The sequence below is a fragment of the Prionailurus bengalensis genome, chromosome E3, assembly GCF_016509475.1.
Source record: "Prionailurus bengalensis isolate Pbe53 chromosome E3, Fcat_Pben_1.1_paternal_pri, whole genome shotgun sequence".
NCBI lineage: Eukaryota > Metazoa > Chordata > Mammalia > Carnivora > Felidae > Prionailurus > Prionailurus bengalensis.
In genome coordinates this window covers 30,133,960-30,205,690 of record NC_057357.1, presented here as the reverse complement: position 1 = coordinate 30,205,690, position 71,731 = coordinate 30,133,960, and the positions used below count along the sequence as shown (strand labels likewise).

At 44.8% G+C, this 71,731-nt stretch overlaps 1 protein-coding gene across 2 annotated transcripts; it reads left to right on the top strand.

Moving 5' to 3' along the window:
* The first annotated feature begins 28,763 nt into the window (after positions 1-28,763).
* On the top strand, positions 28,764-61,604 carry ERCC4 (ERCC excision repair 4, endonuclease catalytic subunit). 2 transcript variants are annotated; one of them, XM_043560503.1, is made up of 11 exons: positions 28,766-29,019; positions 30,541-30,721; positions 36,388-36,583; positions 37,961-38,168; positions 41,210-41,390; positions 42,659-42,787; positions 43,959-44,069; positions 46,152-46,749; positions 49,062-49,154; positions 54,942-55,054; positions 57,355-61,604. In XM_043560503.1, the coding sequence occupies exons 1-11, from the start codon at positions 28,813-28,815 to the stop codon at positions 58,086-58,088; spliced, it is 2,751 nt and encodes a 916-aa protein (XP_043416438.1). In that variant the 5' UTR covers positions 28,766-28,812; the 3' UTR covers positions 58,089-61,604. The 2 variants fall into 2 exon arrangements, with proteins under 2 accessions (XP_043416439.1, XP_043416438.1); XM_043560504.1 differs by lacking the exon at positions 43,959-44,069 and having other exon boundaries at positions 28,764-29,019.
* The last annotated feature ends 10,127 nt before the right edge of the window (positions 61,605-71,731 follow it).

The window sequence follows — 71,731 nt, the reverse complement described above, 5'->3', positions numbered from 1 at the left end:
CCACAATGGCGGTCATGGCTGTGCTTTCCGGAGCTTTGTTTTCCATAACATCCTCTCTGAATGCATTTACAAATCAGAGAGAGGATGTTTCAGGAAACTATAGAGGGAAAACTCTTCGCACTGGGTGCCCAGTGCATCGCAGGTGCTTCATAAGTGCATTGCAGGTGCCAAATAATGAATAACTTAGTAAGTTAATTAATAACTTCATAAGTTCCTTCACTCCTTCATTTTGCATTCGCACCACTCCCCTCCTGCCAACCGTGGCCTCACTCACGTTCTCACTGAAATGCTTAGAAACTGGTCCCCTGCCCTCATCCAGCTGTTGTCAGTGCGAAGTGTGGTCCCTAGACCAGCAGCATCAGCATCACCTGAAGACCTGTTGTAAATGCAAGCTGTCAGGCTCCAGGCCAGAGCTACGGAATCTGACGCGTCAAAGGTGACGATTTGCAGTCTGCATTTTGTTGTTTTAATGTTTATTTATTGTTGAGAGAATGAGAGAGAGTGCAAGTGGGGAAGGGGCAGAGAAGAGAAGCAGACAAGGATCTGAAGCGGGCTCTGCGATGACAGCACAGAACCCTATGCGGGGCTTGAACCCGCCAACCGTGAGCTCATGACCTGAGCCGAAGTCGGACACTTAACCAACTGAGCCACCCAGGCGCCCCTAGCAATCTGAGTTTTAACAAGCCCCCCGGGGGATCTGGAGGCAGGCTCAAACACCTTAAGTACCAATCTAATCCCTTTTAATGCCTGATGGATCATCCACATCGATATCCTTTACCACAAACTCCAGATTCACTGGAATTATTTTTGGAAAAAAACAAAACAAAACAAAACAGAAGACCATTTGCCAGAGCTTAGAAATCCATTCGAGAAATTTCTCTTGCTCTGCACAGGTTGTAAGAGGACTTCACTTGAAAATCACATATGGCTTGCTGATGAATTACTCTTTAGCTCCACTCTGTGGATCTTTTGTGTTTTGTACTTACCTGCTTGCAGAGAGGTGCTGGTCAATGTTTAACAACTGGCTTTCTGGGAGCAAGATGCCTTTGCCAATCTCCGGGGTGAAAACACTCCCACCGTGGCCCACGTCAGGCTCCCAACATGATATCACCAAGCGCAGAGTCGAGAAAAGACACATACAAGGGTTCTCACAAGCATGCACCTGCTATGCCCGCTGCCTGCTTGCCAACAAAAGCCTGCATTTCTCGGGGTACAGAATCTGTCTTCCGCTTCTTTGGCATTGCCCCCAAGGGTTCTGCTTGGCCAAAGGGGACTGTGTCCGCCTCCACCCTTAGGATGGTGGGATGCTTGACCCTCTCACCAACGATTCTGTGTCCCTTCTGTTCACACTAGCCCTGTGGGAGGAGGACTTGCTAACTGGAGGTGGCAGCTTGAGACAGTCGGTGGGGCACATTTTACTAGTTGGCCGGCTATTGGGATAAAGGTAGGAACCAGCTAGATCTTTCCTCTTTTCCTTCTGTGCCTGTGCATGGTGGCCCCTTGCCCACTTCCTATTTTTTGTCCCATGTCGTGATGCCAGAAGACAAAGCAGCCCCTGGCTCCTCCTCCAGGGGCTGCGGGGGTCTGTGGCCCCAGAGTGGCTCACACACCCAGCCATTACCAACCCTGGGGGTAGGGTCCAGGAAGCCCTCTTGGACTTTCACCCCCAGACACATGCACAAAGAAGTCCAGTTCTCTGGGGGCGGGGGAAGGAAGGCACCAAGCCATGTGCCCACCGATAATGCAGCCGCACTTCATTTTCCCTTTTTACCACCGTCCTTGTGGAGGAGGGGAGCAACCTTGGCCATGAACCCTGAAGCCCTAACCCCTAGCTCACCGCTCTGAAAAGAGCAGATACTTAGCTCTTTCTGGAGTAGGAAGGGCCTGGGTTTAGTAGACAATAGGTGCTCCATAAATGAGACATTTTCTAAGTCTTGTTTCATGGCGTCTTCGGCCAAAGATTTGGCCCCTAGAGACCTCTGCCAACTGCTTCCCCAGGAGGCAAGGCCCTACAGGAGAAGCTGGGCCCCACGGTGGCCAGCTCAGTACCATGCGGCAGTTGTGACAAGGCTCCCTCCACACCAAGCCAGGCCCATTCACGCCAAGCTGTCATCTACCCAGTCTTCTGCAGGCAGGAGGCCATTCCCTCTCCCATGTGGCAGACCTTCAGGACTGACGGCCAAGTGTATGTTCTCTCCCTCCCTGTTTAATGGCTCCACCAATCAAGGGACGTGGCTTAGCATTTGTTTCAGAGAAGCTGACATTCAAAGGTGGGGTTAGGGGGACCAGGAGCATAGCAGGTACCTTAACGGTGATGTGGCTGCTGTCCCAGCCTTAGTCCTGGCAACCAAAATAGATTCTGGTGTTTCCACTTAATGTGAACGCAAGTCCTCTAGGGATCACGTTAAAATGCAGATTCTGGAGCTCCTGGGTAACCCAGTCTGTTGAGCGTCTGACTTTGGCTCAGGTCATGATTTCACGGTTCGTGGGTTTGAGCCCTGCATGGGGCTCTGTACTGACGGCCCGGAGCCTGGAGCCTGCTTCAGATTCTGCATCTCCCTCCCTCTCTGCCCTCCCCCACTTGCGCTCTCTGTGTGTGTCTCTCTCTCAAAAATAAATGAACATTAAAAAAAAAACTTTTAATGTGGTATGCAAATGCCATCCTTCTCAGACTCCACTCTCATGACCATAACACAATCCAGTCATAAATCATGGTTATGGTGATTTTTGAATTTAATTTCGAATTTTCTTTTATGTTATAATCAGGCTTAGAAGGAAAGGCAAAAACAATATATCACGCTCTTGTGTTTTATTGGTTAGGGTTTAAATACATTTGTTCATTTGACTACTCACTGATTGCATTTTTAAACATAACGTATTTTAATGCGATTTTTCTCTACTGCACACAAAATGCTTTAAGGCCATAAAATTCTGTGATGAATAGTAACTCCTCTTAGAAACCAAGGCATCAGCGATTCCTTTGAAGAATTTCTTCAAATTGACTCTTCAAAAATGCTGTAATGTGGTTGTGTCTACGTGACATCAAAAACATCTGAAGCAAACTGTTTTGTCTACACAGAGCCAAGTCTTGAGATATTTACATACATTTGAAGACACAGAGGAAAAAGAATCCTGGCAAAGAGCTGATTTTCACTTCACATCTTGCTCACAGCAAGTAAAGAAGGAGCCCGTAACAAATGACGCTTAATTAATTACAGTAAAAACTCACGTCTGACTTAACAAGCATTACTGGCAACCCCATTAACCCAAATCCTGTGGATTCCCACACCAGCCGGAAAGCCTTCCAATCGCAGAGAGGATGGAATGAAAACACAGCTAAATCACGTCTTCAGAGGAATGCCAGCAAAAAGCAGGAGTTAAAACATCCAAAGATAAATAGGAAACCGGCGGAAGCCACGAAGCATCCAAACATCCTGGTGAAATTACAGTCCATTTCAATCTCATTAGCGGCAGCCACAAGTGGAACGCAGAGCAAAGCTAGAAATAACTGGGAGGCATGTGCTACATCAGAGACGATGATTCTGTCCCGTTTAAGGTACAACTTGGCTAATTCACGGGCGCCTGCCGTGGCTCAGTTGGTTAAACATCCATGTCTTGGTTTCAGCTCAGGTCATGATCCCAGGGTTGTGGGATGGAGCCCCGCCTCCCCTGGGCTCCACGCTGAGTGATTCTCTCTCTCCCTCTCTGTCTCTGACCCTCCTCGCTCGTGTGCTCTCCCTCTCAAAAATAGTAAACAAATAGAGGCGTCCAGGTGGCTCAGTCAGTTAAGGGTCCAACTTCAGCTCAGATCATGACCTCGGGGTTCATGGGTTCCAGCCCGACATCAGCTCTGTGCTGACAGCTCAGAGCCTGGAGCCTGCCTCGGATTCTGTGTCCCCCTCACTCTCTCTGCCCCTCCCCTGCTCGAGCTCTGTCTCTCTCTCCAAAATAAACGTTAAAAATAATAATACATACATAAACATTTTTTTAAAAACTTGGCTAATGCTTTCTCATTTTGCCCCAGATTTAAAAAGTGAAACTCATTATTTGAGAGATCAGGGATCCTCTCTAAGCGAACCTTGGGTGTGTCAGGCAAACCACTGCCACAATAACGCTGCAGAGCAAACCCCTCCCCTCCCCTCCCCTCCCTTCCCCCAATCTCAGTGGCTTACGCTCATGGCCCTGCAGTTGGGATGTGCTCTGGCTGATCCCAGCCGCAATTGACTGCATGTCTCTGCTTCAGACTGTAGGTTCAGTTCAGCTTGGCTCCAGGGGTCAAAACTGAAGGGCTAGTGGTTTCATGGCCACTAGGACGCAAGAGGACAGGTCCCACCACCCAGCCACATTGCAAGCCTCTGCTCACACCCTAGGCCCCAACATCCCATTGGCCAGAGCGAATGATACGGCTGAACCCCAAGTCAAAAACGGGCCAGAGTGAAGAATTGGGGCCGATAACGTAAGCTACCACACCAGATACACCAGTGTTTCTCAATCTTGTACTCGTTGTCACCCGTCAACCCTCCCCCCCCCACCAGACAGCCTTTAGACTTAGGCACTCTGTAGAGAATGCATGAGAAGCACTTGACAAGAAGTGCTAGAAGCTAAGTCCACTTATCCCTCTCCACCTAACGTAATTTGAGCTCGCCTCCCCTGCTCTGCGGAAGAAGGAGCCCGGGCCACAGGTTGCATACCTACAATGGGTTCTTCATTACACTTTAGTCCCAGTTTGCTGTACAGGTGTCTCTACTCAAGTGCCTCTGCGGCCGGCTTCTCCCACTGACGCGCACAACTTCTCCTTAAGGAAATCATCTCATTTTATGCCTGAAAGCCTCTCCAATGCAGCCTGAATGTTATTACCAGTTCACCCGCATTTGCACGGCCTCTCAAACAACTAGCAAATCACAGAGCCCTGATCCTGCAGCTGCCACCAGGATCCTGGCCACAACGCCAAGTGTCACCTCCTATCAGGGTAACGACACCCTGCGGCTATCTTCAGAGAGCACTACAAACGCCTACTGCTGATCTGACTAGCATGTTAGAGCCTAATTCCCGCCTAATAAAAAAAAAAACTGTAGTTTTTTCATATTAATTACAACCGTGGTTAATGTGCCTACAGGCACATCACACTCCTGAATAGCAAAAGATGTCTCTTACCAGTTAAGAACCACACTCAGAAGCTCGTGCAAATCCCTAAATGATACAAGAGGCTTAAACAAATTCAAGGTTTATTTATTTTTTCCATACACAAAAGAAGTCCACAGATAGACAGACCAAGGCTAGAAGTAGAGGTACATCACGAAATCGAGCTTTTGCTTTCTTTCTCCCCTGGTATCGTTAGTAGATGGCTTCCTTCCTCGCTGTCACCTCATGGTCAAAAATGGTTGCTAGAGCTCCAGCTGTCACACCCATACACCAGGCAGAGAAAAGGAGGAAAGGTAGAAGGGCAAAGACTGTGCTTGTCAGTGGATCCAACTGAGTTCATTTCTCTAAGTGCTATTGATGTTATTTCTAGAAGTCATCTGAAATTATTTCGTGTACCATGAGAAATATGTGTGGCACTCTTTGGCCCCAAGTACATGGGGTACGTTATGGTCACTCCAAAGTCTGTCTGCTCTGAAACCCTTCTCTTCCCCTTATTGCAAAGCCCTTCATTCTCCCCAAGGCCACCACCATGAAGCGTGAAGGTGTTGTACCGTGACCTTCTTTCCTGAAGAGCCGGGTCACTTGCAGAAGAAAACCTCAATATGAGAAGGTAATGTTTAAAGTCCTCACTGCTAAGGGTTTTCCTTGGAGTTGCAAAAGGAAGCAATCTAAACACACGGACCCTCTGCAGGTGGCAAAATCCTTTAACTGACATCCTGAAGGAGTGCTCGTGATCTGGTTCGCCCCACCTCAGGTCTGTAATTCTCCCCTAAAATTTCTTCTGCAAATCTCTCCATTCAAATCTTTATTTGAATGGGCAAGTTGAGAGGTGAGCCACTCTCCTCTTAAAGGGAAAGAACACCTTCCCTGGACACACCTCCCCCTTCCCAGATTATAAAGCCCTGAGGCTGTCTGTTTGCAGCTATAGAAGAGACTACTGGCTGCCTTCCCATTTTTACTTCTCTTCTACTCAAAGAACCTCAAATTTATTTCATGTGGCAATGTGACCAGCAGAAGGAGTGTTTCCTGACCTCTCTCACCGCTAGAGTTAGTCAGTATTATATAAGAATAAGTTGGTGGATGGAGTTTCCAGGGAAACTTAAAGAAGGGTTAATTGGGGTGCCTTCTCACCCAGGCTCAGTCAGTTAAGCATCTGATGTTGGCTCAGGTCATGATCTCATAGTTCATGAGTTCCAGCCCCGCATCGAGGTCTCTCCTGACAGCTTGGAGCCTGGAGCCTGCTTCAGATTCTGTCTCCCTCTCTCTCTCTGCCCCTCCTCAGCTTGTGTGCTCCCTCTCTCCCTCTCCCTCCCTCTCTCTCTCTTTCTGTCTCTATCAGAAATAAATAAATAAACTTAAAAAAAAAAAAAGAAGGCTGATTAATCCAGAAGATTCCTGTTTCTTTTTCCCCCTTGCTTCCTACTTCTTGCTTGGAAAAGCTTATACGTTTGCAGGGTTCCAGCAGCCATTTTGAACCATGAGACACTTTGACTGTGAAGGCCTACATTTTACTGAAGCCAAATATATATATATATATATATGGAAGATAGGTCCTCACTGGCCATGAAGCCACACTATCAGTCCTAAACTCTTACTTCTGGACTTCCATGCACAAGAAAAATAAACATCTATCATATTTAAGCCACTGTTATTTAGGTTATCTTTTCTTTGCAGCTGCTGAACCTTCCTTAACTGATACAGGGATCCCGGGCTTAAAGACTTCATTCTGACTGTGACTGAATTCTCTAGCTCAGTGACTCTCACACTTTGCATGCTTCAGTCTCACCGGAGGATTTATTAAAACAGATCGCTGGGCCCCACCCCCAGAGTTCCAGATTTGGCCATTCTGAGGACCTGTATTTCTAACAAGTCCCAGGTAATGCTGATCCTGCTGTTCTGAGGACCACACTTCTAGAATATCTACGCCGGCTCGTTCCTAATTATTTGGATGATTTTCTTCCTAGAGACTGTGAAGAAAACAAGCGGCTGGGAACTGAGTCATTCTTGTTTCTCCCTTTTTGGCTTTTTGGCTCACGAATTCCTTTCCCAGACATAGCAAACTGTACCTTTTGCCTGATTTTTTTTTTCTTTTTTGGCAGTATGCCCCTCTATGTCTACCATTATGAGAACTGCTGCTAACTTGCTCACACGAACTTTGAGTCCTGGCAGAGATCCACGTAATTCATGTAAATCTGCAACTTGTGAGCACTTCATCTTGTACACTTTCCCTTTTCTCTTCATCTTTTAAAAAAAAAAATTTTTTTAAGTTTATTTGTTTTTGAGAGAGAGAGAGAGAGAGCATGAGTTGGGGAGGGGCAGAGAGCAGGTACACAGAATCTGAAGCAGGCTCCAGGCTCTGAGCTGTCAGCAGAGCCCGATGCAGGGCTCAAACCCACAAACCGCGAGATCATGACCTGAGCTGAAGTCATACGCTTAACCGACTGAGCCACCCAGGTGCCCCTTGTCTTTATCTTTAATGCCACACTTTTCATAGACAATAGTTCAAAATTGTGTGGCAAAAAAAAAAAAATGATTTGGGGTTTATGGCTTTCAGTTTTGCTGTTTTGTTTTGCATTTGAAGATAGTTGTATATATTTTTTCCTCTCACATATTATTTTGGTTCATTATCTGTACAGCATGTCAGTTCACCCCATAGCCAAACATGAATTTTTTGTTCAGAATTCTTTTCACCGGACCCATACATTTTCCTCTTCTAGAGGATTCAAAGCAATGGTAATATATCACTGGGTAATTTTTTTTAATTAAAAAAAATTTTAATGTTTATTTATTTTTGAGAGTGATAGAGAGACAGACAGAGTACAAGCAGGGGAAGGCAGAGAGATAGGGAGACACAGAACCTGAAGCAGGCCCTAGGCTCTTAGTTGTCCCACACAGAGCCCAAGGCAGGGCTTGAACCCACAAGCCATGAGACCATGACCTGGGCCAAAGTAGGAGGCTTAACCGACTGAGACACCCCAGTGCCCCACCGGACAATTTTTTTTACCCAGCAGCATCCATTCTCCTGTATTTTGGTGGTAACATTCTGGTTTCCACTTGAAAATCACCTCTCCTGGTTCTCAGCCCTCCCCTCACAGTGGAACATGTCACCCATCCACAGCCAGTCAGAGCCCAAGGTCTTCTTTGTGTCCCCCCCCAATTCATATGTTGGAGTCCCAACCCCTAGGACTTCAGAATGTGACTGCGTTTGGAGATAGGGTCCTTAAAGAGGTCATTAATTTAAAATGAGATCCTTAGGATAGGACCTATTTTATAGGTATCCTTATAAAAAGAGAAGACAGCCATCTACAAGCCAAGGAGAGAGGCCTCAGAAGAAATCAATCTGCGGACACTTCAGACTTCTAGCTTCCAGAATCGTAGGACAATACATTTCTGCTTTTCATTCGGTCTGTGATTTTGTTATGGCAGCCAGAGAAAACTAATACATCCCTGGCCCTGGGGTCGGCAAACTTTTTCGGTAAATAGCCAGACAATAAACATTTAGACTTTGTGGGTCATATGGTCTCCATTACAACTACTCAACTCTGCCATTGTAGCATCACAGCAGCGGTGGGCAACATTCTAAACGAATGGTTGTGGGTGTGTTCCAATAAAACTTTATTAACAAAAATAGGCAGGCTGCCCTTGTAGTGTGATTTCCTGACTTCTGCCCCCAGATGATTGGTTTAGGAGTAAACATGTGACTGAGTCCTGGCCAATAAGCCAGGTTATGGTGACTCTCAGAACTTGCTCCAAACTAGTAGGAAAAGCACATTCTTTTTACTAGACCATAGTTAGGAGGATGCGAGAATGCAGCCACCGTTCAGACACAAACCTGCCATCTTTCATCTATTTTTACAGAGGCCAGAATTCAGTAAGTAGATGCACATAAATGCCTAAAGAACAAATAAGCAGTAATCAACAATTTAAAATCTTCTACATATCCAAATGGGCTTGGCTGCTAGCTCGAATCAAGTTAACAAGAGAAGTGTCCATTGCACCGTTTGAAAACAACAGAAAGCAACATATCCTGCTATATGGCACCTTATGTAACAAGAACTTTAAAAGAATAACAAGACCCAGGAGAAAAAGCCAGAGGGAAGATACTTATCCAGATTCTCTGAGAATTCCCAGAAACAAAGCAGCTTTAAAAACACATCTGGACAGTAATAAAGGAGATTCGAGGATGGCTGATTTTTTTTTTTTCCGTCAACTTACGTGACTTTAATTTAGATCTTTAACAGAAGAATTCAACATAGCTTCCCTGTTGTGGATCAGATAGAAGAAGATATTAGAGTTCTTAAAAATTGAAAATCATATATTATTTTCTTTCCAGACTGATATTTATTTCTGTGTAGTAATTAACAAAATCAGATGCGAGCTTGCTTGTGTCCAACCGCTGATGGTGCTGGTGTCGGTTAGCAGACCAAGTTAAGCTCTAGTAGTAAGCAAAACTCAAATCTCAGGGGCTTTATGCAAGTTTATTTCTTGTTCCTGCAAAGCCCTGAGTCTGGGCAGCTTTCTGGGGACGCCACCTTCCACGTGGTAACTACTTCCCATGGCACTTCCAACAGATGATTCACTATGGAGGGAGAAACAACACGGAGAATCACACATAGCCTTTAAACGCTTTCACCCTAGTGTCAGAGGACCCGCCTACTCTCAAGCCATTGGCCAGAATTAGTCACATGGCTTCCCCAACCACAGAAGCCTGGGAAATGTAGTCTTTTAGGTGTCCAGGAAGAGGGGGAGGATGGGAAACAGTGATTATCACAGTGCGATTCCTTCCAGAGGAGGAAAACGGGCAACTTGCAAACCAATGAGGAGGAAGCACAGAGAAATAGGGATGCAGATAACTGGAGAAGAGACTACCATGGGGTGTTGCTCAGTTCCATTGTTCTCAAGATGCACCTATATACAAATGCCTGCCCATGATGTTGTTCGCTGAGCTGTGGTAAAAGGAAAAAAAAAGAACATGTCATTATAGAGCTAAATTGGCAGTGTAATCCTTCAGTGTTGCTAAGATTAACAATAATAAGTGGCCCGCCTACATTTTTTTTTTGTTTTAAAATGTCATTTCTTTTTTGACTTGATGGTGATCATAGTTAGTAATTGCTTATCTAATGTCCTAACTTGGCAAAATAAAAGGTTGGCAGCCGCTCATAACTTTCACCATGTTTTAAAGTTACTGTGTCAGTCTGCAAAATGAAATTCTTGGAGCCAATGACCTAGTTAATGGCTTTGCCTAGAGCTTGCTTTAGCTGTGTAAGGAAATTTACTTTTTTGAGCACTCAATCTGCAGTGTTTAGCATTTTTCAAAGGAAGGTATCATTATCTCACATTTATAGATAAGGCAACAGAGACTCAGAATAAAGGGTTCCTGGTTATAATTTCTCAGTTGTCCCACTTTTCAGCCCTCTAATAAGTCCCTTTCTCCGCATTACTCTCTGTGGTTCTCCTTCTCTGATTGAACCCTTGCTGATACACACAAGGATCCTCTTCTCGGTGTCTACTTGTGGGGACTCTAACTTAAGACAAATCACTTAACAAATGGTGCCCTATGTGACTTACCAAGGCCACACTGTTAATTAAGGCCAACAGTGGACCTCAATCCAGATGTACATGACTGAGGTACACGTTCCATCCCTAAAGCCCACTGTCACTTTAGATACTGAACTACACCAAAGCAGTGAATTAAGAGGAACTTCTGGGTCACGTTCACCAAGTGCATGTGGGCAGAAATCCCTGCAGCTCTATTAGAATGATATTTAACTCAAGACCCGTTAATGAAGCACCCCTCGCCTGCACACTGGCAACAAGAAGGAGAATCACGCAGTAGGGTGTCTGAGAGCAAAAACGGGCTAATTCTCAGCACAGGTGCTCTTGTGGAATATTGATAACTGTTCTGAAGACCAAATGGAGTATCTTTGGCTCTTTTTACCCCACCAGGTGTTTCTCACTCCCGGAGCCGAAAATGTATGTGCCTTCTAAGACTGTAAAAATAGGCATCTCTCACATTCCTCTATAGGAACATTTAGAAACAAACAACATTTGGAAAGCTGCATACATCTTATATGAAATATAAAGCTGTTCCACTGTAACTAGGGGCTTGCTCAGTCTGATGCATGAGCATAGATATTTGTATATTCATAAATTTCTGGTGCTAATGCACTTGAAATTCACTGTTCCTGAGAAAGGCAAGAAGAGGCAAGACAACTTTGAATAAGTTGGTGGGTTGTTTTTTTCTGAGATTTCTTCACTAAACAAATTTGTAAATATCCAACTTGCTTGTATTATTGTTAAACCCTAAATCTTATGAATTATATTAAAATATCAAACTTTGAACAGGGTTTTGGGAAAGGCTAAAATAAAACTTAATTTTTCTGATTTAATAAATATTACTAATAAAATGAGGCCATTTTATTTTTCATCTACATACATTTCTAACAATTCCTCTTATATCTATACTTTCTTGTCAGTACATAAAAATCAGTTCTATAGATCATGAGTTATTTTAAAGCTACTTTTATTCCAGGACTTCAAAGACATACAGAATGTACTTTTCTTTAAGTGCTCTGCAACTCAGTATCCATGATACATCATCATAAAATATCAAAAATCTTATTATCCATCAGAAATATTTAGGTGGAATAGTTAATTAAATGGTGCAAAAACCTTAAAATTACGATTCACATTTGAGGCTATAAAAAGGTACTAAAGCATAAGGAAAGAGAACATTACCTTAAAGACTTAGAGGAAAAACAGAACTTAACGATCATCTTCTAAAAGACATGGACATAATTTTTTTAAAATATTGTTAAAATTGCAATTAATTTTATATTGATCAATTTAAAGGAAGATAGATAGATAGACAGATAGATAGAAAATCGAGAGTCCTCTATGAAACAAAAGTAGGAGGCCATAAGAGATGAAGGCAAAAATGCAGGGGGAAAAGCCAAATAAAATTTTAAAAGAATTTAAGGAAATCTAAACTCTAATAGGAGAATTAAAATCCACACTGGAGACAGTTTAAAACAGAAAGAACACTGTAGAAAACTGTGTTACAGGAAACTTAGAAAACCCTAAAGATTATAGAGTAGGGAAAAAGAGGCAATGAAAATCAATTTTTGAAGGATAAAGTACAAAAGCAGTAATCATAAAACAAAATATCAGATATAAGACTAAATGGGTTAACATGTACAATGAAATATTGCTTGGCCGTAAGAAAGGGTGAGCTATTGCCATGTGTGACAATATGGATGGACCTCAAAGGCATTATGCTGAGTGAAATAAGTCAGAGAAAAACAAATACCATATGATTTCATTATATGTGGAATCTACAAGACAAAACAAATTAATTAACAAATAGAAAGCAGAATCAGACCTTTAAACACAAAGAACAAACTGATGGTTGCCAGAGGGAAGGGGAATAGAGGGATAGACAAAATGGGTGAAGGGGAGTTGGAGGCTTCCAATTATGGAATGATTAAGTCATGAAAATAAAAGGCATACCATAAGATATATAGTCAATGATATTGTAATAGTATGGTAACTACATGGATGGTAGTTGGTAATTACACTTGTGGTGAGCATAGTAATGTATAAACTTGTTGAATCATTATGTTGTACACTTGAAACTAATGTAACATTATGTCTCAGCAGTACTCAAATTAAAAAGAAAAAAAAGACCAAACATGCTGACATTGCCAATAAATATAAATGGGCTACACTTCCCTGTCAAATGGTTAGGAATTTCAAATAAGGTTTTAAAAGAAGTTTCTTTCTTTTTTTTTTTTTAACATTTATTTATTTTTGAGACAGAGAGAGACAGAGCATGAACAGGGAAGGGGCAGAGAGAGAGGGAGACACAGAATCGGAAACAGGCTCCAGGCTCTGAGCGGTCAGCACAGAGCCCGACGCGGGGCTGGAACTCACGGACTGTGAGATCGTGACCTGAGCAGAAGTCAGATGCTTAACCGACCAAGCCACCCAGGCGCCCCCAAAAGAAGTTTCAAATAAGGTTTATTAAAAATAAAACTCTAGAGGTACCTGGGTGGCTCAGTTGGTTAACTGTCCAAGTTGGGCTCAGGTCGTCATCTCACAGTTCATGAGTTCTAGTACTGTGTTGGGCTGTGTGCTGACTGCTCGCAGCCTGGAGCCTGCTTTGGATTCTTTGTGTCCCTCTCCCTCAGCCCCTCCCCAACTTGTGGTCTGCCTGGATCTCTCTCAAAAATAAATAAACATTTAAAAATAAATAAATAAACGAAAACTCTATTTTGCTTAAAATGTATATACCAAAAAGGCAGATTAAAATAATAGAAGAAGATCTATCAGACAAACGCAAACTGAAAATGAAGCATAGATGAGAGATAAAGTAGGTGAAAATTCAACATATGTGCTGGGCGTGGATAGGATGTGCTGGAGGCACCTTGAACTGACTCACAACAGCTGATTATACACATCTCTTCTTACCTCTACATTTAGTGACATTTTAGTACTTGTTTTTGCAGAGAGCTGGTTTACCAGCACACCACTGTGTATGCCCCTCTTTCCTTCACTCCTCTCCTCAATGTTTCCCAGCATTATGGATTTAATTTGTCATCTTAGATCTTGGTTATCATCATTAAAGTACTTTTATTTACTGTAATGGTTCATTGTATGTGTCAACTTTACCATCGGGTACCCAGATATTTCATCAAACATTATTGTGGGTGTTTCTGCAAGGGTAATTTTGGACAAGATTAACATCTTAATAGAGTAAAACAGATTGCCATCCATAATGTCAGGACGACTTAAATAGAACAAAAAGAATGACCTTCCCATGAGTAAGAGAAAAGTCTCCAGCAGACTGCCTTTAGACCTCATCTACATCATCCACTCTCCTGGATCTCCAGGCTGCCAGCCTTCGGACTGGAATTATACCATTGACTTTCCTGTATCTTTTTAGAATCTACACACACACACACACACACACACACACCTCATTTGTTTCTTTTCTCAAGAGAACCCTAATTAATACATTTATACATTATATGCTTCACTTGATAGATTCTTTAAATATTTGCATTGTTTTATAGCTATATTAGGATTAATTTAGACTTCGTGTAAGCAGTTATTTTATACCTTGAGTTCCACATTCTTAATTTCTATAATTTGATTGATTTTCTAGTTGTCTGGAGTATGATGGTAAATACTTTCAGGAAGTGTATGTTAAGATACACATCTTGGGGCACGTAGGTGGCTCAGTTGGTTTAGTGATGGACTTTGGCTCAGGGCATGATCGCGAGGTCTGTAAATTTGAGTCCCACATTGGGCTCTCTGCTCTCAGTGCAGAGTCCTCTTCAGATCCTCTGTGTCCCTCTCTCTCTTTCCACCTCCTCTCCTGTGCTCTCTCTCTCTCTCTCTCTCTCTCTCTCAAAGATAAATAAATATTTTTAATAAAAAGATATACATCTTGATCATGTCTGAAATTGTCTGTTGCCTTCCCACATGAACAAGAGAGGAGCCAGATCCTTACCTTTGATCACTGGTTTTGCGGATAAGAAATATCTTAGCCTTATTTTTTTTTTCCTAAGTAAGTAGTCTTTTATCCTGTCAGAATGCCCATCATATTCTTTTTCTTCTTAACATTCAAACATTTTGGGATGCCAGGGTGGCTCTGTCAATGGAGTGTCTGACTCTTGATTTCACCTTAGGTCAAGATCCCAAGGTCATAAGATCTAGCCCTGCTCCATGGAGCCTGCTTAAGATTCTCTCTTTCCCTAGGGGCACCTGGATGGCTCAGTCAGTTAAGCATCCGACTTCAGCTCAAGTCACGATCTCATAGTTCCTGAGTTCGAGCCCCACGTCAGGCTCTGTGCTGACAGCTCAGAGCCTGGAGCCTGCTTCGGATTCTGTGTCTCCCTCTCTCTCTGTTCCTCCCCCCACTCACACTCGGTCCCTCTCTGTCTCTCAAAACTGAGTAAATGTTAAAAAAAAAAAAAAAAAAAAAAAAGATTCTCTCTCTCTCCCCCTCAGCCCCTTCCCTGCTCATGTACATGCTCTCTCTCCCTCTCTCTCTCAAAAAACATTCAAACATTTCATCAAAATAGCCTGTTTGATTGATTTGAAAATGAACATTTTATCACATGTTTACACCCTCTGGAATCAGGGTACAACTTACAGTCACTGTCTAACGTATGGCAGTATGATTCTGCAAACTCCTTCTATTTGACACGTGTGGAAAAGAATCAAGCATAAAACCCTCTTAGCCTTGATGCTATGTGGGTTATACTCTTCGCTAGTCTATTTTCATAAGTTTGTTTTGGCCTGTGCTCAGTAAACCATAAATTTAACATTATTCAGCTAAAAAAAAAAAGGCATCTCTATTATTCCTTTGAATGATTCCGTCTCTATGTGCTGTTTGCTCCTTCTGAAATTCTTCTCATTCTTCTCCCTCTAGTCTGCATTTCTTTGATCTTTTCTTAAGTCTGTGTTCATGTCTTTGTCCTCTCCCTTTGGGTTTTGGGAGAAATTTTTTTTTTTTTAATTTTTTTTTCAACGTTTTTTATTTATATTTGGGACAGAGAGAGACAGAGCATGAACGGGGGAGGGTCAGAGAGAGAGGGAGACACAGAATCTGAAACAGGCTCCAGGCTCCGAGCCATCAGCCCAGAGCCTGACGTGGGGCTCGAACTCACGGACCGTGAGATCGTGACCTGGCTGAAGTCGGACGCTTAACCGACTGCGCCACCCAGGCGCCCCTGGGAGAAATTTTTAAACACGTCTCGCACTGCTCTGATTCCATTTTCCACAACAGACAATTGTGTTCTGTATAGCAATTGTGTCCACTGCAGATTTTCATTTATCCAGTGTGGATTTTCTCTCCATACAATCCTTCCAGTCTCCACCTCTTTCCTCTTTATCACCCTCAAATGTAATGTTTCCAAATGTAATGCTCCAAAGAATTGTGTTAAAATATACTTTAGAAATATCCTAAAATATGAGACATATCCTAAAGTTTCTTGCAACACCCCTAGTTCGCAAGGCGATTTTTGTTTTGTTTTTTTTTAATTTTTAAATGTTTACTTATTTTTGAGAGGGAGAGTGAGTACAAGTGGGGGAGGGGCACAGAGAGAGGGGGACAGAGGATCCGAAGCAGGGGCTCGAGCCCACAGACGGTGAGATCATGACCTGAGCGGAAATCGGACACTTAACTGCCTGAGCCACCCAGGCTCCCCCAGCGAGTCTTGTTCTGATTGCTGAGTTTGATCCTACGGTTTTGAGATCACTCTACTTTCGTACGTCAGTTGGTTTCCTATGTGCTTGCACATCTGGAGACATGAGCAGTGATGCCAAAGCCATTGGGCCTGGCCCTGGTAGTGTGTCAGTCAGGCTCAGAGTTTGAGTGGAAACATGATTCACTCCTGCCCTCGATCAATTTCCGACAGGCTTTCTCTTACTTCTTTCCTCCCCTCACCCTGTAAAGGAAACTCTTCCCAGAGAATTCAACTGTCCAATCGTGCTCCACGGGAGAGGAAACCAGTTCCTTTACTGGCCTTGTCTACTCTGTCCCAGACATGTGTTGTCTCTCTTCCTCCTGTTAATGGGTGTTGTCCCCTCTCACCTCCAACAAGCCACTTTGCAGGAGTTCAGTCAACACATCTGATTGAGTTGTGTGTTTCTTCTTGAAGAATTTGATACATTAATACACGCCTATTCCCTAGACCTTCATCAGTCATTATTCCTACCAAGACAAAGTATACCCCAGAGGGACGTTTTGTTTCTCCTGAAATGATGTGAGATAATTAAGATGCTATTAACTAGTCTGGAATCATTTCGGAGTCTTTAAATTCCGTTATCTAATGAGATGAGGGACTCACTCTGATATTATGGGAAGGTAATTTATTTCCTTCTTCAAAATAAACAAGCAATTGCTCGCATCCCAAAAAGATAGTAAACACTAACTATATTCAAGAATAGGATATGAAAAGGGGTGCCTGGGTGGCGCAGTCGGTTAAGCGTCCGACTTCAGCCAGGTCACGATCTCACGGTCCGTGAGTTCGAGCCCCGCGTCGGGCTCTGGGCTGATGGCTCAGAGCCTGGAGCCTGTTTCCGATTCTGTGTCTCCCTCTCTCTCTGCCCCTCCCCCGTTCATGCTCTGTCTCTCTCTGTCCCAAAAATAAATAAACGTTGAAAAAAAAATTTTTTTAAAAAAATAAAGAATAGGATATGAAAAGATGACAAAGGCTACATGATCTATTACTGAGCCCATCAAGGTAGAAATCTGCATTAATGCTGGTCAGTTAGAACCAAAACAACAAAGCATACTAATTGTCACAGGCACACACATCAAGATTAACTTTTTGCAATGGTATTCACATGTACTTTATGTGCTACCTTTTGGCAAAGCACAAACTCACTGGTCTATATTACATATAGATCGATACAAATACAATACACATACACTCATAGAATCCAGAATGCATCTATATTTTAACTAAATTGAATCTATACATTTATTCTTCAGTTCCTTCCCTTGGATTTATTGCTAACTCAAAATAAATTCACTCACAAAGTTAATATTCAATTTCCGTTTATTTCATTACAATCTTCGTTCTTTGGGGCCATAGTAATTTTGCTGGGGAAAGAAGTAAGAAAAAGTTTCATCCAAATACATTTTCTTTATTTAATTTTAATAATATAATTTAATATGTAACTGGTGTTTGGACGAAAATGGGTGGTGAATAAAAAGATTGGAAGAGAAATATGGGTTTTCTCAGAATCTTGACATTTTGATATGAAATATAGTTATTTAAAGCTGCAGCTCACACTTAAAAAATTACCTACACACTGACTTTTGACATCCATGGTTACCAAATTGCTCTGCTCTTGTCAGCATCTACTTCATTCAAAAATACCCTTCCCTGGGGTGCCTGGGGGGCTCAGTCCACTCAGGTCACGATCTCACGGTTCGTGGGTTTGAGCCCCACGTCAGGCTCTGTGCTGACAGCTTAGAGCCTGGAGCCTGATTCAGATTCTGTGTCTCCCTCTCTCTCTGCCCCTCCCCTGCTCGCGCGCTCTCTCTGCCTCTCAAAAATAAATAAATGTAAAATAAAAAATTTTTAAATAAAAATTAAAAAGAAATCCTTCGCCCAATATTTGCCAAGCTATGACCATGTGTCAGGTTAACTCGGTTAACACTCAAAATAGTCCCATGATTTACTTTTCATTCCTGTATTCCCATTTTACAAGTGGAAAGACTGAGGCTCAAGAAACTTGCCCACAGCCATGAAGTTGGTACGATGCAGAAACTGGATTCCAAGACATGGCTTCCTGTTTCCAGACCCCCTGCTTTTGCCAGCCAGGACCATTGGGCTGAACCACCTTGACATGGAGAGTCTTTTGGTTACCATGGTTACCCCCACAGATACACTGCTTTCCAAATGTGCTGTTAGCTAATTAACTAAAATACTTGTGGAAATCAAGAATGGATTAATACTAGGAAATCAAGAATTCAACATAGTTCTTCAACAGATCAAAGGAAAACATCATGATTGTACCAAGACATGCTGAAAACTGTTTGATAAAATCCAACATCCATTGCAGGTTTGAAATAAGCTCCTAAAAAGGAGAAATGATATGTATGAAAACTACCTCAGACCGGAAGAAGCATATTAAAGTAGAAATGAACAGCTCCACTAAAGCCAGAGGCAAGGCATCACCAGTATTAGATTTTCCTCTGCAGCAACCTCCTGGCCAAAGTCCCAGAGCTCTGGAAGCTGGTAACACACGGGTGGATTCTTCTCCCAAGAAACAAACGTGGCCAAGAGGAAATATCTGGAGAATGTGGAGCATGGAGATCCCTCGATGAAGCCAATTAGTCCGCCAGCCCGGCCCAGGCACATGATGATAGCCAAGAAACCACTGTGGGGATTTGCCAACGGCCAAATATGTCCATTCTAATTACACGTGGCTAGCCCCAAGAAGTGACAGGCTTCTTCTGAGAACAAGTCTTAGAGGTTAGGACAGAGAACCTTTGGCCCTCAATGCTTCCAGCAGGTGGGGAATTAATGTTTCTGTTTTCTTTTTTAATGTTTATTTTTCTTGAGAGAGAGACAGAGGGTGAACGGGGGGGGGGGGGGGGGGGGGAGAGGCAGAGAGAGAGAGACACAGAATCCGAAGCAGGCTCCAGGCTCTGAGCTGCCAGCACAGAGCCCCGTGTGGGGCTCAAACTCATGAGCCACGAGATCATGACCTGAGCCGAAGTTGGATGCTTAATCAACTGAGCCACCCAGGCGTCCCTGGATGCTTCTTAATGTACAGGTTTCTCACCGGAGGCTACCGGCATTAGGAGCAGGATGAGAACCTGCTTTGTGATTTATTTGTCTTAAAGAGTAATTCCCATGAATAAGCTCTTCCACGAGTTCATTTCTCCCACCAAAAGTATAGGTAAACTATCAAATTATTTCCTCCTTTCTGTTGTTCCAAGTACATGTCTTGACTTCTAAACATAATGCCTCACTCTAAATGTCAGGGTTCTATATCCTATCTCCCTGTGCGGTAAAACTACATTAAATATATTTACATTATATATTTACATTAAATAATAATAAATTCCACTTTTGAAATGAATCAACTGAATTTCCTGAGTCCATTTTTTTTTTTTTTTTTTTTTTTTTTTTTTTTTTTTCTAAGAAAGCACCTTCACCCCATGGGATTTCTTAGGAAGATATAAGAAGTAAACTCCAAATTAAGCATCTCAGAGGTCAGGAAAAGACCAGGCCATGAAAAAATAATTACAGAATTTTTTTTTAACGTTTATCTATTATTGAGAGACAGAGAGAGACAGAGCATAAGCATGGGAGGGACAGAGAGGGGAGGAGACACAGAATCTGAAGCAGGCTCCAGGCTCTGAGCTGTCAGCACAGAGCCCGACGCCGGGCTCGAACCCACCAACTTCGAGATCATGACCTGAGTCGAAGTCGGATGCCCAACCGACTGAACCACCCAGGAGCACCAATTACAGGACGTTTTTAATAGGCTATAATTTAATTTCACTTATTTAACAAATTAGTACTTTTATCCCCAAAATACAGCACAATGCATATTTGATGTCTTATTTGTGTTATTTTTTGTTACGTTTTATTTTAATTTATGTTAATTGTATTTAGCTTAGAAAATTGTTTTAATGTGTATTTATTTTTGAGAGAAAGAGTGTGAGCAAGGGAGGGACAGAGAGAGAGGGAGACACAGAATCTGAAGCAGGCTCCAGGCTCGGAGCTGTCAGCACAGAGCCCAACTCAGGGCTTAAACTCATGGACCACAAGATCATGACCTGAACTGAAGCCGGGCCCTTAACTGGCTGAGTCACCTAGGTGCCCCAGTTTTAACTTTTAATATGTTTTTTAACTATGTAGTTCAAAACAACAAATATAAGATAAACAATGAAAAAAATTCCCATTCCTCCTCATTCCCATCTGAAAATTCCAGTAGAAAACCAACAACTTTAGCTTCTTATATATCCTGCCAGACTTTCTTTATGTATATTCAAGCACTACACTGACAAAAAAATTTCTTACACATCACATTGTACTTTGCTTTTTTCACTTAACAAAATCAATTGTTTTTTTTTTTAATTTTTTTTTCAATGTTTATTTATTTTTGGGACAGAGAGAGACAGAGCATGAACGGGGGACGGGCAGAGAGAGGGAGACACAGAATCGGAAACAGGCTCCAGGCTCTGAACCATCAGCCCAGAGCCCGATGCGGGGCTCAAACTCACGGACCGCGAGATTGTGACCTGGCTGAAGTCGGACGCTTAACTGACTGCGCCACCCAGGCGCCCCCAAATTCAATTGTTTTTGATGAATAAAAAGCCACAGGGTTTTGCGGCGGGGGGGGGGGGGGCGCGGGTGGATTGCAGCCAGATATTAGGACATTTTGGCAATCATAATATTTTTGCATGTATGCTTGGGATGATAGCTGATTGTTATTTATAATTTACAGATTTAATTCTGTATACATGCCTACCCCAATGACAAACTCCTATAGGAAAATGACATGGTTTTTTAAAGATTGTCACAGGTCACTACAAGCAATGTGGTCCAATAATCGGACCCATATTTAGCATCTTCTACCTATGTTTCTTCCCCCGTCTGTGCTTCTATGAGACGGTAGGTGGAACCACATTTGGAGAAAACACCGAAAGTCTCTGTGTAAGTCCCCTCATGAACAAGATGTCAGGGAAACGGCCCCGCCACCACCACCCCTACTCTCCATTCCCCACACATGACACTAACTCCAAGTCAGGCAAATGGATTTCAACAGCGTCATCAATGCCTACTGACAAAGACGAACAGCTCTTAGATCATTATTATTCACAAGGTCAAAGCTCTTGGTCAGCGCCATGGTCAGGGCTTGCGTAGCCACCCGGACCCCAAGCTCTGAAGGGTCCCAGGCTTGGTTGAACACTCTGCTGTCGCCATCTTGAAATTCCCATTACTTTTTTAACAAGATGCCCTGAATTTTCATTTGCACTGGACCCCACAAACTATGTAGCCAGTCCTCTGTTCCTTGTCAGAATACATTCTAAGAGGGAGAAGACGGTAAGGGAAAAGGAATGTCTCTAAAATTAAGGAAAAACCTGGGTCATCTGGGTGACTCTGTTGGTTAAGCGGCCAACTTCAGCTCAGGTCATGATCTCTCTGCTGGCGAGTTCAAGCCCTGGGTCGGGCTCTGTGCTGACAGCTCAGAGCCTGGAACCTGCTCACATTCTGTGTCTCCCCCTCTCTCTGCCCCTCTCCCGCTCATGCTCTGTCTCTCCCTGCCTCTCAAAAATGAATAAATGTTAAAAAAATAAAAATTAAAACATAAATAAATAAAAATAAGAAAAACACACTTCACAAAATTTGCCTGACTCACATATTCTTTTCCCCATGGGAGAGTTTCCTCGGGGTTCCTCATAAATTCCTACAGAAGGCTAATTGCCTAATCCATAAGAACCACTATCATTTCTTGATGTCCTTGCAAAGAGGGGCAGGTAATTGGTTTTCAGGTTCAGATTCATTCTTACTTTTTTTTTTTCCTTTTCTGTTGTCAAACAGTAAAAATATTTTTATTTTAATTAGAGTCATCAAAAGTCCTTATTTCTGAGAAAAGAGATTAGTTTAATGATTAAAATCCCTGTGCCTCTATGAATAATAATTAGTTAACCAAATACAAGTCTTCTCTCGGTGGAATAATGACACAGTGTTAGTACACAGGTGACTTCATTTTCAGACAATTAATGTAAGTAACACACACCAGTGGGTCTTCCAGGGACCTCAGGTCCCCGGCGAAGCTCTGTAGGTATTGCAATGGTTTCCTCTCTCCTATGCGTACCATCCATTGCCCGCAGACAGAATCGTAACAGGCCTCTCAAGGTCATATACTAAAAATTTGCACATGCTCGTAGACGCTGTCCGGTTTAATATACCACAGATCTATTTGAAACTGTTGCTGAATTCATAGTAGCTTTTTAAAAATGTGGCTGCAGGGCACCTGGGTGGCTCAGTTGGTTAAGTGTTCGACTTTGGCTCAAGTCATGATCTTGCAGTTCATGAGTTTGAGCCCCGCCTCAGGCTCTGTGTGGACAGCTCAGAGCCTGGAACCTGCTTCGAATTCTGTTTCCCTTGCTCTGTGCCCCTCCCTCACTCATGCTCTGTCTCTGTATCTGTCTCTTTTTCTCAAAAATAAATAACATTAAAAAAAGAAATGTTTTTACTTTTTTTAAATGTTTATTCTTGAGAAAGAGGGAGACACAGAACCTGAAGCAGGCTCCAGGCTCTGAGCCATCAGCACAGAGCCCAACGCGGGGCTCAAACTCATGAACCATGAGATCGTGACCTGAGCCGAAGTGGGATGCTTAACCGACTGAGTCACCCAGGTGCCCCAAGAAATTTTTTTAAAGTGTGGTTGCCACCCACAGACACAAGTCTACTACTGTCATCATGGAGGAATTGATCCAAGAGTATTCTGAGTTTATGTTAAAGGGATGCACAAGCATAGAAAGGATGTGGACCATATGAGTCACGTGTTCAAGTCAAAGTGACTCAGGATGGCATTCATGGCCTGCCCGTGTTAGGCATCTAAGGAGGCAGTAGGGGGAGCGGGGGTGTCCACAGTTTTCAAAGTCAAGTAGAATTTGCTCCTGCTCCCACTTGGGGGCCGTGGACAAGCTCCTTACCCTCCTATGTCCTCTTCTCCTTACGTGTAAAATAAGGAAAATAATAGTAGCTACCTTATGATCTTAGTGGACACCACCTCATTGTGCCCCAGGACACCTTGAACTCAAAGGAGAATCATGGCAGTAGAAGAAGCCCCCAGCCCCGAATAAGGGAGAGGAAAGAGCTGAACAGAGCGAGGTAGAGCCGGGATGGTGGTTAGTAATGTGCCCCGCCCCAGCCACAGTGTCTGCACATTGCAAGCCCACAATAGACGTGACCTGGTTGTTGTCGCCATGGTTAGGTCACTTGCCCACCTGTCTCTAGCTGAGTAGCTGTCCTAACTTGCACGATCATTAAAAGCACACTCTAGCTCAGGATGTCTTTCTGTTCATTACCTGGTAAGACGTTATCTAATTTTTAAGACATTATCTAAGCCTCTAGGTTTTCCTAATTGCTTTCCCCATGAAATTTTAATACAGCAGATGCATTGCAATTCTATGTGTTGTGAGTAATTTCAAGCGTCATCTCAGCTGGGCCGTGAGTTGTAAACCCAACCCCTAGTACACAGACTTGGCGGGGGGGATGTTATAGGCTCCGGATGGAAGGTTCTAAGCCAAGCGAGACTGTGGCTCATGACCTGAGAGACCTCGCCTCTCAGTTCCGCCCTTCCAGATGGTGGACTGGACACCTTCCTTGAGAGGCAGTCCCAGGACGTTGGGCCCCACATAGAAACCTCCTTGCTTGCTCTTCACTCCCAACACCGCTATCTTCCATCACGTTCTCAACCTGCAACCTCTTTATCCCTACGTAAAACTCTTGATATTCTCTTTTCCTTTCATAATCATCTTTAAAACATTTTGAAACTGGACCCCAAAGGTTAGCAACTTTCCCTTTGTTAGAGGGCAGGGATGATCCAGGCACCAAATGCTCCTCAGCATTAAGAGGGAAGGTTTGGTTTTAATCCGTAGGAATACATGTGCTTCAGGTCCTAGAATGGGTTAGAGTGTTTTCCAACAGTTGTCACTGGGGCACCTGGGTGGCTCAGTCAGTTAAGCATCCGACTCTTGATTTGGGCTCAGGTCAAGATCTCATGGATCATGAGTTCAAGCCCGAGCAGGATCTGAGCTGACAGCCCAGAGCCTCCTTCGGATTCTCTCTCTCCCTCTTCTCTCTCTCTGCCCCTCCCTCGCTCTCTCTCTCTCTCAAAATAAATAAATAAACATATAAAAAATAAAATGGTTGTCATTAAGTTTTTAAATTAAAATTGGTTGAATGTCTGGGGCGCCCGGGTGGCTCAGTCGGTTAAGCGTCCGACTTCAGCCCGGGTCACGATCTCGCGGTCGGTGAGTTCGAGCCCCGCGTCGGGCTCTGGGCTGATGGCTCAGAGCCTGGAGCCTGTTTCTGATTCTGTGTCTCCCTCTCTCTCTGCCCCTCCCCCGTTCATGCTCTGTCTCTCTCTGTCTCAAAAATAAATAAACGTTAAAAAAAAATTAAAAAAAAAAAATTGGTTGAATGTTCACGTCCTGCTATTTTCTTCATCTCAGTTAACTTCTCTACCCATCACATGAGGTAGTTCTTATTATCAGCCCCCATTTTAAAGATGAGGCAACTCAGAGAGGTTAAGTAACTTGCATGAGGTCACACAGCTAGTAGGTACCTAAGCTGAGTTTTCAGCCCAGGTCTTCCTGACTTAGAGCCTGAACCCTTAAACCACCACAAGCAAACTCTAAGAGATTCAAAGGTACTCTGGCCCTAGGACAGGGTTAAACTCGGGAAACATTCGCTTTTTATCCAGCTTCTGGATTTAGCAGACATTCTGCATAGGTATGAGCAAGGCTGAGGTCGCTAAGAGAAATCACAGTCGTGGTCAACCTAAGGTTAACTGAGATATGCTGGGTTCTATCTCAGGGCAGAGGGAAAAAATGATGCTTAATCTCATTCCCAGCCCAATGCCAAAGGCCAAAGGCCAACTACCTGCCCTGTGTCCTCACGGGCAAAAAAGAACTAGAACTTACAAAGTGTCCTGGAGGGGAAATGGCTGTGGAGATCAGAACACCCTAAGAAATAAGAAAAAGGTTAGGAGAACTGTGGCAACAGAGGCACGGGACAAGAAGAGTCCCATCACCTTATGTTGAAAACGTTTGCCCACTGGAAAGACTAAAATTTTAGTCGAGACAGAATCTGTGAGAATTTATGTCTGCCTCCCCAGATGCCAACTTTTTTTTTTCTTAATGTTCATTTATTTTTGAGACAGAGAGAGAACATGAACGGGGGAGGGTCAGAGACAGAGAGGGAGACACAGAATCTGAAACAGGCTCCAGGCTCCGAGCTGTCAGCACAGAGCCCGACGCGGGGCTCGAACTCACGGACCGCGAGATCGTGACCTGAGCTGAAGTCGGCCGCTTAACCGACTGAGCCACCCAGGCGCCCCTGCCAACTTTTGACATTAAGTGTTGCCCACCACCCACATATTAAATCTCGAATTCACAAGAGGATCATCTTTAGCGCTGATGAAGTAAGTATATAGCACCTGGGAATTGGTTTTGGCTTCATTTTTATTATACAAGCAATACATGTTCATGGTAAGCAAGACCAACATCATGGAAGGGAATCAACGGAAAAGTAAAGGTCTTACTGCAATGCCAGCCACTCATTTCGCCTCCCCAGGAACAATCGCTTTCGCTAAGAGATTTAATTCCAGAGCTTTCCTAAGCAGTCACGGGAAAACATTGGTTTTTTGCTAATGTTTTTAGACAAATGGGACCGTACTAGACATTATTGTCTTGTAACTGCTTTTTTTCAGCATATAATAACATGCACGAGATAGCTTGCCACATACACCTTTTAATAGCCATATGATATTCCACTCAGTAGAGACGTGTGAAGAGATCTTAACTAGCCTCCTTCTTTGGACATTTAGGAGCAGTATCTGAGAAATAATGATAGCTCACAAAACGATCTGATGAATAAACATTTTTGTACACAAGCTCCTGCTCGAATACGATAAATTCTATGGTGGCAAAAATTTCACCTGCTTTGTTTACTGATGAACCTCCAGCATTTGGTTCGCTGCCTGACATGTAGCAGGTGCCCAGTAAGTGTTTATTGAGTGAATATATCTTCGTGTGTATATGTATCTATACAAGTATTCAAATGTTATGTGTATGTTGACCACTGCCCCTCCAAAATTATTGCTTCACTATCTATACTCTGTTTTGTTCTGTTTGGTTTTGGTCTGCTGGGGATATCTTAAGAGCTCAGTGTCATGGAAATAGTGAGTGACTGTGTATGTTTCCCATTGCTGCTGTAAGTAGCTGCCATGAATTTCGTGGCTGGAAACAACATAAATTCATTCTCTCCTCGTTCTGGAGGGCAGAAGTCTATAGTATAGGTTAGCAAGGCTGCATGCTCCTTAAGAAGGTTTTAGGATAGAATTCATTTCCTTGCCTTTTCTGGCTTTTAAAGCTTGCATTCCTTGGCTCATGGTCTCTTCCACATCATTCCAACACCTGCTTTCACTGTCACATCCTTTTCTCCGATTCTGACCCTCCTGCCTCCCTCCTTCCCTTCCCTGGATGCTTGTAATTTACACTGGCCCCACCTGGATAATCCCAGATAATCTTCTCGTTTTGAAATCACATCTGCAGAGTCCCGTTTGCCACAGAAGGTAACATTTTTGCAGGTCCCAGGGATTAGGACTTGGACATCTTTCGGGAGCCATTATTCTGCACACCACAGCATGGGAATCAGGTTTGAACTTCAGCACTGCCTCTTCCGCATGCACACCCTAAATACGTGGTGCGTTCCTGCTTGCCACGTCCTGAACTAAGTCTAAGCAATACACTAACTCACTCCGTGGTCTTGGCCAAGTTGTATAACTTCCCTGAAGCTCCATCGGTCACTTTCAGAATTGGAGAGATTAATATTTGTTTCACAGGAAATTCTGCCTGTCGAAAATTGCAGGCAAACCTTCCCATTCAGGAAATTATTACACGTTGTTTTAATCTTGACAAAATGTAAGTAAAATCCTGGTTAAGCCGTAACGAGATAGAGAAACAGATCCTCTTGCACCTGCTGATGTGAATGTAGATTGGTACAGGCTTTCTAGAGGGCAATGTGGCACTATGAATGTAACGAAAAGCCTTATGTTGGTTCTCTTTATCCCACTAATTATCCACTCTAAGTATATCTTAGGAGCATGGTTGAATTTATGTGCAAAAATGTTCAGTGAAATATTATTTACAATAGGGGGTGATGGTGGAAACAAACCAAATGTCCATTAATCAGGGCTTAGATAAATAAGTGTGGGATATCCTCATTACAGAAATATTATCAGCCACGTAAAAGGATTTTGTAGAATACTAAATAGTATGCTCGAGGTTTGTCAAATATCAGTGACAAACTTGGAAACCCGCCTCACTTACTATCTCACATCGGTAAAAGAATTTTGCGGTGAGAAGGGAAAAAAAAAAACTGAAAATACACATTTCATAGTATTACAGTGACTATTTCTGGGTAATGGAATAACGGTTGATTTTCATTTTCTAATAATTAAGTTGGGGGAAAAGGAATGTCCACATAGAACAATTCCTTTGGTTGGATTATCAGGCGGTCCTTGTGTGGAACAAAAACTTCCGAAGGTGTCCCTCTAGTGGAAGAAAGGATGCGGCGGTTGGGGGGACACCCGGGAGCGACTTTTTAAGAAACAGATTATTATTGCATTCAAGACATTTCGAGACAAACAAGGGCCTGAAAGTAGTAAACTATTCTGCTCATTCCAAAAATAAAAAATGTTTACAGGGAGACAGAGGCCAACTGCAAAAGTAAAACTGAAACCTCACCGTGGCAAAGAGGGCCACTAATTCTAGGCGCGCTTGGACAACTGACAGCTTTTTCATTGCCGAGGTTGGGGAACTAAACTCCTTGGGTTTAATTCTCCTCTCCTTGCTTTGGGGTAGCTTGGGTTCTAGTTGCAGATCCAGGCCGCCCCACCCTCCGATCGAAGGGACAAGGCAAGACGCAGTCCCTAAAGGCCGTGGGCTGGAGTCTGAGGTCTGGAGCGGACACCTGTCAGGAGCGCGCAAGCACCAAGTTGCTGGGGAACTCTACGAATCTTCGGCTCCACTCGGCTCCTCTTCGGCTAAGTTCGGTCAGCTCTCCTCGCGGCTTCGGCTCCTCCTCGGCTGAGTTCGGCTGACTCTCGACCTGTCGGGCTCGGCTCCCTTCGGCTTCCTTCGACCGACGTTCGTCTCCCGCTCGGCTCTGTTCGGCTGAGCTCGTCTCCCGCTCGGTTCTGTTCGCCTGAGCTCGGCTCCCGCTCGGCTCTCTTCGGCTGAGCTCGGCTCCCGCTCGGCTCTGTTCGGCTGGGCTCGGCTCCCGCTCGGTAATGTTCGCCTGAGCTCGGCTCCCGCTCGGCTCTCTTCGGCTAAGCTCGGCTCCCGCTCGGCTCTCTTCGGCTGAGCTCGGCCGCGGCCCCGGAAGGGCGCCCATGGAGCCGGTACCGCCGGCTCGGCCGACCGCTATGGCGCCGCTGCTGGAGTATGAGCGGCAGCTGGTGCTGGAACTACTGGACGCGGACGGGCTGGTAGTGTGCGCCCGCGGGCTCGGCGCGGATCGGCTCCTCTACCACTTCCTCCGGCTGCACTGCCACCCCGCGTGCCTAGTGCTGGTGCTCAACACGCAGCCGGCCGAGGAGGTGCGGCTGCCGGCGCGGGGGTGAGGGGGTCCCCGAGAGAGTTGGGGGCTTCCCGAGCGGGTGCAGGCCCGGCGCGGGCCCGAGGCGTCTGAGGGCGCCGGCGGTCCCTAGCGCCGGGGGAGGGCGTTGAATGGGGGTCCGTGAGGCAGATGCAGGGCCCTGACACCGGCGCGAGGACGTAGGGTGGGAGGGGTCCCTTGGAGGATGCACGTCCCTGACACGGGCGCGGGGACACTGAGAAGGATGAGAGGGGTCCTTGAGGCGGACGCGGGTTTCTGACGCGGGTGGCAGGACACGGGAGTGGGAGGAGTCTCGAGGCCGACGCAAGTCCCTGACACCGGCGCGGGGACACCGGGGGTGCGAGGGGTCCCGAGCAGGGTGCAAGTCTCTGACACTGGTGCAAGAGCTTGGAACGGGGGTCTCTGAGACAGCTGCAGGTCCCTGCCGAGCGTGCAAGGACGCAGAGGGACGGAGGGGCTCGGAGAGGGGGAGGGGAGTCACCACCGGAGGCGAGGGGCAGAGAGAAGGATTGGAGGTCCCGGAAGAGGACGCGATGGCTAAAGAAGGCTGCGGAGAGAGGCAGCCTTGATGACGATGAGAGAGGCCCCAGGCTGGGTACCATGGGGCCTGTTGGGTCAGAAGAGCGGGATCTGGAAAAGGGAACAGTGACGGGGATGGGGGAGCCTCAGAGGGTAATTGCAGGATGTGAAAGGAGAGGCTGAAACTGGGGAGAGCCCTGGAGGGAAGAGGAGGGTCTGAGGGGGTTGACCCAGGCTGGGGGGAGGGGGCGGAGGGTCAGAAGGGAAGGGAGCTGGAAGCTGAGGACCTGGCGGTTAAGGAATGGAGGGCGCTGAGGACAGAAGACGGATACACCTGTGCCAAAACGGGGCGTTTGCTATTGAGAGGTGGCACAGCCTGGTCTGACAAGTGTGCTGCGCCCCTAGGTAGAGCAGGTGGCCAGGAGGCAGGTGGCCGCTGAGAAGAATGCCCACAGACTCGGTGCGGGCAGGGATACTGTCTGATTTGTCTAGGGATCCCCAGTACCTGGCACAACCCAGGGCCCCCAGGAGAGGAAGGGTTGCCCCGAAGACACAAAGGGCCAAGCTCCCACTGACCTGAAGCCCCGCTGGGGCGGATGGGGACAGAGCCACCAGTCTAAAACTCGGCTTGGGGAGAGGATTCCTTGCGATCTCCTCACACCCTGTGCTTGCCTGCAAACCTGGCTTTGATGGCAAGTATTTTCTAGCTAGCCGAAATCTTTAAACTGAGGGTTTTAAAGTCTTTGTTATTGTTGTTAAAATGCTCATAACTCAAGTGTAGTGATGCCTCAGCACAAACCCAAAAACCCAACAAAAATAAAAGCCTGGTTGCATGTGGATGATTGGTTGATCACCCAAAGCAGTGACTTGGTTTGTATATTCCTCAAGTTCCCTGTCTCTCTTTTTAAATACAAAGACCTTGCCGCCTAGTAAAAACTGCCCTGTATTAAACAGACTGCTAATCACACTTGATTTGATGTAGGAGTATTTTATCAGTCAGCTGAAGATTGAAGGAGTGGAACACCTCCCTCGTCGGGTAACAAATGAAATCACAAGTAACAGTCGCTACGAGGTCTACACCCAAGGAGGTGTGATATTTGCAACAAGTCGGATACTTGTGGTCGACTTCTTGACTAATAGAATACCTTCAGATTTAATCACTGGTAAGAATTTGACACCTTGTCATTATTTGTATAATGATACAAACTAGCACTTTTTTGTGCCTGTCCCCACTGCTAAAGTCTAAACTAGAACCTCCTTGGGGGCAGCACCGGGTGTTTTGACTCAGCATCGTACTCCCAGGGGTTAGCACAATACCGGACACATTTTAGATGCTTAAAAAGTACTTGTGGCCTGAATAAGTAAGAATGACTTTTCCTTGCTCTCTAAGCTCCCATCTGGTTAATACTTCGTAATTGGCTGGCATTTGCTTTTCCAACCTAATCAGCCTTGAAATGTTTATAGATATTCTTTGTATATTTCCTAAAATATTTGGTTTTCTCTTTAAAGAGTTTTTCTCCCCCCCCCCGCCCCGTGATTTGAAATTAAACCGAGACGTTGCTTAATTATTTTGAGAAATAATGGCTTCATTTCAGCTAGAATTAATATAGAAAAGGAATCCGTTCTCGTTATTATTCGTCTGTTTGGCGACCTTTTCTGATCTCGCCCAAAGCTCATTTGAGGACCCTACCTCTCTGTCCTCGGGTTATCGTGTGCTTCTCCCCAGTCCTAGCACTAAAGAACCACCCATTATATTTGCCAGTTTATTTTTCTGTCTCACTCTCAGATAACAAGCTTCATAAGCACAAGGAACAATTTGTTCATCGCAGGCTAAGAACCTGATACGCAGGGTATTAAACCTGTATTTGTTGGATGAACGTTGTGTGAATAAGCTGTGATCTTCCGTAAACTTCTGGAGGGTAGAGCGACTGTGACATTCATAATGGTATATCCCACTAGTGCCCTGACCCAGAAGACCCTCAGGAAGCATTTAGTGAATCATTGTATGAACGAATGTTTTATGTGGCTCATGGTACACTGATTGAAGAAGAGTGTTTTTATACTTTTATAACACTTATAACTGTAATAAGCTGGGACACAGGTGGTGAGGTCGGACTCACCTGGCTTTGAATGGGGATGCCACCACTCACAAGGAAGTTATGTAATTTTGGTGAGCCTCAGTTCTCTTTTCTCATTTTTTTTTTTATTTTAGTTAGTTAACATATACAGGGCAATATTATTTCAGGAGTAGAATTCAGTGATTGATCTCTTACATACAACCCCCAGGGCTCATCACAAGTGCCCTCCTTGGTACCCATCCCCCATCTAGCCCATCCCCCACCCCCCTCCCTCCGTCAACCCTCAGTTCCCTGTCGATAAGAATGGCTTGTCTCCCTCTCTTCTCTCCGCCCACTTCCCACGTGTTCATCTGTTTCGTTTCTTGAATTTCCACACGAGTGAAATCCTATGGTATTTGTCTTCCTCTGATTGACTTAGCATAATACACTCTAGCTCCATCCACATCATTGCAAATGGGAAGGGGTCATTCTTTTCGATGACTAAGTAATATTCCATCGTATAGATAGGTACACCACATCTTCTGTATCCATTCACCAGTTGATGGGCACTTGGGCTCTTTCCATAATTTGGCTACTGTTGATAATGCTGCTGTAAACATCCGGTGCACGTACCCTTTCCACTCTGTATTTTTGTATCCTTTGGGTAAATACCTAATAGTACAATTGCTGGATTGTAGGGTCGTTTTATTTTTAGTTTCTTGAGGAACCTCCATACTGTTTTCCAGAGCATTCCCACCAGCAGTGCAAAAGAGATCCTCTTTCTCCGCATCCTCACCAACACCTGCTGTTTCTTGTGTTGTTAATCTTAGCCACTCTGACAGGTATGAGGTATTATCTCATCATGGTTTTGATTTCTATTTCCCTGATGATGAGTGATGTTGAGCATCTTTTCATGTGTCTATTGGCCATCTGGATGTCTTCTTTGGAAAAGTATCTATTCGTGTCTTCAGCCCATTTCTTCACTGGGTTATTTACTTTTTGGGTGTTGAGTTTGAGAAGTTCTTTATAGATTTTGGATGCCAACCCTTTATCAGATACGTCTTTTGTGAATATCTTCTCCCATTCTGTAGGCTGCCTTTTAGTTTCGTTGACTGTTTCCTTTGCTGTGCAGAAGCTTTTTATCTTGATGAGGTCCCAATAGTTAGTTCATTTTTGCTTTTGTTTCCTTTGCCTCCAGCAACATATCTAGTAAGAAGTTGCTCCGGCCAAGGTCAGAGAGGTTGCTGCCTGTGTTCTCTAGGATTTTGATGGTGTCTTGTCTCACATTTAGATCTTTGATCCATTTTGAGTTTATTTTTGTGTATGGTGTGGGAAAGTGGTCTGGTTCATCCTTCTGCTTGTCGCTGTCCAGTTTTCCCAGCACCACTTGTTAAAGAGACTTTTTTCCATTTTTCCTTCCTGCTTTGTCGAAAATGAGTTGGCCATATAGTTGTGGGTTCATTTCTTAAATTGAGAAAAAGAGCACCTCCTAGAGTTATCTTAAGGATTAAGTGAGTAAAAATAAACGGCTCAGTATAGTGCGTGGTACATACTAAATGATAAATAATAGCAAAGATAAAAAAAGCATTGGCTTTTCATAACCAGAAATTCTGATGCATCGTAAAGTCTTCCACTGTTTGCTGCTTTCTTCTCAGCTTAGTTTTATATTCCTTTAAGTGGCTAAAATGGGGGCAGTGTACCGGAACTACCACTAGATGTCAGTATTGCTCTGACTTTTAGTAACCGTTCAACCTACTTAGGCAGAGAGCGGGATGAATCAAAGAAACCTCCAAATTATAGCTTATAGGTAGTTCCTAATTAAAAGCGCAAAATTCCCGGCCCATATCTGATCAGCAGCCAATAATGAAGGTGGCGCTGCTGCTGCCGCCGCTTTGCTGCATGGAAGGTGAATCAATGCCAGACAAGAACCCCGCCCGATTCTGCTCCCCAAGGGATCATTCCCCACCCCCCCCCCCCCCCCCCGCTCCCTCCAGGCTGGCAATGACACTTTGACCACAACTCTGACAGACCAAACAGCAGTCCTTGAGACATGTAACCCTCCGGAAAGTTCTGAATGTCCCCGGCCCTAACCTGCCCCCCCACGTCCGCCACTGCCGTTGCTACTCGTGGTATCCGCCACCATACCCCACCCAAGGGTCCCTGCCAATCGCAACTCCCCGGTGCAGAGAGAACTGTGTAGATAGTGACCCTGGTTGTACTGGCAGGAGACAGGACAGGAGGCTTTCATTGCTAAAACGGCTCCTGACATCCCCAAATAGAACTCAGAACACGCTTTCCACGGGACACTTAAAAAAACCCTCCCATGTTACATGTTAGGTTTGTGCGCCCGGTGCTATAATCCAGTTTTCTGTTCACTCAACAAACATTTAGTGTCCTAAGGGTCCTTTGTTTGGCAGGGATGTGGTAGGTCCTGGAGACAGATGAACAAGAGACTGGTGAACTCTTGAGCTAGGCTCCCTCTGGGTTTGACCCCGCCTCCCCTGTGTACCAAAGTTGTGACCCCTGGCACGTTTCTTAATGTCATCAGGACTCCGTTTACTCACCCATAAATGGGAGACTGTAACAGTGCCTTCCTCTTAGGCTTAGCACACGGGTGAAATGAGATCACGTTTGTAAAATTCTTAGCTTCATGCTCAGCACACAGTCAAGCATTCTCTGATGACTGCTCGTTGTGATGTCCTTGTCGTGGAGGAGGCAGGTGGAAAGCAGTACTCGCAGTACAGGATGAGATAACGAACGGTTGTGGGAGCATCAGAATGAAATGGAAGGAGGCTTTGGTGAGACCGCAGTTGCCCCCAGAAATACACCTGCCGTGTTTTCTTGTTGCTGGTTTTTCAAACGGTGTGTCGGGGGTGGTGGGGAGTCCTCAGGGGGTGTCACTTAGGAGAAACCAGGCTTTGTCTTCAGGCACACATGGTTTGGGACCTTTAGCCTCCCATTGCTTGGCGGATGACCTTGATCAACCTGTTTGCCTCTCCTGATCTCATAATAATACCTACATCCTAGAATTCTGAGGATTAAATGAATAACAGTCTGCAAAAGTACCTGACCCCAGTGCCCGGGATCGAGTATTCTCTTCTTCCATCTGGGTTCCAAAAGAATGACAGCCTTTTGGAACACAACATTTTCTTTCTTTTTTCTTCTTTTAATGTTTGTTTATTTATTTATTTTGAGAGAAGGGAGAACATGTGTGCACACGTGCACGAGCGGGGGAGGGGTAGAGAGGGAGAAGAGAGAGAATTCTAAGCAGGCTCTGGGCAGGATCTCACGGGGCTCGATCTCACGAACCGAAACCGTGAGATCATGACCTGAGCTGAGATCACGAGTCAGACGCTTACCCAACTGAGCCACCAGGTGAGCTGGAGCAGAACATTGTCTTAAATTGAGGCCCATCTTTCCTTTAGAAGCCCACCTTTGTCACTTCAACCTTATATAATATTTCAGTCTAGGCCAGCAAAGTGTAGCCCAGTAAAGTACTTGGAAAAGCCCAGCGTCTTAAGTCCAGGATCTTTTCTGAGTTGTAAATTTGTTATGTACACGTATTGCAGTTATTGAAAACCCTTTGTCTGTAAATTCCTGAATAACACTTACTGATTTTTAGCACATCTGAAAAATAGTGTGCTTAGCTAGAATTAGAATAGATGGTAGCTCTCTCCACCTCAGTCCAAAATTTAAACGCCAAAAGAGCAGAATCTGAATTGAGCCTCCTGAACTACTAAAAGGGGTCATAAATCACTATTAATGTCATTTCCCAGATGCTAGGAGTCATGGGAACTGGTACAAAAACACATAAGCACATTTATGACAAATTTTTATGTAAGGTAATTGGCTTGATGTCGGTCTCAAAGACTAAGAATCATCACAGAATAATTGAGTTTTTGATTCAGAAATGACATCCGTGCACTCTTATGTCATACATCTTCCTAATTTCTCGCTAATCACACTGCATCAAAATGGCATATATGTGTCCTGTCTTGTGGATGTATTATACACACAAAAGAAAGATTATCTGGTCAGTGCTCTCATTTTATAAATAAGGAAACGTATAATAATTGTCCTTGTTTTTGTGATCTCAGAGGTGTCCTAATCATAGCACCCCCAAACCCAGATGTAGTAAATATATTCATTAAAGGTCTTTATTTTAATGGACTAGTTTATCTCTCAGTTGAATATCCTCTGATTCCAAAAATTGAATGATTCTAGTAGGTGGTACAGATGTTACCCAGACTTGTGAAATGGCCCTCTTTTCTGTAGTCCATATCTGGTTCACATATGAGAGGAGAGTCAGCGAGGCACTTTGCTTTCAGAAACTCTTCCTCCGCCGTGCCAGACACACCCCACCCCAGGGCCTTTGCTCTTACTGTCCCCTCATCCTGGACCGGTCTTGGTGCCCGTGGTTACAAGGCTCACCTCCTCTTTTCCATCTAGCCTTGGCCCAGATAGAGCCTCAACGAGGCGACCCTGCCTAAAGGTGCCCCCCATCACCTCTCACACTCCCTCTCCTCCTCCTCGGATTCCTTTTTTCCTCCCCAGCCCTTATCGCTGTACAACTTACTAAATCGTCTCTTTGTTTATATTGTGTATCGTAAGTACCACAAGGACACAGATTGCCATCTGTGTGTTCACTGCTGTATCTCCGGCCCAGACGAGCACACCGCCCGTGCTCAAGAGAAATGTGGTAAAGTCAGTGAATGAAAACGAGCATGAACTTCCTTGTCTGTTCTGTAATCTAAATTATTATCTCCTCCCAGGCATCTTGGTGTATAGAGCGCACAGGATAATCGAGTCTTGTCAAGAAGCATTCATCTTGCGTCTGTTTCGCCAGAAAAACAAGCGTGGTTTTATTAAAGCTTTCACAGACAATGCTGTCGCCTTTGACACTGGTTTTTGTCACGTGGAAAGAGTGATGCGAAATCTTTTCGTAGGGAAGCTGTATCTGTGGCCAAGGTAAATAGCCTTATGTGACAGATTTCTGTGAGAGAATCCACTACGACTTAAGCGTGCACTTGAAAGTGATGTAAAATTTATAGGAATTGCGCTTGACATACGATAGCCGGGTCCATACCAAGTGCATCAAATAGAAACATATGGTTACCTCATTTGTGATTATTTTAAAAGGAGAGACAGATTTGATATTTCCTTTTCTGGTAGCCCGTCACATCCATCCAAGGGCAGCCACTTTATTGCCTCTTCTACGTTTAGCGAAACCCCCAGGCAATCTAGAGCCTAAGGTATATAACAGGTTTAGGAGAACTAAACTCCCTCTGAAAATTACCCGTCGGGGAATAAGGCACAAAGATTGTTTTATTAATTTTGTTTAACGTTTATTTGTTTTTGAGAGACGGAGCAAGAGCAGGGAAGGGGCAGAGAGAGGGAGACACAGAATCCAAAGCAGGCTCCAGGCTCCGAGCGGTCAACACAGAGCCTGACGCGGAGCTCAAACTCGTGAACCGTGAGATCATGACCTGAGCGGAAGTCGGACGCTTAACTGACTGAGCCACTCAGGGGCCCCAAAGCAAAAAGATTTTTGAAGAATTCCTGTAAATGTCTAGGAAAACCCGGAAGGTTCCAATGTTCAAACATCTCGCACCTATGCTGATACGTATTTTGGTTACACTACATGGCATTTGAGAGTAATTGCCAGGGTCTTTTGCCTTTCTTGATTATGCTGTCTCAAGGATAGGCAAGCTTTTTCTGTGAAGGGCCTGATAGTAAATATTTTGGGCTTTGCAGGCCATGTGGTTTGTGACAATGCTTCCAGTCTGCTGTTACATCAGGAAAGCAGCCATAGACAATACATAAACACTGGGCATGGCTGTGTTCCAATAACACTATTTCTAAAAACAGGCAATGAAAAAAAAAAAACAATAAAAATGGGGCGCCTGGGTGGCTTCACTCGGTTGAGCATCTGACTTTGGCTCAGGTCATGATCTCATGGTTCATGGTTTCCAGCCCCACATCGGGCTCTGCTGACGGCTCAGAGCCTAGAGCCTGCCTCGGATTCTGTGTCTCCCCCTCTCTCTGCCCCTCCCCTGCTTGTGCTCTGTCTCTCTCTCCCTCTCTCTCAAAAATAAATAAACATTAAAAAAAAAAAAAAAACCAGGCACTGGTTTGGGCCCAGACCATATTTTTGCTGACCCCCCGCCTTATTCAACGAATGCATCCTTTCGTTGAGATTAAAAGTATTTCTGGAAACATTGTCATTTTGCTGTCTGTTTGGTTTGTGTCTTAGTTGCATTTCCAAAAACCCTGTGAGAGCAAAAACTGAGAGCCGTGTTATTTCTGGTCTCGGAGAAAACGTTTGGAAACGATTTGTCTCTTCAGGTTCCATGTAGCAGTAAACTCATTCTTAGAACAGCACAAACCCGAAGTTGTAGAAATTCACGTTTCTATGACGCCTGCCATGCTCGCCATACAGACTGCCATCCTGGACATCCTAAATGCGTGTCTGAAAGAACTGAAATGCCACAACCCATCGCTCGAAGTTGAAGATTTGTCTTTAGAAAATGCTATTGGAAAACCGTTTGACAAGGTACTCTGCCTCTTTTCCTTGTAAGCACAGTGTGTGAGGTTACAGCTTTAAAGAATCCAAGTTCTTTTGCTAATTGCAATGTCCTCAATAGGATATTGCTGTTATTTTTTTAAATGTTTTTTTATATGCATTTTTGAGAAAGACAGAGAGACAGAGTGTGAGCAGGGGAGGGGCACAGAGGGAGGGAGACACAGAACCCGAAGCAGGCTCCAGGCTCTGAGCTGTCAGCAAAGAGCCCAGTGCGGGGCTCGAACTCACAAACCGCGAGATCATGACCTGAGCTGAAGTCGGACGCTTAACTGACTGAGCCGCCCAGGCGCCCCAGAAATTGTTGTTATGTTAAAACTAATCTGGAGGTGATTTAAGTACAACCTGTTCGATTTACTGGAGAGTAATAATTTGAAGTAGGATACATGGATTGACCTGTAAGCACAACTCTTTATTTTTGCCGTTATGCAGTGATTATCTTGTATTTCAAGTATAATTAAGAGAAGGAAAAATAACCTTTTTGCTCTGAAATGACAGCATTGGATATCTACAGATAGAAGAGTTTTACATGAGAATGCTTTCATAATTTATGATCTTCTGTTTGGAATAAAAATAATTGGGACGAGTTTTCATTACTGAGGAATGTGAACCTTGCTGTGTCCTAAAATTATGTTTTCAGTTGAGAAAATGTTAAGACTTTTAGTTCAAGGAACTTTTATTCTAACTGACGTTTTCTATTGTAGATGAATATTAATACAGATGCGTAAATGTCTAAAATTGAATTGTACATCCAGAAAACGCTGACTTTTAAAAAAAATTCCAGGCAGCTTTTTTTTTTTTTTCTATATTTTGGTGGAACAAGTTCCTGTCTTTTAAGCTCTGAATGCATCTCTGTGTCACTGGAAATAATTCACAGTGATTATTTAAAAGGAAAAATTTAACTCCTCGTATCTCTGATTCTTCCAGAAAGTGCTTTTATTGAAATAATGATACATAAAACTAATTACATTATGTTTTGTTCCTCTGTTCTTACAGTTTAGTGCATGTGAAGCCACAAAGAAAAACCACAAAAAAACCCTTCCCATTCTTTTAATAGAATGTGTGCGTCCTTATTAAAAAACAAAATGTAACCTGATAGGTTTTGTACTAAGTTTCTGTTTCTCATTCCCTGGTAAAGGTCAAAGTAGTATTTTGGGTATTCTTTCAGCAACCAGATGTAAATGCAGACATGACTCTCTTGTTAGAAAATTAACATTTTAAAAATTTTTTTATTTTTTATTTATTTAATTTTTTAAACATTTATTTATTTATTTATTTATTTATTTATTTATTTATTTAGAGAGACAGAGAAAGACAGAGCATTAGCAGAGGAGGGGCAGAGAGAGAGGGAGACACAGAATCCGAAGCAGGCTCCAGGCTCCAAGCTGTCAGCACAGAGACTGACTCGGGGCTCAAACCCACAAACCGTGAGATCATGACCCGAGCCGAAGTGGGATGCTTAACCAACTGAACTACCCAGGCGCCCCAGAAAATTAACATTTGTTTAAGAGAGAGAGCGAGGGGCGCCTGGGTGGCTCAGTTGGTTGAGCGTCCGACTTTGGCTCAGGTCATGATCTCATGGTTCATGGGTTCGAGCCCCGTGTGGGAGTCTCTGCTGACAGCTCAGAGCCTGGAGCCTGCTTCGGATTCTGTGTCTCCCTCTCTCTCCGCCCCTAACCCGCTCGCATTCTGTCTCTGTCTCTCTCAAAAATAAATAAACATTAAAAAAAGAATAGGAGAGAGAGCGAGAGCATGAATGAGAGAGAGGGGCGGGGCGGGGGGGTGGGGAAGGGGCAATCCTAAGCAGGTTCCACACTGAGCATGGCTTGATCCCACAACCCTGCAGAAATCAATAGTCAGATGCTCAACTGCCTGAGCTGCCCAGGTGCCCGGAAAATTTAACTTTTGTAGATTATTTTACAAAGCAGGCATGCAGTTATATGTCCCAGTTTGTCTAGGATAGTTCTAGGATCTGTCTATTGTTCCGGAGTGATTATTACTAATATAATTTCATTTTCATAAGAGCCCCAGATTGGACAGTAAACTATATGGTCACCCAGATACTCCTTCTGAGTATGAATTTGTTGGGTAAGGTGCCGTGTAGTGATACTGCTTCCATAGCATGCTACAGGTATTATCCTTTTTAGTTAAGAAATAGTTTGTGGGGCGCCTGGGTAGTTCAGTCGGTTAAGCGTCCGACTTCAGCTCAGGTCATGATTTCGCCGTTCGTGGATTCGAGCCCTGCGTCGGTCTCTGTGCTGACATCTCAGAGCCTGGAGACTTCTTCAGATTCTGTGTCTCCCTCTCTCTTTGCCCGTCCCCTGCTTGCACTCTGTCTCTCTCTCAAAAATAAATAAACAGTTAAAAAAAAAAAATCAGTTTGTGAAGGACGTGTATATACGTAGCAGTGGATACGTAGATACCTACATAGTACATGCCAAAGTTAGCCTTCATTTTAGGCCACACTTTAGGATCCCAGAAAACATTCAAATGTAGTCCCTTGTTAATTTAACAAATTCTTTTCCATCCATGAATCACATTGGGGGGAAAAAAACCCCAAGCAAATCACTTACACCACAGAGTTAAGGTACGTCGTTATTTAATTTGATATCATGTAGTTTCCCTGGTATGTGCCCTCTGTTCCCTGTTCAGCTGGATCCCACATCTTTATGTATCCAGGATAGGGTCACAGCCAAACTGGGCAGAAACTGGGCGGGTCTAAGCTGTAAGGTTTGATGTTTCATGAAAACAAATGATTGGGGACACCTGGGTGGCTCAGTCAGTTCAGCGTCTGAATTTGGCTCAGGTCATGAGCTCATGGTTGATGAGTTCAAGCCCCACATCAGGCTCAGCACTGACAGCATGGAGCCTGTGTGAAATTCCCTTTCTCCCTCTCTCTGCCTCTCCCCTGCTCCCACGCTCGCTCGCTCGCTCGCTCTCTCTCTCAAATAATAAATAAATAATAGCTATATCAAATATATTTTTAGCCATACTAAACTGTATTCTTGTTTTAGACGATCCGCCATTATCTGGATCCCTTGTGGCACCAGCTTGGAGCCAAGACTAAGTCCTTGGTTCAGGATTTGAAGATATTACGAACTTTGCTGCAGTATCTCTCTCAGTATGATTGTATCACATTCCTTAATCTTCTGGAATCTCTGAGAGCGACAGAGAAGGCTTTTGGTCAGAATTCAGGTGGGAGATAAAAATACTAATATTATTATGGGAGCTGATTTGAATAAAGTGTCGGATTTTGTTGGGGAATCAGATGTGGGGAGTGCTATATTCAACTACACGGTATACTAAGCTTTCAAATTACGTTTTATGTTCATAGCATAAGGATGTAGGTTTTATTGATAGCTAATGTTTCCGCCTACTGAACTTCTGTTCTGTATAATAATAAATATTCATATCCATTCCGGGCAATCTTATTTCTAGAAAAGACTCTGTATATTACAGGCAGTCCCCAACTTAGAAATAGGTTGTGTTCTGGAAGTTTAGTTGTTAAGAACTTCAAATTCATTTTCTCCTAAGAAACAGCAAGGGAGTTTAGGGTTTCATCAGCTAGAGTGCTGAAGACTGAAGAGATTTGTAGAGAAACATACTTGAACAGTTGACTACCGTCTTGTTTTTCTACCATCCACATCTGCCCCACTAATGTGACCTCTGTCACTGTTTGACAAGACCGTTGATTTTCAAAATGGGGTCCGTTGTCCTCTGAGGCCAAGATTTACTACCATTAGTAATGTTTTTAACTTTTAAAAATTATTTTGTTTTATTTGAGAGAGAAAGAGCAAGCAGGCAGGAAAAAGGGGCAGAGGGAGAGAGAGAGGGAGGGAGGGAGAGAGAGGGAGGGAGAGAGAGGGAGGGAGGGAGGGAGAGAGGATATTAAGCAGGCTCCATGTTCAGCACAGAGCCTGATGCAGGGCTCAGTCCCACAACCTCAAGATCATGACCTGAACAGAAAGAAGGAGTCAGACACTCAACCAACTGAGCCCCCCAGGCGCCCCTACAATTAATAGTTTTTATTGCTTCATCAGGGACATTAAGTAATAAGCTACGAATGCACAGCAGTGAAGAACACATTGACCACTAGTACTCTTTGGTTCCACTGCCTTGATGACGCTCAGGTGCCCAGCAGTGTTACCCCCCAATGCTTTTGCACCATTACCAGAAATGTCAACACAGTGGGGAAAAAACCAAATAAGGAATTATTACTCATCTGAGAATAGTTTTGAGGTCCAGACTCCCTGAAAACGTTTTGGTGGCCCCCAGAGGTCAGTAGGCCACACTTTGAAAGCCCACTGGCCTAATCAAACAGTGAGGCCTCAGTAAGGGAGAAGGTACGGTTCAGAGAACACGATGGCAGGCAGTTGTATAGATAGGGCATGTGACCATCAGAGAGTCTTTAAAATTCATCCCAAGTTGAAGGCCTTTTTTTTTTTTTTAACTTTTCATATTAGGTTGGCTCTTTCTTGACTCCAGCACCTCGATGTTTGTTAATGCTCGAGCAAGGGTTTATCATCTTCCAGATGCCAAAATGAACAAAAAAGGCAAAGTGTCTGAAAAAACGGAAATTGAGCAAGTGCAAGGTATCCTGTAGGCTTCATCTTTAACTGTGTCTCTTATTTAAGTATTTGGTGTGAAAATTCTTACCAAGTCAACGTGTAATCCTCAGTCTCCTTCAGCTGTGTGAAGAATGCGTGCCTGTATGTTAAAGGCGTGTTATGTGTAACGTAAGTTGAAAGTATCCAACGTGGCAAGTCCTAGAATCCGTTGTTAGAGGATTCCGGGTAACAACTGCCAAATATCAGTCAGGAGTGTTCTTACTGCTATATAAGAACTATTGATTGATACATTTTTTTTTTTTACTTTAGAATAATAACTACTTTTGGCACTTACAGTCTTAACAGAATATTTAACATTCCTTTTAGCTGTACAAAAATAAATATACCAGAATGAGGCGAGAATGGGTTTATTCCAATACTTATCTAGTGGGTATGACAAATATCATTGGTTTTTTAAAGCATGGGATAGGATTGATGCTGACTTTCTGCCTAGTTCAAAGGTCTAGTTCAAAACTTAAATACATTAGTGATGCGTTTGGGTACTTACAGAAATGTTTGATTGTGGTCTCCTTGTATTCCATTTTCAGGAATGTGAAAGTCATGCGGATTAGAAATAATAAATACTCTTCCTCTGTACTAATTCTTTCGTTTTATGTAGCAGCTTATATATAGTATCACGGTTGACAACTAATACAGAATCATCTGAAATTCATGACGTACATGTAACTTTCTCTCAAGGCACTATGAAACCTCTCTTTCCTTTAAATTAAAGTTCATTTATTTATTTTGAGAGAGAGCATGTGTGCAAGCCAGAGAGAGGCAGAGAAAGAGGGAGGGAGAGAATCCCAGGCAGCCTCCATGCTGTAAACACAGAGCCTGATGTGAGCTCAAACCCATGATCCATGAGATCATGACCTGAGCCGAAACCAAGAGTGGACGCTCAACCGACTGAGCCACTCAGGCGCCCCACTATGAAACCTCTGTTAATGTCGGTTTCAAATATCTTCTATTTAGACCTTAAAGAGACCTTTTTCAAGAAAGTAGTTTCTATCTGGCATCAGGAAGGAAGCTCAAAAGAACAAGCTTTTGGAATGACACTTGTGTTGTCTGTGTTGTGTTGTTTTGAAAGCCTGTGGAACACTTTACAGGTGAATACTACCCTGGAGAATGAGGTTATCCTTTTATTCCCATACAGAAACAAAAAAGGAATTGGTGCTAGAAAGCAACCCGAAGTGGGAAGCTCTGACCGAAGTACTGAAAGAAATTGAGGCGGAAAATAAGGAAAGTGAAGCCCTTGGGGGTCCAGGTAGGAAAAAAAGAGAAGAGGACGTTTGCTTTCAAAATGGAGCAAATGAGTCTTCGTTATTAGTCCTTTAAAAGTAACTTACTCTTATTGGGGCGCCTGGGTGGCTCAGTCAGTTAAGCGTCCGACTTCAGCTCAGGTCATGATCTCGAGGTCCGTGAGTTCGAGCCCCGAGTCGGGCTCTGGGCTGATGGCTCAGAGCCTGGAGCCTGTTTCCGATTCTGTGTCTCCCTCTCTCTCTGCCCCTCCCCCGTTCATGCTCTGTCTCTCTCTCTCTGTCCCAAAAATAAATAAACGTTGAAAAAAAAAAATTAAAAAAAAAAAATTCCAGTTTTAGGGCCCCTCTCTTCAAGCATGAGTATACTAGTAGATTAGCATCGTAGACCAAACCCGCTAAAAATTTTTTTTAAATAAAACCAGATATTTACTTTTTTTTTTAATGTTTATTTATCTTGGAGAGAGAGACAGAGGCAGAGCACAAGCAGGGGAGGGACAGAGAGATGGGGAGACACAGAATCTGAAACAGGCTCCAGGCTCCGAGCTGTCAGCACAGAGCCTGACGTGGGGCTTGAGCCCACAAACCATGAGATCATGACTGAGCCAAAGTCAGACACTTAACCGACTGAGCCCCCCAGGCGCCCCAAAACCAGATGTTTAAAAAAACTAGATTTTTCTTTAGTCTATTGAGACTTTGAACTCCTATGAATCAGTAAAGGCAAGCACATAATTCTTATATGAGTAAATACGCTGGTGATACTATCTGAGAACGTATGGTACTTTGATTTAAGACTCCAAGTCATGCCTGCTCCCTTAGGAAAATTGAAAAGTACCAAGAAAAAAGAGAAAGGAAAAAAAATTATGTCTAGAAGCCACATTGGTGTATTTCCTCCAGGTTTTCTTTTCTGTATTTTCTGTTTCACATTGTTAAGGTCACAGTGCAATGTAATTTCTGGATATATAATTAGCAAGTCAAATGATAACGTTCTTGAGACATATTACCACATTTGACTTACATGAAATTTTTATGAGTTTTCATTTCTTCTAGCAATGTAAGAGCTCATCTCTTTTTCACTTAGCAGTGACTGGAGATCATATATTCGTGTGTGTATATACATACATATGTGTAACAATTTTATTAATTTGGAGAAAAATGTTCATTTGAAATTTGGTGTTTGCTAAGCTCAATGTTTTCTTTTTTTAATGTAAAAAATGTTTTTTAATGTTTATTTTTGAGAGAGAGAGAGAGACAGAGCACAAGCATGAAAGGGTCAGAGAGAGGGAGACACAGAATCGGAAGCAGGCTCCAGGCTCTGAACTGTCAGCACAGAGCCCGATGTGGGGCTCGAACTCATGAGCTATAAGATCATGACCTGAGCTGAAGTCGGACTTGTAACCGACTGAGCCACCCAGGCACCCCAAGCTCAATGTTTTCTTAATGCTTTTTCCTCTTTGGTGAATTGTCTTTCTTTTCCTTGGCCAAATTAGGGTATGTCCTCGGTTCGTATTGGCTTTTTATATATTAAAGACACTATCATTTATGATAGTTGTTTTGTAAAGTCGTTTTTCTGTCTTTAGCTTTCTTAATGCACAGTTTTTTTCTTATATAGAGTCCCTCTCAGATTATAGATATCAGTCTTGTCTGAGATATCTTCCACTGTTTTTAAGCCTAGAAAATCATCTCCATCCACAGAGATGGAGAGTAGTTGCCTTTTTTTTTAATGATTTAATATTTAACATTTGACTCAGTAATCCATTTGGAATTTATTTTGGCATATAAAATCCTCTGGAAAATTATTAATTAAAAAGAGCTTCTGTAAAGCCTCCATTATACCACGGCTAGGCTTTCCTAAGACTAAATGTTTCTGGCTTCAACTTTACTCAAAAGATTTCACTAATCCTGTCAGAGAGGGAAAGCATTTGATAAGCATCTGAGACCCTTTTTAAACAAATTGTAAATGCGCCAAGGGGTAAGATGTGTCTTCTTTGTCAGGGGAGGAGGCGAGCAGGCAGACAGAGAACGGGGGTTTGGTGGCGGTGGGGGGACACGTGAGGTAATGGTAACATTACGCTGTTTGGTCATTTTAGGTCAGGTACTGATTTGTGCAAGTGATGAGCGAACGTGTTCCCAGCTGAGAGAGTATATCACGATCGGAGCAGAGGCCTTCTTGTTGAGGCTCTACAGGAAGACCTTTGAGAGGGACAGCAAAGCCGAGGACGTGTGGGTGCAATTTAGAAATGAGGACAGTGCAAAGAGAATGGCGAAATCTCACAAAAGGCCTAAAGACCCCCACAGCAAACAGAGGGCTGCCCCCAAAGAAAGGACTCTCAAGAAGAAGAAGCGGCGGTTAACTTTAACACAGATGATAGGAAAGCCTGAAGAACCGGAAGAGGAAGGGGATGCCAAGGAAGGCTGTCCTGGAGACACGGGCAGTAGCCCAGACAGTTCCTTAGAAGAAATCAAGCACGAGGAATTTGACTTAAACTTGTCATCCGATGCCGCTTATGGAATACTGAAAGACCCGCTCACCATCATCCACCCGCTCTTGGGCTGCAGTGACCCCTATGCTCTGACAAGGGTGCTGCACGAGGTGGAACCGAGATACGTGGTTCTGTACGACGCCGAGCTAACGTTTGTTCGCCAGCTTGAGATTTACCGGGCGAGTAGGCCCGGGAAGCCTCTGAGGCAAGTTATAAAGAACATGAGCTCTTTCCTCTCTCTTTTTTGATGCGTGTATATATATATATATATATATATATATATATATATATATCTATCTTTGTTATTGAAGTATAGCTTGACCTATTCGATTAGTTTCAGGCATATAACACAGTGATTGGGCAATTATATATGTTCTAAAATGCTCACCATGATAAGTGTGTTACAGTATCATCGCCTATATTCCCAATGCTGTACTTTTCATCCCGCAGCTTATTTATTTTATAAGTTTGTACCTCTTCATCCCCGTCGCCCATTCTGCCCATTCTCCCCATTCTCCCCACACCCCCTCTGGCAACCATCACTGTGTCCGCTGTCTGAGTCTCTCTCTCTGTTGTTGTTTGTTCATCTGTTTTGTTTCTTTTCAGATTCCACTTATAAGTGAAATCATATGGTATTTATTTGTCTTTCTCTGTCTGGCTTATTTCGCCTAGCACACTGCCCTTGAGGTCCATCCACGTTGTGGCAGTGGCAAGATTTCATTCTTTTTCGTGGCCAAGTAATATTCCATCCATTGAACTGTTTCTGAAAGGCTCCAATCTCACAGTTCTTCAGGCTTTAACACAGACACCGCACCAGCTACACATGGATTGTCTTTAACATTCTGTTGTCATGATGGGTGGGTGGAGTTTATGAAACCTTCTTTTGCTTTCTGACCAATCTAGGAAGTTTGCATATGAAGCGTGTCAGATGTTCTAGCAGAACAACAAATCTAGGGAATGATTTGTATTCCCATTACTTACTGCCCTGCTGTTCCATACTGTGTGCCTTATGCATTGGTTGTAGCTTCTGGGGTGCTGGATCTGAACAAGGCCAGAAAATCTATAATATCATAACCTCCACCAAAAATTACTGTAGTTATGACTCACCTCCGTAATTTCGATCTTCTGAAAGGTCATCCATATAAATTTGAAGTGACTCTAAGTTACATCCACATAAAACGAAAGTGTTTGGGGAATTATTGTACCAAGTTTTCTTGAGTTTCAAGAATTAGCAGCTAAAAAAATCTAGAGAAATATCAGATTGAGAAAATGATGCCTCTCAAAGAATATAGTGTTCTGGCCCTCCAATTATCTGAAGGAAATAAACAGCAAAATTAATATCCTGAACTCAGTCTGAACCAAAAACAGAGCCAAAAGAAACCTTCCTAGCGGCTTAACTGACACAACCTTCCCGAGCAGAGATGAATGGAGCAGGTGGGTCAGAAATAACACAGGATGAAGAGATTGGACGAAGCTGGTCAAATAATTATAGGCTGGTAGATTTTTCATACTTTGCTATTGATCACCTGTGTAGATAGCTTGTTCGCTGTAAAGTTGTCTGTTGCCTGAGAATGGAACAGTGTGATATTTGAAAACAAAATGTGAGAATTGGAAGGGACCTTGGGGTTCCACTGGTCTCCATCAGTGGGAAACTGAGGCCCAGAAGTGATGAGTTACTTGCCCGTGGCCATGTCGCACTTCTGGGGGACAGCTGAGGCCTCTGGACTCATTGTCCAATGGTTTTTCTTGTATGTTTTTTTGTTTTTGAGCGGTCCACACTTCAAAGAAAGATAACCTAGGAGTATGACATCTGGAAGAAAAGTTGAGGGCTGAAAACCTCCAGTAAAAGGTGAAGAAGGAGGACAGACAAGGTGCTTAATTCAGCCTCTTAGCAACAAACAAGATAGGAAAGCTGCCCTTCCTAAGAGAAAATAATATATCGAATTATTGTCTTGAGGCTGATAGCATCCATATGTCTTCCATGCCCATGTGTTTATATAAAATGTGCACTGACTCGGTTCTGTTAAGACATGGTTAAAAGAGAACCGAGAAGGAAGATAAAGGTCATATAGATTGCATGTGTTTATTTCTCGCTGGCATGAACTTTCACAAGCTGCGTTTTATAACTAGCAGCCAGCTTTTCAAATTATCGTTTGGCAGAGGGGTAAAGAGAAAAGTGACAAAAGAGAAGCCGCCGAGATTCTGTGTTTTCTGATTTGTTTATACTTCTGAGGCAAGACTTACTCTCTCCCTCTAGTTATATTTCAGTGTTTACCTAAACTCTGTTCCTCCTTTCTGTGAAGGGGGCCAAAAAATGTGGTAATGAGACTTTTAACAGGTGGGGGTTTAGGCAGCTTCGTTTTTAGGTGTGTGATTAATGGAACCTTTTATTCTTGGTCAAATATTTATTATTGCAGCCCTCTAGGTTGCTGATTTCAAATGCTGTGCTGTGCTCTTCCTTTTAGGGATTAAAAATTATGTTTTTACAGCCTAAAAGAGTTCTGTTTTAACTGGCAGGGTTTACTTTCTTATATACGGAGGCTCAACAGAAGAACAGCGCTATCTCACTGCTTTGCGGAAAGAAAAGGAAGCTTTTGAAAAACTCATAAGGTAATAATACATGGAAACTTTCAAGGTCTAGGGGCTTCTCTGAGTGGAGGCATAGCATAATCACCCTCAGGAGGGATGGAGAGGGGGACCCTGGGAGGATCGCGTCAAGATAAACCTGTGGTCCGCTTCATCCCTGGGGTACATGCACCTTTCTTCTTTCTCCCCCGCCTCGGGTTGCCTTTCGATGGTTTGACAGAATATTGGAAACGTGGAGAGATCTGCTTCTCTGCTTGTAAAGACATGTGACGCAAAACACCAAAAATTCAGCTCGACCGACTACTTTCCTAAGAAATAACGTTCTTAAATTTCCCATACCCCCATGCACGAGATTTCTCCTTTGCCTTGGAGTGATGATTTAGTTCCTCCTTGTAAGATTTCCATGGTCTGGGGTGGGTGACTGCCTTCCCTTTGGCCGGGAAATGCTTTTACAACCCAGTCACTTCAGATCACCAGCGGCAGAATCACCCCAGGAAGACATTTTTTTTTGACGGTGTGACGTTTACCCAAACATTCGTGTATGAGTTTTAGGACGAGCGTCTGGCAGCATGCCAAATCCAAATCGAAAATGCTCTTCTTTGTAACATAAGGCAGATGTTCTAAGTGAGGTACGCACAAACCGGTCAGCTACCTTTTACCCCCGCCTAGGTCCTGGGGAAATCTGATAACCTCGCACCAGGGGATGCTGTCCAGGAGGTGGCAGCTTGGTGAGGGAAGATGGGCCACGTGATCTCTGAGGGGCCTCAAAAGCCAGGGCAGGGGCTGGATGGGGCATCCTCGAGCTGAGCTAGAGAAAAGGCTAGAGTGGAGGAGACTGTGGCTTGGACTGACCAATCTCCAAGCCTCAGACATTGGCAGTGTATCAGTGGCAACGAGAGGGTGGAAATCATTGTCACTGGCTGTCAGCCCACCAGGGCTCCCCACAGAATTTCACAATGGACAGCCTTCCTCTAACACTGGCTGTGGGCTCTCAGTGTACACGTAAAATGTCCCCATACCCCACTTCCTCCGGGGCATGCTTTCTTGGAAACGGGTGCTTACTGAATCCGTGCCGCTGGGTCCCTGTGGAGGGGCTCAGCTCGTTACATGGGCAGTACCCTTCCCCCCCGCCAAATCCTCTGTGAGTACGATGTGCCTTGGCCGTGGATTCTTCCAGCTTCTGGCCAGTCCTTTCAGCCTATGAAAGTATTTTCTATTAACAGGCTCTGTGGTATGGTTTATATGCGTGTACTTATGTTTTTTGGCAAAATATTTCAGAAAGTGTGATAACCAACCAGGTATTCAACAGGCTGCCTCTTCCTGTCCAGAGCTTTTAGCGTTTCTTCTGTGCCTTCTAGACCCTCTCTCCCCCATGACTCAAAACCGCCAACAGACATGTACCGGGCATCTCCGAGGTGCCAAGCCCTGTGCCTCTAGGAGCATGCTGTAGTCACAGCAGTGCCGGAAGTCCCTGCGCTGCTCGAGCTCATCCTCTGGTGGAAAAGACGAGCGTTAAGTGACCATGAGTATTACACTAAGCGGACCTGTATGGAGCCCGGCCACAGTGGTGAAAGAACAGGGTGTGGTAGTGGGTGCCAGAGAGACCAGGCCCGGTGTGGGGACAACGGGTGGCTTCGTTGGAGAGGTGACGCGTAAGCCGACGCGTGAAGAATGTGCCCCAGGTGCTAAGTCGACAGGGCGGAGAGGAGTGTGCGTGAAGGCGCCGAGATACAGGAAGCCCTGGTGAGGATCGAGAACGTGACTGTGGAGGCAGTGAGACAGCACCGAAGCGTTCTAAGTGGGAAGTCTATTTTTAGAGGCGCTCTCTGGCATCAAACTGGGGAAGGGATGGAACAGGGAAGCGAGTCAGGAGAAAAGGTGGTAGCCAAGATTAGGCTGACGAGGAGAAGGGAACAGATTTCAGAGATTTGCAGATGCAACCGGAGCTGGTGCTACTAGATGTGGGTCGGTACCTCCTCACTGTTCCTTCGCTCTTCTTAAAACACCTCTGCCCAAGCGTGCTCTGGTTGATGGTCACCAAGTCCCAAATGAGCACTTAGAGCTAAGACCATTCAGATTAGGTTACTGGCGTTCGTGTGAAGGTCCGCGAGACCCTCCTCAGATTCAGGGATCGACCCGAAGGACCCACGAGAGCCAGAAAACACTGGTATACTCCCAGTCATGGTTTATTACAGCAAAAGGATACAGATTAAAATTAGCAGAGGGTAAGAACCCATGCGGCACAGTCCAGGAAAAACCAGGAGGAAGCCCCCAGGTGTCCTCTCCCCATGGAGTCACACAGATGTGCTTCATCCTCCCAGCTGCGGTGAGTGACAGCACGTGCTAAGGGTTGTCAACGGGGAAGCTGACCAGAGCCTTGGGGCCCCGAGTTTTTACTGGGGATCAGTCACGTGAGCACAGAGTACCCATCGTGATTGTAGTTCTCCAGCCCCCCAGAGCAAAAGCGGGTATTTACACCACATCAAGTTAGCATAAAGCATCTGATCAGACCGGGGCCAGGTGGCCCCAGGCCTCTGGCATGCAAAACCCTTGATGAGGCAGACGATTGCAAGGGTTCAGAGCTCAACTCCCAGAAGCTGGTCAAGGGCCAGTCCTCAGGAGACTGGGCCTTTCCTGCAGCGGTGTAGCCAAAGGAGCCTGGTGGGATGTGGCGGGGAGAAGGCCTGAGCGGGTGAGGTTTTGTGCTCCAGGCTGCCTCTTGTCGAACACATCAGGGAACCTCATCTAGAAAAGAGTCCTTTTAGTAGATTGTAGCAAGCTGCCGGGGACCCCGGGCCATTCGTATTTTGGAGCAAGCCTCCACATCAAATGGCTCGGTGATAAGCTGTGGGTAAGCCTGGCACGTCCTAGAAACCAGCCGGCAGAATCTGGAATACGGACTGTCCCCTGCCTTTCCGTCTACATGATCATTTCCATATCAGAGTTTAATGTAATTTTATCTGTGGTCCAGCCTAATCTCCTAACTCAATGGTGGTTGTCTACTTATTAGAAGTTAGATCTTCCCATATTACACAGCAATCAGGAAGTTACACCATCTAGACTCTCAAGATATTTACTTTCCCAGAAAACTTGGGGAATTTGAGAAGTGTTTGTTTTGAAAAGGAAAATATATATGAGGTGTGGTGCTGAAAGAGCATTTGCACTGAGCCCATACTGAGAAATTTAATGTGAGAAAAAGACAATGTGCTTTTGCCAGGACCTCCGTGGGTGATGTCGTAAGAATAAAAGCAGTGCTACTATTTAAAACAACCAGAAAGGAATGAATCCCGCAAACTGGCAGTGAACAGATGGCTTGTCTGGGCAAGATCAGTGGGTTACCGATGACAGGAGAAAAAAAAAAAAAATGGCACTCCTAAGTATTGATAATAAAACGCTCCCCGGGTAGAAAGATTGGCCATAACGTTCCGAGTAGACATAGTTTGGAGAGGTCACTGCTTTGCAAAGGCGGGGGTGAGGTTATTTGAATAGCTCGTGATCCCAAAGTGAGTTAGCATGAAGGCCAGAATGCGTGCCCGTTGGAAGAGACTTACGGTTCAGCACCTCCTCCCTACATCATCACGTTTTACAAGCTATTCAAATATCATTAAAGATGCTGAAGTAAAAATAAGGAACCTCAGTACTTTAGATTAAGTGGGAAGAGGGGTCTGCACTTGTAATTATTTTCTCTCTGTCATATGGAACTTGGGTAATCATGCTAAATGTTGAAGGCGAAGGAGTGAATGTTTATAATTATGGCAGATTTCTGTTCATTTGAGGGAGACTTCTGATTTTCCTCCCAATCCAGGCTTCATTTCAGGAGCTTATCTTTTCTCAGACTCCATTTGCTGTTATGCTGTACAAAATTTCACGGTAAACTGGCTGTTTTATTCATTGAAACCCTCGTGGAATCCTTTGAAGGCAAATCTCCAGTGTTTTAGCATTATCATGGATAATTAAGGGGTGAACTTACCACATTATAAGAAAAGTAGAATTATAATAACAACTAACCTTTTATAATGCTTTTTATATGCCAAGCGCTCTTCTGAGTACTTGACATGTATTGGATAATCCTCCTGACGGGCCTCTTTTAGGGTGGGTTTTATTATTGTCCCCATTTTACAGATGAAATTGAGGCACCACAGAGCCATTAAACTACTTGCCTGAGACCACACAGCCAGTGAGTGGTTTCAGATTCCACAAAACACGGGTTCGTACGCTAACCCACTATGCCGCTCACAGACTACAAATTAATCAGAAGATTGGGATGCCCCCATGTGTGACATGTAGCGTAACCAGTAAAGTAAGTGGAAATAAAGAAAAAAAAATCCCTAATATTAATCCCAAATGTTAAAGAAAAAGAAGTCAACGAGCAATTATTTTTCTGAATAGATTGCTCTTTGTCCTCAACTAGAGTCTAGTGGGTGTCACGGATCTGTAATGAGTGGCTGATGGGGCCACGGCCACTGCCAAGCCAATTTCAGCAGGGCCACGGTGAACACTGATTTTGAGAAAAATAGGAAAAATGGAACTGGTACTGTGGCCGCCCCCTTGGGCCATTTAGCTATAAAACGTTGTACTAATAATAACTTTGTATATTGTTTCAAAGGGTATATATAGGATTTAAAATCGTAATTTCTGTTCTTTGGTGGTATCTCGTAGTGGCTAAAACATCACTTATCCAGAGTTGGTCGCAAAATTGGTCCATCTGGTTTTATTTCCTTTAACTGGAAAATCTTTGTTGCTTCAGCCCTTCCTGAAATTATTAGTGAGTACTAAATATCCCCCTTCTGTTTCACCTTACGCCGCGCTCTGTGACCGCCGTTGGTCAGTGCCGCTGTTGTTTCACCCTCGCTCTGTTTTCTCGACTCCGTTTCTACCAGGGAGGAGACCCGGCTTTGTGCATCCTTTCTGCCGTTCCCGGCACCAGTCAGACACACAGCGCTTGCTGGCTCATGAATTGACTATAAAACCAACTTCATTGGTTCTGAAAAATACGACTGTGGCAAACCTGGTCCGCTCTTTCTTTGGTCATTGAGGATTGTAGTTCCCGACCACAAACCTTAGTTATGATAGTTCGGTCCTGTCCGTCGACCAGCTGTGAGATACTGAGCTACCTCGAAGACAGGATTTGTTGTGTAGCCATATTTAAATCCGAAGCACCTAGCACACAGCAGGGAGGAGCACTCCGGAAAGGTTTTTCAGCAAATGCACGAGTGAATGAATCCGTGCTGCTCTGTTGTCTCACCTGAGACGTAGATCTTTGTGTTGAATCTCTGTTGGAAATTTGTATTACTCTGGATTGTCTTGTAAAATTCCAAGTATTTAATGGGGCTCCCACCTGTTTTTTTAAATCAAAGCTGTATCATCTGTGCTTTCATTTTCTTAATCACGGATTCTTAACATTTCTACCTATGATTTACTCTGAAAGTATTGGAATATAAGTGGCTTGCATTATTTTTAACGCGCAGAAACGCATTAGCACATTTTTATAAAAAATCTCCATCTCTCTGTGGCATTTTTGCATGCTTATGTCATGTGTCAAAGTGCTTGAAGGAGGCACAGAATGGAAACTAAACAACAGATTTTGTGACTCCAGAAGATCAGAAGTAGCACCCAACCAAGAAACTCTTTTCTCCTTCCTTTGCCCGTCGTTCATCCGTGTGTATTTACTGTGCTTGCTGGTCTAACATATTTCTTGTGTTCTCTTTGCCACTATAGTCACGCAGATCGTTTTCTTATAATGTATGGAAATTTAAAATCTGGAATTTTGAAATTAGTTGAAACAAATGTTTAAAATATCTTCCGCCCCAGGGAGAAGGCTAGCATGGTTGTGCCTGAAGGGAGGGAAGGGAGAGATGAGGGGAACCTGGACCTGCTGAGAGGCTCCGCGTCCACAGGCTCGCCCACCGACACGCGGAAAGCAGGTGAGTCCTGCCCTTTGCTGGGCACCCCCGTTGCCTGTAAAGGAGGCTGTGGGTTTCCAGAGCTTCTCCGCAGAGGTGAGGTTTTTCTCAGCAACCTCGTACAGGTGGCTGCCTGCTCCCACACCCGGTGCCCGCGCTGACATTCGCTAACCATGTGTCCCTCCCGGGCCGTTGGCTGCTCATCTGTAAAATAAGGGGGCTGTGCTCCAGGCGCCCCAACCTCGGAATCCGTCACGCCCCGGCATTGCTCGCAAATGTGATTGGCTGAGATACAGAACTCAAGGAACCTGTGCAAGTGGCAATTAGGTTCTTACCTTCACCCAGAGAAGCCGGTTTACCTCACAGGTAGGCAGGAGCTGTGCGGGGCACGTCCCCACTTCTCTTCCTGTGTCCACGTGTTGCTTCTTGGCACGTCTCCACATCCCGGGTGTGTGGTGCCCTCATTGCGGTCTGCGCCGTGGCATGCCAGCAAAAGCTGCTGAATTCCGAGTGCGGTGTGACCCAGGAATAACCCTGTCCCCCTCCCCAAGTCCCCGTTTCCCCTGGCGGTGGCTGCTGCCAGCCAGGTGGCATGAGGAAAGCAATAAGACTGAGTTGGCTTAGCGTCCAGAGCGAGATCGGTTAGAGCAGCAGGACTCCAGACGTCAGGGTCCTCGGGAATAACCTCAGAGGCTTGTCAGAGCTGCGGATCCACAGGCCCCCCCTCCATGGAAATTCTGACTCAGTGAGTCTGGAATGGGATCGGCCTCTCAGGGCCTCCTGATAGGAGTGATCCCGGGACCCTACTTTGGGAAACTTGACCTCAGAGCATCTATGTCTTTTTTGAAGAAGATTCTCGTTGACTCAGATAGGCTGCTGACATTTCATGCAGAACTACCGAACATCAGCCATACGAAGGAAGTGAGATTTGAGCACGTAGGAGCCATGCAGAACGCCGTTTACAGAAGTCTGTCCTTCTGAGTTCAGTCCTCCAGGCCCTCCAGCTGCCATAACAACTTGCCACAAATCCAGTGGCTTGAAACAGTATACATTTTTTTGAATGTTTATTTATTTTTGAGAGAGAGAGAGAGAGAGCGCACAAGTGGGGGCGTGTTGCAGAGAGAGAGGGAGACACAGAATCGGAAGCCGGGTCCAGGCTCTGAGCCGTCAGCACAGATCCCAATGCGGGGCTCAAACCCCTAAACTGTGAGATCATGACCTGTGCCGAAGTCAGATGCTTAACTGACTGAGCCACCCAGGTGCCCCGAAACATATATATTTATTATCTTATGATTATTTTCTTCAAATTCTGGAGGCCAAATGGGTTTCACTGGGCTAAAACCAAGGTATAAGCCAGCTGTGCCCCTCCCACAGGCTCCAGGGGAGACCCCATCTCCTTGCCTTTTCCGCCTTCTAGAGGCACGTGTGCTCCTTGGCTCCTGGCCCTTCCTCCACCTTCAAAGACAGCGCCTCTGACCCTGACCTTCCTGCTTCCCTGTTTCACTTGTAAGGACCCTTGAGGTGGGCCTGGGTAATCCAGAATAATCTCCCAATCTTGAGATCCTTAATTTAGTCTCATTTGCAAAGTCCCCTTTGTCACGTAAAGTAATATATTTACACATTCCTGGGATTAGGATGCGGAGCATCTTACAGGGGCCACCATTCTGCCTACAGCAGCCCCTGGTCCTTCCAGGTGTAGTCCTTCAGCCAGCATCCTTAGCACCCACCCATTAGAAACACGGTGTCTTGGGCCCTACCCCAGACCCTCTGAACACAGAACTGCCTTTAACTTGCTCCCAGGCTGTTCTGTGCACATTCAAGTGTGAGAAGTTCTGGTCTACCGGCTTACGGTTTTTCCCACCTTCTTCCATTTTCCCACCTCCGGACTCACTGGTACAAGCACTAACAGCTCCAAAGGTTCTCACAGCAGCTTATAAGGCAGTTTACTCAGCGAGCCTTTTTAGGCATCTAGTATGTGCCAGACTCTGCCGTGGGAATCAGGAGTAGAGTGGGGCCGTGTGCAACCATCAGGGACCGTTCTTAGAGGGGCAGAGAGAAGGCAACAGTGAACGCTGGTGTTCGGGAGTCATTTGTGACTTTTCCTTTTAACTCTGTTCAGTTTAAGAGAAAATCGCCTTTAGTGACTCTGTAAACAGACCTTTCTGAAAATAGAGAAAAAGGAGGAATAAGCATGGGTTGTTATATGACAGCGGATCCGAGGTTAGCAGCAGCAACCCAGATTTTAAACTTTAGTTGTTCTGCTTCGTCCTTGAGAGTTCTTCCTCAGTGACATCACTGACCGTGCCACCTTTTGTTAACAGGTGGCCAGGAGCAGAACGGTACACAGCAAAGTATAGTTGTGGATATGCGTGAGTTCCGCAGCGAACTCCCATCCCTGATCCACCGTCGGGGCATTGACATTGAACCGGTGACGCTGGAGGTCGGAGACTACATTCTGACTCCAGAAATGTGCGTGGAGCGCAAGAGCATCAGTGATTTGATTGGCTCTTTAAACAACGGCCGCCTCTACGGCCAGTGTATCTCCATGTCCCGCTACTACAAGCGCCCAGTGCTGCTGATCGAGTTCGACCCCAGCAAGCCCTTCTCGCTCACTTCCCGAGGTGCCTTCCACCAGGAGATCTCCGGCAATGACGTCAGTTCCAAGCTCACCCTCCTCACGCTTCACTTCCCCAGACTCCGGCTTCTCTGGTGCCCCTCCCCCCACGCCACCGCCGAGCTGTTCGAGGAGCTGAAACAGAACAAGCCGCAGCCCGACGCAGCCACGGCCATGGCCATCACGGCGGATTCGGAAACCCTCCCAGAGTCAGAAAAGTATAATCCGGGTCCCCAGGACTTCTTGTTGAAAATGCCAGGGGTAAATGCCAAAAACTGTCGCGCCTTGATGCACCACGTCAAGAACATCGCAGAGCTGGCCAGCCTGTCGCAAGACAAGCTGGCGGGTATTTTGGGCAACGCCTCGAACGCGAAGCAGCTCTATGACTTCATCCACACCCCTTATGCCGAGTTTGTGTGTAAAGGCAAAATGAGAAAGTGAACGAGGGCGGCCGTTTTCTTATCCCGTGACTGTGATTTGCAGCCACCCTGTACCGGAATGAACAGACCGAGATGAATCACGAGCCGAGAACTCCGCTCTCTTCAGCACCCAGCGACCGCGCCGTCCGCTTCTGGGGTCAGCGGACCACAAGCCCAGATGCCCCTCTGGACTTTGTGTTTAGGCACTGATTTTAACCTTCCCATGCCGGCCCGCCTCCCTCCCTGCGCCGTCAGGGCCAGAGGCAGCGTGTCCCGCTCTTCGGTCAGGAGTCAGAATCAGGCGAGGCGTCTTGTGGGGGCTTATAGGAGGCCGCTCTTGACGCAAGCAGCAATTTATGTTTCCCACGCAGGCCGATAAGACACACCATCATGTCCCTCCCCTCTTTGTCCAGGACGGGCCCCCGGAACGCCGAGAAGGAACCTTGTCTGCCATTCCTTGCCAGTTCTCACCCTCTTTTCCGCAAATGCGCGCTTCCCCCTTTAAGAAAAACCCACGGGGACTTCCTCGTACTGACGTAAGACGTAAGATGGCGCCCCGTGAAACTGGCTGGTTCCTCATCCCCCAAATGTGTGTGACGCGTACCAGAGCTCGATTGTGCAAAGCCAGCAGCTTTTAAACGTGAGATGAATTGTTCCCTGTTTCCAGAATTTGATGGTGAAGGAGCGCTGAGGACGCGCCGTCGTGCAGACATCTCACCTCCTGAGTCTCCGAGATCTCTAAGCCCAAAGGGCTCGTTAGAGTCTCTTAAGACTTCCTCTTCCCCCCCAAGCCTCTCCCCACACGCCTGAGACCACCAGCGCCAGATCCTCTCCACACGCAGCGTCAGCCCACCCTCTGCTCCCCGCTTCGTGTCCCTGGGCCAGCGTGCTCACTGGCGTCTGTGTGAGGACTCAGGGACAAGCAAACGGGTGGCCCCCCGAGTCTTTAAGATCGGGTTTTCCTTCTTGGAGTGGAGATGAAAGAAGTACAAGTAAATGGAAGATCAGCGCATAGAATATCTAAGAATTCTAGAGAAATTTACACACTTAAAAATTCACAAAGCCATCTCCTTCTCAAACCTTCCGATTGAGTGAGGTTAGCTTTTTACTGAGGTGCACATACAGGACATTCATAGCATCTTTGTGCAGTTTTTAAACTTTTCTATTTCAGCTTCACTAAGGTATTATTCACACATCTAGTAACGAGTAGTAAATTTTCTACCTCAAGAGCTGATGCGGACGTAGACAGCAGTGCCGCCAGCCACACCGCGCAGTTTCGCGTTTTCCGCGTCGGCCATGTTTTCGTTTGTCACAGTGTTTGAACTCAGAGTGGACGCGGGAGCACAGAACAGAGAGCGGTCTTAGCCTCCGCAGACGTTCTTTCCACCGGCCTTTCCACTCATATTGACGTCTTGATCCCTCCATATGTTAACACTTGTTGATAAGGTTAAAGCAGACGTGGATTTCCAACGCTCTGCCAGGGTAGGACAAGAATGAATTGAGAGATATCAAGGAACCGTGTCGTTACCCGGAACTGTGTACAGTGATCTGAGGAATGGAGAAGACGACAGGAAACAAAAATTAGTTTAAGGTAGAATAAATAGTTGGGCTACTCATTTTTTCCCCCCAGAGTTAAAAATACACCCTTGAGGGCCACCTGGGTGGCTCCTTTGGTTAAGCGATCGACTTTGACTCAGGTCATGATCTCGGGGTCCTTGAGTTCAAGCCCCGGGTCGGGCTCTGGGCTGACGCCTAACAGCCTGGAGCCTGCTTCATATTCTGTGGCTCCCTCACTCTCTGCCCCTCCCCTGCTCACACTGTGTCTGTCTTTCTCTCTCTTTCAAAAATTAATGAACATTAAAATAAATATACACCCTTGAGAATAGAACACAAAATGTTGAGAACATTTTGTATTTCTTTCAGAGTCCAGTCAGAGTTAAAAGTACATTAAAATAGACATCCCGCCCCAAATGGAAATGGCTATTAACAATTTTTCTTCACCCAGTTCTAGCTCTTCTGCTTGTGGCAGATGAAATTGCTATTTTTGTTTTCTTCTTGTGTAATCCCACCTGCCGTATTTTGTTCTTCCATTACATAAAAGGCAAATCCGAGCATAGCACATTTTTTGATGTGGGTTTCCCTCCGATAGAAGTCTTCAGAAATAAGCCCTAGTCCTAAATCTACCATTTTAAACAGCCCTTGTTATCTAGTATCACATAGATAACAGTCTTAATTGTATTCAGGGCGCTGTTGTCTCCCTGCTCTGATTCTGTCATTTGCTGTTGAACCTACCGGACCCTTGAAGACAGGCAGGCGTGCTGCCTCACGTGTATTTAATTTATGGACGATGGTTTCTAATGAACTCGAACGTGCTCGTTGTAGACACAAGTCTCCCGCTGCCACTTCCCGTTCCCACTAAGGAAATACATCTTAATGTGTGTCCAGTTGTGGGGAGCCTTCAGTACAACCATCGTGTATTCACTTTTATCACATTCTTTGACACATTTGTACAACGTGAGACTCTTGGCAAAGGACTAATGCATGAATTTGCAAAACTAACGTATCGCTTTATTTTCCAGCATCATATTGTTACCTTTGCCTTTTTTTTTTCCTTTCAAAATAGTAAAGATCTAGTTCACTTATGAACTCACGCTTAGCTTTTTTCCAAACCTTTTTTAAAAAACTGAGATGAGCATTATACTGTTTTTTGAGCTTTTTTGCATAAAAAAAGCAGCACGTATGAAATAGGAGAGCACTTTCACTGAAAATAATTGTCCCATCCATGCACCCATCGGGACACAGAGGGTTAAGTCTAGATTTGGTTGTGTTGAGGTAACAGAATATAGAATTAATAAATGGCCTCCAGCAAGAAAGCCTACCCCGAAGTCAGTCCAAAGAAGTGGGTGGGGGCAGAGAGACAGGAGTGTTGTTAGTCTTTGCTTTTGTTTTTCAAGCATAATTTGATTTTCCTCTGGCTCAGAAAACTTCTTTAGGGAACTTCTCTTCTCTTTTGTGTTCAGTTTAGCCCAGAAACATCCTCCTAAAACCCAGCAGTTTAGGAAAGTTCTTTTTTCAGTCTTGAATACATTCAAATGTATCCAGACTTCAACATGAGTTGTCATTTTTCTTAATTATTTTGCTTTCTATTTTGGTTTATTGCTACTTCCTGCCCAATTCTGAACTTCAGTACTTAACCATCTTTATCCACAGGTTTTTAGTGGGTCACACCCCTGCTGTTTTTTTTTTTAATTTAAGGTGATGTAAGCCAAAAGGGAGACTGATTCATATCAATTTGTAACAAGAGGCGTGTGTGTGTGTGTGTGTGTGTGTGTGTGTGTGTGTGTTTAATAAAATGTGTATTTATTCAGTGTTTTCCTCAGCATTCTGTGGGCAAAATAAAAATAACAATGTATAGTGAAAGGACATGTGTTCCCAGCGGGTCGTTTTTACCAACATGTTGGTAACTATAATCAGAAAGGAAGACAATATGTAACGTGCTTTCTTTTTTGTTGTGCACAATAAATGATTGCAAACCCCAGCTTCTGCGTTTGACTTGCGTGACAAACCCACTTTCTAAGGCTGCAGCACATTTTTCTTTTCGGTTATTTTTCCTTTACTGCCTTTTATTTTGTGCGTATTTCCTTAAGGAGTGGGGGAGAAAAAGAGTATTCTTCTGAAAACACTCGTTTGTTGACGTGTAATGAATATGTGCTAAGCACAATGCCTGGAACATCTTAACTCAACAGAGAGATTAATTTCCTGCCGCCCCTGACTCATAAGTTCTTGTTCCTTCAGCGTCAGAGTTGAAAGTAAATAATCCTTGCGACACATCTAGAATTTATTGTAACCTCTTATGTTTAATTATTATTTAATTAGCTTACTAATTGGCTCATCTTGAGGATTTCATTATTTTCATTTCCATCTTAAAATGTAGAACCGATCCCTTTGTAACAAGGCATAAGACAGGTTATTTTGCAAAATGTTTTAATATTGGAATAAAGACTGGTAGAATAATTAACCCTTTTTTAGTAGTAGTGATATAATTCAATTCACATTTACTGAGCCCTTGTGCATGATCTCTTTTCATCACAAAGACAAAGGTGCTATTATTTAAAAGCCTCTTTTACGGTGGGGGAACTGAGGAGCAGAGAGGTTAAGTCATTTGCCCAGGGTCACCCAGCAGTAAATGATGGAACCTTGATTTGAACCCAAACAGTCTGACTCCCGAGCCCATGCTGAAACATTGGTGATGAGTGGTGGGGGGAGAGAGGTTTGTGCCCACTTTCAAACATTTCATTACAAATATGTCCCAGAGAAAGCAAATTGGTTTGTTTTCATGCCTCTCTTAGTTAATAGTTTCAAAAGCAAGTATATAAAATTTGAAAAAAGGTCAAAGAGATTACTGAGCTGGATGATGTCGGGGCTCCTGGCTGGCTTAGTCAGTGGAACATTCCACTTTAGATCTTGGGGTTGTGAGTTCAAGCCCCACGTTGGGCTCCATGCGGGGCATGAAGCCTACTTAAAAAATAGATAAAATAAAGTAAAAAAGAGCTGGATGTTGTCCAGACACATATGCTCCCTGGGGATTATCTGATTTTCCATGGCTGCGTACCTCTTACTATTTCACAACTTTATGAGACTAGAGGTTAACTTGTAGAAAACCTGAAAGCAATACAAGCGATTCCTGTTCAGTAGTGTTGCAAGGTTATTGGCTGGTGAGACAGGAACCAGTGCTACTACGTTCATTAGCAACTTTATTTCCGCGTTCATCTGACCAGCTACCAATCTCTGGGTCTTTAATTTTCTTTCAAATCAGTCTTAACATCTAACTGGTTTCCTCGCGCATTGAATCTAATAAAATCTTTGACCCCTTTTGTTGTTGTTTCTATTTGTATGAGAGCCACGTTTCTAACTTTCTGAAAAAATCATGCTTTGCAAATGGTGTTGCCAACATGAGCTTCCATATGATGATAAAACCGTGTTTTCAGCCTCAATCATCCCCAAATTGCACCTTGTAAACTAGATGGTGGGTAATATACATATGCATATGTTTAAGAACTGTTGTTTGATAACTAAGATGTTAATACTACAGACTATAAGTGGATCAAATTTAAGAACTATAGACTCATTTTAAGATGCTCTGTGGACCCCTGTTTCTCTGTTTACAAAAGTTTAACTGAATGTTTCATCTCAGCTCTGTTTCCCTATAGCCCCTGACTATGAGTGTTCGGGAGACTGATTCATGAATAAGAAAGAAGAGGAATTTTAGATATTCCCAAGGATCCATTTGCCCGACAAAGATATTTCTACATGAAAAGAACAGTGCTCCCCAAGGGCCTGGGAGACAGGTAAACAAAATCAGTTTGTGATTTCCACCAAGGGAGTTTCCCGGGATTCATGAAAACAGTAAATAGACCAGGTCTGATGGAACGGCAGCGGTGCAGTATATTTAAGATGATGATCTTTGGGGACCCTTTTCCAACAGAATTTGGTGTCAGTGCGTGCCTTTCACTGAGAGATTTGCTTCTCTGTGCAACTTTGTTTCTGGGCAGGGGGACGCCCAACCGGAGCTCAGGGAAGAAGATAGTTCGGTAGACTAAGAGAAGCATGACTGGGCAGGTTTGTTTTCGTTTTCAGCGTAAGGCGTTTCCTGCAGAGGGCAGAGGGCCAGCTCTGGGTTCGATGCCGTAACAGCACATGCCATCAAGGGACATTCAGCCTTGCAGTGAAGGCAAGTCAGAGAAAGAACCCAAGCAACTAAAACAATTCAGATGCACGAGAGAAGTAGACGTGCTTTGGAGGTCAGAGGAAGATGCCGCATCTGGCTGTAGGGATCTAGAATGGCCTCAGAGGGAAGGGCGGGGCATGCATGTCCACGTGCAAGAGCTTTAGCAAAGACATGGAGAAAATGGTGGTGTTTAAAAGAAGGAGTCGAGAACGGCAGAGTTGGGGCAATTCGCTGGAGACATATCATAGGGGTCTCAAGTGCTAGGCTCAAGGCGTTCTTATTTTCATAGAAAAAGAAATGCTCAAATAAGGGAAGGGCGTGAGCAAGAAGTCTGTTTTACAACTGCAGCCTGGGAGCAGCGAGTTTGAAATGGAAATATTAATTGAGCACTTACAGTGTGCCAGATATTTTAGGTACTTTACCCCAAGTACGTCCTCACGCCCTGAAGCAGGGAACATCCCTGCTTTGGTAATGGGGCCGGTAAGATTGAGAGAGCAAAAAATGAAAGTCACAGAGGAAATAAGCGGCAGAGGTGGGACTCAAACTCCACAGCCCCCTTTCCTTCTGCGGCCCCTTTCTACCTAGAAGGAAGGACTGGAGGTGGAAAGGCCATTCAGAAGGCTTTGCAATAACCCAAGCAATAGAGAATGACAGCCAGAATGAAGATTATAGCTTTGGAAATGGAAAGAAGGACAGAAATTGAATAGGCATCGAAGGGGAATGGCAAAGAAAGTCAATGCCAGGGAGTCTAAACACTTGCCTTTAAGCCCAGGCTCAGAAAACGATGATGCCGTGAACAGAACCAAAGAGGACCCAGCCGTGTTGGAAAGAAAATGAAGTTCTGGGGTTTTTTTTTTGTTGTTGTCATTAAAGTTTATTTATTTATTTTGAGAGAGAGTGAGAGCAGGGGAGGGGAGGGGCAGAGAGAAGGGGAGAGATTGAATCCCAAGCAGGCCCCATGCCGCCAGCACAGAAGCCAGTGTGGGAGTCGAACTCATGAACCGCCAGATCATGACCTGTGCCTAAACCAAGAGTCAGATGCTCAACCGAATGAGCCACCCAGGTGTCCCAGGCTCAGAAAACGACAATGCTGTGAACAGAAACAAAGAGTCTGCAGAAGGACCCCACTGTGTTGGAAAGAAAGCGAAGTTCAGTTTTGACCAAGTCGATTTCAAGATAGCCGATAGGCAGACAGTCTCAATTCAAGGTGCAGTTGACCTCTGCACGGAAGTGAGAACCAAAGGCATCAGATAAATGGTTAACACAGAGAAAGATGCAAGAGAAAATTAGAAAATGCCCAAATCTTGGGAGTGAGAGCATAGAGGAGGCAGACTCTTAGAAGATCCTCAATGTGTAGCAGCCACCAGAATCAAAAGCGGCAGAGAACTTCAAGGGAGACCCACGGGGCTGGGAGCTGAGCTTGGACGCGCTGGTGGCCTCACACTGTGACGAGAGGGCATCCTGGGCAGGGGTTCCTGGGAGCCCAAGGGCACACACCAGACGGGGGCACGGTGAGTCTGGAGACAAGGAGGACAGGCAAGCAGCACTCCCAAGGTGATCATGTGTGTTGGTGATCAGAAGAAAGGAGCGCAGTGGAGCCAAAGAAGGAAGATGCAGGGCGCCCGGGTGGATTGGTCGGTTGAGCGTCTGACTTTGTCTCTCAGGTCATAATCTCACAGTTCGTGAGTTCGAGTCCCACATCAGGCTCTGTGCTGACAGCTCAGAGCCCGGAGCTTGCTTCTGATTCTGTGTCTCCGTTTCGCTCTGCCCTTCCCCTGCTCACGCCCTGTCTCTCTATGTCTCCCAAAAAATGAACAAATGTTAAAAAAAATTAAAACAAAAAACAAAAAAAGGAAGATGCTAGAGAGAGAACAGATCATTAGTGGAAGCAAAACCCACTGTTGGGGGTCCTGAGGGTGGAGGGAAACAAAAGTGATTTTTACTTTTTTTCCTTTCACAACCACAGAAAACCCATTTTTGTATCTATTTGCGGCTTCTTTTGGGGGAGGGGGGCAGAAAGAGAGAGAAAGTGGGAGAAAGCACAAGCAGGGGAGGGGGAGAGAGAGGGAGAGAGAAAATCCCAAGCAGGTTCCATGCTCAGCAGGGCTCAATCCCACCATCCCGGGATCATGACCTGAGCCGACATCAAGAGTCAGACACTCAACTGACTGAGCCACCCAGGCGCCCCTGATTTGCCTCGTCTTAAAAACTAACATTTATAGTACCATGTACCCCCAACTTGGGAAGGAACCGGCAGGCCACAAGAAGTCACCATGAGCCCTTTTCTGAAACCTGTTTTAACAACAAAATGCTGCTGTTTGGCAGTGAGGTCTGCTTGCGTTTAAACTGGCAGGGGGGATGGCCTAGAACCCCTCCATTTGTAATCTGGCTGTGGAGTTTTATTATTCTTTAAAGCATCCCTTGCAGTGAACTATGAAACCAAAATGTATGCTGGCTACTGTCGTCTGCAAACAAAGTGGATGTTCAGTAGCTCTCCCTAGCCAATCCTAAGACTGGGAAGGATTTTTATTTTGGTCGCCCTGAGCTTACTGTAACTGGGGCGGCTGGGTTGCTATGGTGATTTCTTCCCCAAACAGCGCTTTGCCGCAATACACGGAAACAGCAGATAAATCTGCTTTATGTTGATTTGATCGCGACATTAATTCTGGTTGACGCATCCCGCGTGCCCCCCATCAGGACTTGTGTGTAGGAATTTTCGATCGGGGCCGAGAAGGCCTTGTCTAAAAGAATAATAGAAACTTCGGTTTTTTGAACCTGGGCCTTCACAATTCATGCGGCTGAAGATGGCTGGCTCAGGGCCTAGAGCCCGACCACGGGGGTGGGAGGGATGGGGGTTGTAGCTGGAAGAAGGTCCATCGCTGAAGCAATTATGTGGTTAATAGCTCCAGTGTGGGCATAGGCTGAAGGTTGTGACTCACGCCCGACTCTGTCACTAATAATCGGGGGTTGGGCAGGATGCACAGAAAACTCAGCCGTTCCTTCCCGTTCCTCTTGCAAATCTGTAACTTCCTACAGGATCTGTCGGTCCTTGGAGTGGGGCGAGGAAGCAAGGCCTCAACTCCGGGACGCGGCGCTCCCTGTCTTCACCAGTAGGGGTCCCCATCGAGTCACAGCTCCTTAAACCAGCTTCGCTGGAGTCGCTGGACGCTTTAAGGCCGACCGCACTTTGAATGGGGGTGTATCTGCCTCTGATTCTTGCCTAACCGTGACATGGGAGAGAAGAAAAGTAGCTGCCTGTTTCCAGCATGACTCATTATAAACAAATGGAGGACAGATCGACTGCCTCTTATCAGAGCCCGAGTATGTGCCCCAGGCCTGAGGGTGAGTCACACTGGAAGTCGCAAGTCTTTTGTTGGGTCGAAGGGATTTTTTTCCCCCCTTGCAGAAGAGGTGATTTCTTAAATACAATCAGTGACCCCCCCCCCCCAGTGAGCCCTGGGCTTCTAGGTGAGGTCAAATGCTCCCCCCACAAAAAACCAAAAAGGCTTCCAAATAAAACTGGCCGCCTGCACAAGGACCCATTTAGAGTTGATGATGGAAGCATTTGCAATCTGGCCGCAATGGTTTCACAACATACACACCTGCCAATAAATCATCCAAGGGTGCACCTTAAGTATGTGCAGTTTATTGTGTGTGAACTACACCTCAAAGATTTTTTTTAAGTTTTTTTTTTTAATTTATTTATTTTGAGAGAGAGAAAGAGAGAGAGCGTGCACAAGCTGGGGAGGGGCAGAGAGAGAGGGAAAGAGAGAATCCCAACTAGGCCTTGCGCTGTTGGCACAGAGCCCTACATGGGGGCTAGATCCCAGGAACCTTGAGATTATGACCTGAGCTGAAACCAAAAGTCAGAGGCTCAGCCGACTGAGCCACCCAGATGCCCCTTCACTGCAAAGATTTTTAAGAAGAAATACAGTTAACAAGTTAGTGAGGAGGGGAAAAAAAAAAAAACCCTGGCCAACCCATTTTTATTGTGAATTATCATGAAGCTGCCTGCACACCCCCTCACTCCCTTATCCATACCCTTCTGTTGCTTTGCATTTCGGCGCAAACCCAGACAGGGTGCCCGCACCTGAACAGAACCTCATGCTGGTAGGCCGATCCCAACCCTCAGAGTGTGTGTTGGTAGGCGAGTTATTTATTTCTCCTGAAGGAAGGCGGTAGGGAGAGGTAGCACTGGCAACAAATTTGGAGTCGGGGCAGATGGCGGGGAGCAAAAGGAGAAATAAGCACCCTCGATGTACCTGCCCCTCACCGCCTCCCCGGCTGCCAGCAGAACGCAGGAGGCTGTTTATGCCCTGGGTGCCTTCATATTTCAGCCCATACAAGTCAGGTCAGGCCAGCTGCATGACTGCAGTCGGGAGCTCCGAGGACGGGCTGTGCCGACAGATCCCGCACACGTGAATGACCTAACGTTTGGCCTCCAGCACACGAGGGAATTCGGAGGGAAACGAACATGCATATGCTTAGATGGTGGAAAAGAACCAAGTAGCCGGGCGGGTGGGGTGAAGCCAAAGAAAGTAGCGAGCAGAGGAGGGGTGGCCCCGATATAAAAGCCGACGACCTCAGTTAGGAAAATAGGGACACGTGTTTGCTCGTGGGCTCGCTGATGAATTTCTTCCAAAAAGCAATTGACATTTTTCTCCTTTCAGATACTATGCTCTCAAGTGGGCAGGAAAAGTGACTCATCTTGCAAATACCTGCTTCTGACTGCTTAAGGAAAAGGCCTTACCTATTTCTTTCATGTTTCCGTACGTCTGTTCCTGTTGCTGTCTTTGGGTGAAGAAATTCAGGTTACACATCAAAGTCGGGGGATCCGGCTGTCATCTTTAACAAAAGGGTCATTAACGTTGGCGGGGGTTGTCTTCATTTTCTAATCTCTCAGTCAGTCGCTGTCACTAAATGTGTGTGTGAGAGACTGTGGGGGGGGGGAGTCGTGTGTGTATGTGTGCATATGAGTGTGTACGAGATCATTTGAGTATGTGTGTGGGGGTCGTGGGTGGTGGACGGGTATGTGTGTGTGTGTTATTTTCTGACTCCCTGGATTCTGTGTATACTTTGAAGGTACGTCTTTGCCCACAGCAGCTGATCTCACATATAATGGCTATGTGTGTCCTTAATCTCCAAAGGCAGAACCAAATTCCAACAATTCGTTTTGCTCCCGTAATCCCATACTCCCATACATGTATTCATACCTTTTTAGATCTTTTTTGTTTTTGTTTTTGTTTTTGCTGGATAAATACAACCTGTAGGAAGAATGTTTCTCCCGACAGGTGTTTTCTCTTTACATCCAGGGTCTTCATGTTATGATTTGGCAAACAATGCCAGTTTCCTCAGCACATGTTCCTGAAGAGCCTACTTTGTGCCACGAAAGTGGAATGTGACCCATAGCCTGGAGTTACAGGACGTTTTTTCCCCGGCTTGGAGTCCAAAAAGCAGAGACAGAGTCTGTATTTATAACAATGGAATTACGGTAAAGTGTTACTTTTATTAAAAACAAAAACAAAAACCCGCTCATTGCCTGGAAATGACCGAACCTTCAAAGCACTGTGATATGCATTACCGAGTTCTGGGCTGTGGAGAGCACAGGTTCCAGAAGTGGTAAGACTATACATCGTGGCACGTTGCCAGGCAAAAGGCCTTATTTCACATTTCATGCCTTGTAGGAATGAGATAGCGTGAGACGGGTCTTTCGAGCAGGCGAGAGACTAGTTGTCTTGAAAAGCCAAGGACCCGCGTCTGCATTGTTCGGGATCTTTCCGGCTAGATACTGGTGTCGCTGAGTGGTGCCAGAGGGTACTTTTGAAATGGGAGAGAATTGTTACAAAAGGAAAGACGTTCTCCAGGTAGGTCTGTTTAACCTTTTACTCCTTACGGCCCTTTAGAAGATACCTTGGTAATGCGGCTCTTAGTAGGTGCTCCTAGCCTTTGCTCTGTCCCTTCCAATGGCATCTTCAGTCTGTCATCCCAATCCAAGCTTTGTGGGATTTCTCTAATTAATAATCTTGTTTCTCTTACCACATTCTAACTTTTGTTTAAAATAGATGGGTTTTTTTTCTTAACTGGATTCTCACTACCCAGAATTGGAATAATCATAATCTTGGTTTATGAAACACACTCACCACTGATCCATGCACAACTTGCTTTGACTTAGATTGTTATTTAAAAAAAAATTTTTTTTTTTAACATTTACTTATTTTTGAGACAGAGAGAGACAGAGCATGAACAGGGGAGGGTCAGAGAGAGAGGGAGACACAGAATCTGAAACAGGCTCCAGGCTCTGAGCTGTCAGCAAAGAGCCTGACGCGGGGCTTGAACTCACAGACCGTGAGATCATGACCTGAGCCAAAGTCGGAGGCTTAACTGACTGAACCACCCAGGCACCCCTAGATTGTTATTTTTAATGTTTATTTGTTTTTGAGAGAAAGAGACAGATTGTAAGTGGGAGAAGGGCAGAGAGAGACACACACACATACACGGAATCGGAAACAGGCTCCCGGCTCTGAGCTGTCAGCCCAGAGCCCGACGCGGGGCTCGAACTCACCAGTGGTGAGATCATGACCTGAGCTGAAGTCGGACACTTAACTGACTGAACCACCCAGGCGCCCCGACTGTTATTCTTAATAATGCAGAAAAGTACTCACGAAGCTACCATCCCTCTTGTAAAATGCTAGAGCTTTGATGAGAAGATTATAACCTACGTCTAACCCTATAAGGTCCACCCTCCTGACTCTATGACCCTGCTCCTCCGAAACCAAAATGAACCCTCATCCTGATTCCTGCGTTCAGTATCCCCTTGCTTTTCTTAAATTTAGTTTCAGAACCAGGGGCGCCTGGGTGGCGCAGTCGGTTAAGCGTCCGACTTCAGCCAGGTCACGATCTCGCGGTCCGTGGGTTCGAGCCCCGCGTCGGGCTCTGGGCTGATGGCTCAGAGCCTGGAGCCTGTTTCCGATTCTGTGTCTCCCTCTCTCTCTGCCCCTCCCCCATTCATGCTCTGTCTCTCTCTGTCCCAAAAATAAATAAACGTTGAAAAAAAATTTTTTTTTAATTTAGTTTCAGAACTAAACTAAATTTCTTATGTGCATTATATGTATTCCTAAAAGTGTGGTGTGTGTGTGTGATTCTTAACTTCATTAAAAAAAAAAAAAAGATACCATGTCGTATGTAACTTGGTGGGACCTATGTTGGTAAGATCCAACCTGCTGTGCATGTTACTGTCATTCACTTGTTTCTGGCCTCTCTGTAGTATTGCATTCTCTGAATATACCCCAGTCGACCCCACCGATCCTCTCGGGACTCGTCGTTTGGACTGTGCACCGATGCTCCATATTGTAAACAGTTCTTTTACGAACATCCTCGTACCTGGTCTTACACGGGTACAAACATTCCTCTTGGGTACGTACCTCGGAGCAAAACCGCCACGTCGGACAGTATATGTATGCTCAGCTTTAGGGCACAATGCCAACCTGTGTACTGAAGGTGTGCGGACCCACACTTTGTGTCAGCAATGGGTATGCCAGTGGGTGGATCCACACCCTCCCTGACACACTGGACTGTCACTGCTGGAGTGCGTATGAAAAAGAACCTCATAGGGTCCTGACTGGCATTTTCAACTACTATGCGATCTGCCAAATATGTCTCATATCTCCTGAGAAATATCCATATTTTTTCGCTCATTTTTCTACCATTGTATGCGTTCTTCTCATTAAAGGAGCCCTTCATATAATCTCATGCTGAGCCTTTGTACTTCTTTTCACTTTCTTTTTTTTTTAATTAATTAATTAATTTATTTATTTATTTATTTATTTTTAATTTAGATCTTTTCACTTTCTTTAAGGTATCTCCTGATGAATCCAAGTTCTTAAAATAGGAAAACTGTATCAGTCTTCTATAATTAATGCCTTTCACTTAAGAAGTCC

What these genes read in the sequence shown, in the direction of transcription:
- ERCC4 (XM_043560503.1), top strand. Translation starts at nt 28,813, where the DNA reads ATGGAGCCGGTACCGCCGGCTCGGCCGACCGCTATGGCGCCGCTGCTG. An exon ending in ACACGCAGCCGGCCGAGGAG is followed by an intron (nt 29,020 to 30,540) that starts GTGCGGCTGCCG and finishes GATTTGATGTAG; the next exon opens with GAGTATTTTATCAGTCAGCT. An exon ending in TTGGAAAACCGTTTGACAAG is followed by an intron (nt 38,169 to 41,209) that starts GTACTCTGCCTC and finishes TTCTTGTTTTAG; the next exon opens with ACGATCCGCCATTATCTGGA.